General features: G+C 36.4%; 3 protein-coding genes across 7 annotated transcripts in view; all 3 read left to right on the top strand.

Moving 5' to 3' along the window:
* Window positions 1-6,090, top strand: part of LOC115432846 (protocadherin alpha-C2-like) — a 9,287-nt gene extending 3,197 nt beyond the window's left edge. Inside the window, exons 2-3 of one of the 4 annotated variants that reach the window (XM_030153898.1) lie at window positions 2,450-2,486; window positions 3,454-6,090. In XM_030153898.1, the coding sequence (XP_030009758.1) occupies window positions 2,450-2,461 (12 nt within the window). In that variant the 3' untranslated portion in view covers window positions 2,462-2,486; window positions 3,454-6,090. Of the gene's footprint in view, window positions 1-2,449; window positions 2,487-3,450 lie in introns of all 4 variants that reach the window. The other 3 variants (XM_030153897.1, XM_030153896.1, XM_030153895.1) reach the window with 3 other exon arrangements.
* An 11,554-nt stretch (window positions 6,091-17,644) lies between these two features.
* On the top strand, window positions 17,645-47,075 carry LOC115432424 (protocadherin alpha-C2-like). The gene is made up of 4 exons (XM_030153253.1): window positions 17,645-20,455; window positions 25,716-25,774; window positions 33,286-33,371; window positions 42,829-47,075. The coding sequence occupies exons 1-4, from the start codon at window positions 17,915-17,917 to the stop codon at window positions 43,140-43,142; spliced, it is 3,000 nt and encodes a 999-aa protein (XP_030009113.1). The 5' UTR covers window positions 17,645-17,914; the 3' UTR covers window positions 43,143-47,075.
* An 8,212-nt stretch (window positions 47,076-55,287) lies between these two features.
* On the top strand, window positions 55,288-66,707 carry LOC115433390 (uncharacterized). Of its 2 annotated transcripts, none has more exons than XM_030154768.1 (4): window positions 55,288-55,786; window positions 56,923-60,182; window positions 61,291-61,365; window positions 66,003-66,707. In XM_030154768.1, the coding sequence occupies exons 2-4, from the start codon at window positions 56,995-56,997 to the stop codon at window positions 66,220-66,222; spliced, it is 3,483 nt and encodes a 1,160-aa protein (XP_030010628.1). In that variant the 5' UTR covers window positions 55,288-55,786; window positions 56,923-56,994; the 3' UTR covers window positions 66,223-66,707. The 2 variants fall into 2 exon arrangements, with proteins under 2 accessions (XP_030010628.1, XP_030010626.1); XM_030154766.1 differs by having other exon boundaries at window positions 55,288-55,790; window positions 56,925-60,182.
* The last annotated feature ends 5,382 nt before the right edge of the window (window positions 66,708-72,089 follow it).

The following is a 72,089-nucleotide window of genomic DNA, read 5'->3' as shown; positions in this document are numbered from 1 at the left end:
AAATTGCACTTCTTAAGACATTTCAGGTTCATACTTGTTCAGGTTATTCTTTTTTTTTATGAGAAATGATAGTTTGTTTTAGTATAAATACAGTAAAATGACATAAAAATGTTTACATTTACAAAGAGAAAATTTTCGAGTTGTCATTATTTATAGGTTATTATAACTGTATTTTACTGGTCTGACCCACTTGAGATTGAATTGGTCTGAATGTGGAACCTGAACTAAAATGATTAATATTTTCAGTGTAATTTTTGCATTTCACAAATTCATCCCACGGGCCGGAATGGATCCTTTGGCGGGCCGGATTTAGGCCCCGGGCCGTATGTTTGACGCCCCTGGTTTAATGTTGGTTTTCATGTGTACAAGTAGTACACGTTTTCTCAGAGTTTTCTCTACTGTTATCTTTATCCTTGTTTCATATTCAGACACTATTGACTTTATTTCTCTTTAACAAATTGAACTGAACAAGTTTTTATGTGTTGTCTAAAAAAACAAAAGTAAAAGATTTAAAAAAAAAAAAAAAAAAAAAAAAGGTGCCATTGTGTCATTTAGGGATGAGACTTAAACACAATTGGCTCAGAATAGTCTAGTATACCCATTTGTTTGCACTGGTCTACAAGTAAGATGCCCCCAGAATAAAAGTAGTGAAACTTCTGAGTCACTATTAACCCATAAAGACCCAAACAGTCACTGGCAACCAACATCATCTCCTGATCTAAAATGTTTAATAACTTCTAAGCCACTAAACCTATTAATACATTGAAATAATTGGTGTAAAATGCAGTTTGTCATCTTTTCATGGTCATCAGATATCCTCCTGAGACCCAGTAAGTAAACATTTTCACCATTTTACATTAAATAATTGCCTTAATTAGAAACAGCATGATGCAACAGTTTTTTTCAGATACATTTTTAATTTTTTTTTTTTTTATATATATATAATGTCCTTTTCAGTGGACATTTTTTAATTATTTATTTTAAAGTAAAGCTGTGAAACTCTTGTCCACTACAGAGGACAAAAATACATTGCTGGGTGTCAGGAGGATATAACCCATTTGGATGTTCAGAGGTTCTGTAATGAACATGGAAACACCATTATCTTCTACAACACTGATTCACCAGTTAAACCTATGGAGTTGGATCAATGATGGTGCATGGAGACACGTGTTTTTACATTCAGTTATTGATATCTGTGCTGAAAAGTCACTTTTTTTGTCAGTTTTTAATATAATAAATCTCAACTTTAAACTGAGCTTTTATGAACATCTGCATGATCATATCGGAAAATACATGATTTTCACTGAAAAAAACCAAAATACAGAGGATAATACTGTAATAAACGGTGATAAATCACTTAAGAAAGGTTACACATGGAGAAAAATTCATTTGGGAAGTGCCACAAAAGTAGGTCTGGGTCTTTATGGGTTAAAGACAGATTAAGTCAAAAATGCTGTGATGTTTGCTGCAGTTTCCAAAATACACTCATCTGCATCAAAATGTGAAATTGTGACAATTAATGAGAGAATGGGTTTTAGCCTAAAGAAATGTTTGTCTCAGAGCTACTATGTCTACTTCAAAACACTTGCACAATGCACATTATAATACATTCACTTTCCAGGGTATTTGTAGTGGAAGATTTATATATATATTGTGTAAATGTACATAAACCAATATTTGTAATAATACTTTATAATATACACTGAAAACATCAGCTAAGCAGCACTTATTGTCACATGTTTTCCAGTTCTTATTATTAAATTATGTGAGATTTAGCACCTTTAATCTTTGTGGCAGATCCTTTTAAAAACAAATGTAGACCAGTGAAGAAAAACTGGAAAGAACCTAATTCCAAAAACCATAAATATCCAAAAAAATAAGTAGAAAGTCAATTATAAATGAACCTTTAGCATAGTCCTGACTTTGTAAAATATTTGAGCCTAAAAAAAAAAAAAAAAGAAAATCCGCCAAATACAAACTACACGCCCGTTCCATGTCTGCATGTAGTATGTAGGTCATTTATTACAGATGCATAATGCACAATCAGAGCATAACTAGTGGGTGTATGAGAGAGGGAGCACTTCAAAAGAATCCTAGTCACAGAGGGATATGCTTCAAGGTCAAGAAGTGTTGCTCTACTGTACATTAAAGGCATTAGGCTGCATGTCTGCAGTCTCAGGCTGTGCCTCCGCTGGCGTCAGTTTAAAAAGAGTTCATTCTTATCCAGATGTTGTTTGTTTTTGTACAGCTGGACCTGCAGAGTACACAGAACCGAGTGATACAATGAAAGATTAAACAATATGAATATGCATGAATTCACGTGTGTATGTGGAGAGAGAAAAAGAGAGAGAGAATGACAGTGACTTGTGCGTCTCTCGAGTGCATGGAAAGTGTGAGTCTGAGAGTTTCACATGTTCAACTGAACTTGTCTCTTTTTTCTGTTCTTAAGTACTCAAAATGAAAGGAAGTCCATTCTACAACTGGAGGTATGCTGGTTGCTAACTACATTTTGTAGAGCCACTATAATTTTGTGGACTTTTTCTCTCTTTTTTTGTATTTGGTACACGTTTTTTTGGTTTCGTTCAACAAATTGGTTTAATAAAATATCACAGCTCCCGGTGCTAATCTGTGACCATTTGGTCACCATATTTAAGCGATTAAAAAAGCAGAATATATTATTGCCATTTGTCCCTGGTCACACTTTATCCCACCCACAAACAAAACACTACAATGCAAGGCTGTTGTAAACAAACAAAAAAAATGAAAAATTAAATGTAAATTGTAAATCTCAGCTTACTGAGAGCTGAGATTAGAGTAAAATTGGCTGCTAGTCAGATTTGTGTTGTGCACATCTGGCTTGCTTGGCAGAGATTCAGGGCAAAGTGATGGCACAGATAGGAAAAAGGGATTAAGGAATAAACTGTCCTGAATAGGTTCTCTGTGTGTATTGTACCTGAGAACAGTTAAACCATAAACTACTGGACATCACTGTTTCCATCACAGTGCAGATCTCACTGTACATGATCTAGTTTATGTCACACTCATTTGTCCATCACATACGGTGGATGTTAGTGCTTAACACCAAAGTAGTGTCCACTAATAAAACCAAATAGCACAGTGTGATGACTGTTTGTGCATGCTTTGATTATAGCGTCTGCTATCCTATCGTAGTTTAATGTTTTGTTTTTGGTTTTGTTTTTTGTTTTTTTCTGTGTTTGTTGACAATTCCAAATTCTTATCCAGGCTTATTTGAAAGATACTTAAAAAAAAAAAAATACACCAGATATAGAAAACGTACTGATTTGCTCTAAATCTAGAGAAAGTATCCTCATTGAAACTGATGGTGGCAGTAACCAGTCAGGATCCACTGTTGCATGAGTGAGGACTTTCTACAAGTTTATATTCTGGTCCACTTTCCTTTTTGGTTGATTATGTGTTCTCTTTCTTTAGCAGGGACCCAGAAGAGAACTGCCATGATATAATCATCTCTTCAGAGAAGTCTCTAGCGGGTGTTCTTCCTGGTGACTCACAAAGATGACGTAAAACAGCTGTCCTCCCTCAGACCCACTGACGCAACCAATCTATAGCTCCTCCATTCATACCTACAGATGTCAACTATAAGTCGCCTCAGCATTTGACCTTCTTTTCTCTGTTAAGCATGAATCTGCATGGCTCTACGACATGTTCAACATACTTGAACATAGTATTAAAATCATACATTGCAGAGTATGTGGACATTCTACAGTGGACTCATACAACCATTAAGTTTTCATACTTTGAAACCTTGATCTGATTTAATGGACAAAACTGCCTTCACTCCAGGTTTGTGTTGTGTGCTGTTGTTCTGGAAATCATCAATAGATAACCGTACCTAAGTTCACAATCTTTCATTTCGTTCATGTGAAGGTTAAACGAGCCTATCACAACGTACACACATAAATCAGGGTTAATATATTTCTTCCATAAATCTAATCAAATACTGAACTGTAGCTGTTAATAGTGAGTCAGGCTTTGTACTTGGTGTTTTTTTGTTTTTTCTTTCCTTTTCTTTTTATAAACATTTATAAACATTTCCACTCCATTACAAGCCTTATACTACAGTAAGGCTCATAGTTTATTACTTGTAGCTAGAGTAGTTAAATTTCAGATTACTTTTAACAGTTTCTTACAGTGTTTGTTGTTGTTCAACATTGATGAATGTGTGAAAAGAAAACACAAGTTAAGTGGCATAAAAAAGGGAAAGAATTTTTTTTCTATTGGTTTCTTTGGTTGTAGTTAATTTTAAAGTAGGTTTAAGGAAAAGAAAATAATGTTAGAGAAGGAAGCATTATCAGGGTTGTAGCTCTACTGGAACTGACCACACACACACACCTTTACAAACCTAAGGTGTATAATATATATCGACGTCAATGCTGTTACAAATGATCTGAACGGTCACACAGTTAGCTTTAAGTCTGGCTGTATCAGGTAGACCTGTCTGCAATAATTATTTATCAAGGTAAGATTACAATTTTATTGAGGTTAAGAGAGTAGAATATAGTATGCTGACAGAAATCTGTTTGCAGCATGTAAACACAAAACATCCATAATACCTTTCATTAAAATATCAAAACAAGTGTAAAAAAAAAAAAAAAATTCTCACTTTTCCAAGATCTGACTCATATGGAAGCTTTTGGCTTTATATTTTTCCCAGGCAAATTAAAGATTATATACATATTCAGAGATGAAGTACATCTTAATCAATTACAAATATAATTAAAAAGAAAGAACAAAAAATATTTTGTAATGATAAATACTCTGTTTATTGAAAAGAATACTGAAATGATTTTATCTTTGCCATGGTACAGTCGAATACAAGATCCAGGCAAGGTGTTGTTTTATGAATATTCCTGTTTTTATAAATATTTTATGTATTAACTTTTAATGCTGCTTTTGTGAGCTTCTTTAAGGGAATTTTGTGTTGCGTATTTGTAGTTTGGTGCATACGATGTTGTTTTGATAGTGTAAATAACTACTTTTCTTGACCTGTTCGACCTCGAAGGTAGCGCTGTTGCACTACTACAAAGTCCAGGACTTTATGTTCTCAGAACCAAGGAGCTTATTAGGAATGCTTATTGATATGCTAAATGATGACATCGAATCTGAGAAGAGCAAAGTGTTATCTAAAGTTGCAGTTTTCCAGTGTTAAAAAATAGAATGCACCGCTGATCCCATAGACTGTGCAAGTATTAAGCAGATGGCAGCACTTTGAGATATGCACTGAATCTAAATGTGATTTCAGCACTCAGTAATGCAGTGAAGACAGAATATTCCTGGATGTATCAAGCTACATATTCTGAGTCAGTGAAACCGAATCTTTCTTTTCCTGTGTCACTGCTGCCTGGTGTTGATGCTACACCAGACAGACGTGACACTGTTTGCCGTCTGTCAGACTAAGGATGTGTCCTAATGAGGAATTACTTGCTGTGGGGTACGAGTTATATGTGCAATCGACACTGAAAGTGGTGTAAAAAATTGCACAACTGATGAGCTCCTTGTGTGCCTTCTGCATTGTCAAAGAAAATGTTTGGATGAATGAAATAATGACATAACATACAGTATTGCAAATTACAGTTACCCCCATGATAAAACACAATCTTGACTTGCTTAGGTGTTGGATAGGAGCTCAGCCTTTTGGTTTCAGAGCAAATGTTCTTATTAGAACTAGTAGATGCATTTACTGTAAATTTAAGTGCTTTATACTTTGTGTTTTTATACCGTAGACTTTTTGATATCTTCTGTATTCACTGTGATTGAATGGCACGGGAGGTGCTTGTGCTACTTGCTTGATATAGTAAAACTGTTACTTCTCATTCGTGTACACAGCTCAGTTTTTCCTCTGCTAATTTGCCAGTCAGATTGTACAATATGTCGTGAGAGTTGCATCAAACGTAATCCAGCTCCATCCCACTTAGTGGATTAAAGACAGTATGGGAGAGAATGACCTCGCTTTATTTTCAAGTCTAGTTAATTGTCGGATTCTGATGTTTCTTATTTGGCTTAAATGTTCTGCCTGATCATGCTAGTTTGAATAAAGCTTTTTAATCTGTCTGTCTGCTGTGTGATGAAAAATGAAACTGAGTTGATCAAAAGTGACTTCTGAAATGTAACTCGTTCTCTCTATTTTGCATTTTCTCTCTTGCTCTCTCTCTCACTCTCTCTCTCTCTCTCTCTCTGAAATTCCCTCACATAAACACATTTTGACCCAGTTTCTCTGTATAACACTCTGTACTAATTCTTGGAAATTGAAAACCAAATAAAGGAGATGCCTGCAGTTCAAATCGCAAAAGCAGACAAATAATAGCTTTGTCAGGATTAGTAAAAGCCTAGAGCCAAATTGCATAGTCTGCTCTTCACTGTGACCACACAGGCCTTTCAGTCTGCAGTCCTACAGGAGACTGATGTGTGAGGGCTCCAACACTGTGTGAAAGAAGACATTCCCATCATAGTCAAACAAATATGCTTCAGATTATTACTAATTATTGTAAGAAATGCATTAACTTTTGCACATCCTGTATATTTGGAGGATTCTGTACTCCTAGAACAAAATGGAGAAATGCAATGCAGATGTCTTAAAGTATATGTGAAACATGGTCAAGCTGTGGTTACCAGTGACCTCAGTATTACTTTGCAAAGCCTTTAGGTCCCTGGGTTACTTGTGCTCAAAAAGAACTGTAAGTAGGTCGGTGGAGAGAAGCAGTGCACCTGTGGCTAAGTTCCTGGGTGCTGAGTATCGCTGTTATCTGTGCCATCAATTCTCTTCTCCGGGGTCTACATTTTTCATAATGGGTGCTGTCCATGGTGCTGAAAATGTTGCATAACCCAGCTGTGATAAACCAGGACACAGGGGTACAAAAGTGCCACCTGAATCGTTATTATTTTAAGAAGACTGTTAGGTTTAAAGAAAATGCTTTGTTCAACACTTTGCCAAAATGTTTTAGAAATAATGTTAGTTTTGTAAATTGCTGTTGGCTCAGCAATGGGTTGTTTTTATAGTTACACCAGATCCTACATATCACAGGCATAGCAAATGCACAATTATCCTGTGATGTAGATATGAAGAAGTTAACATTAGAGGAGACACAGTTGAGCTATGTACTATATATCTAACACATTATCTTACACATAAGGGTTTTAACAGCCTCTTGTCACTGAAAGTTATATTCACTACATAATATTTTTCAAACTCAGCTGAAGCTACTTTTTTTCCTATTCTTAAGTCCTCAAAATAAGAGGGAATTCATTCCACACCTGCAGATATACTGCTTGTACCCACTTTTTATGGATCCACAATCATTTTCTATTCTTTTGCATTTGCTTGTTGTTAGGTTCAAATACATTGGCTTAATAAACTATTCCACCCTCCAATGCTATTTATATTTTCATATTTAACCACCATGTTTCTGTGATTAAATATGCAAAATATATTACCTTTTTTTGCCCCTTACAAACTAAATATTCTATTAAAAATATGTATCATCTTACGGAGGACTGATATCTGGGCTTTCTCTATGGCACAGGTGTCAAACATGCGGCCCGGGGGCCAAAACTGGCCCGCCAAAGGGTCCAATCCGGCCCCTGGGATGAATTTGTGAAATGCAAAAATTATTATGACAATATTAATAATCAAAGATGTGAAAATCAGTTTAGGTCAATTCAGTCTGAAATGGGTCAGACCAGAAAAATACAATCATAACAACCTATAAATGATGACAAATGCAAATTTTTGTCTTTTTTGTGTAAAAAATGTAAATTTACACAAAAATGTTTATATTTGCAGACTATCCTTTTCCAAAAAGTGTGAATAACCTAAACAAATATGAACAATATGAAATTTCTTAAGAGACATATATAGAATTTTACCAATATTCTGCCTGTTCCTAAATATTCTGTGTATTTGTAGATCCGCTGTGATCTGTACTTTGTAATGCATATGTATAAATGATAAACTAAGGCGTAATATTGTTAAAATTGCAATAATTTTTCTTAGGAATTTTCAAGTTGTTCATATGTGTTCTTGTTATGTTCAAGTACAGTTTGTAGATGTAAACATTTTCATACGGAATTTTACTTTTTTCACTCAAAAATATAGAAAAAACTTTGGTGTTAACATCATTTATAAGTTGTTATCCTATTATTTATATTATTTTACTGGTCCAGCCCACTTTAGATCATATTAGGCTGAATGTGGCCCCTGAACTAAAATGAGTTTGACACCCCTGCTCTATAGTGTTTGTAATGGGCGCTGTCCATGGTGCTGAAAATGGTACAGTAACCCGCTGTGATAAAATAGGACACATTATGTAGCAGCTGCATAGTTTGTAGTTATTTTATGTTACTTTTAAGGTTGATCTGAACTTCAAATATGCACAATTTGCTGCTTAGCTTCTGATGAGAAAATTTTACAATAACACTGGTATGTTTAGTATGTTTATGTCTTGTCATGTATATTTAGGTTGATTACAAATGTGCTTGTTTGTAATGTTTATTATGGAAAAGCTTATGCTAGCAGTTCCTGTCAAGAGAAAGTAGGCAATTTACACTATACTGTCTCTACCGCAGGAGCTGTGATGGAATGCAAGCATATATTTATAATGCCAAAGATCTATTTCTGCATCCTCCACTGCCACAGAGAAGAATTAACCTTTTCACTCCCAGATCAACTGGAGACCTATCCAAGGATCTGTTCACCCAATATGAGTTTAGATATGGGGGTACGTGTATGCCCAGGGGGTACTTGAAATTTTTTGGGGAAAAATACATTAAATAAGTCGTCATGTACTGAATCCAAAATAAATAATGAGAATTAATGCTAAATCTTAAAACACAATAAATACATTCCTATAATAAAATCGACACTCCTTGTTTTATTGTCAATCATCTTGTTTAAGCTTTGGGAACATTTTAAAAACATTTCATTTCATATTATTCAAGATGAGTTTATTTGAGCAATTAAGTAATTATTTTTGGTTGATAAAAGGTTCATTTATTTATTAATGGCCAATTAAGATACTTTTCTAATCAATGAAAGACAGCACTTTGCAGTTTATATTTTGCACACAAAATGTACCCAGAAAAGTTTGTTATTTTTAGTATGTTGCAGTTAAATATATGTTGGTTTACAAAGTTTTGAAAATAAAAACAGACTACTTTGGCACAAATTTTACCAATTTTTTAATATTATTTCAGGGGGTACTCCATTGTAAAAAGTTGGATAACCACTGCCTTAAATAATTTCTTAATGTTTATGTTGTCCGTCCATCTATGTTTGGGAGCAGAGGAATAGACTTATCAACCAAATATCCTCTTGTCTACAACAGTCCTACTTAGTGTTTGCAGTATACTTCCGGTTAGTATATTCACATTTATTTGTAGAAATAAAGTTGTACCTGACCACTGAAATAGAGAATGGATGTACTATGTAATAAAAGAAACTGTCTTGGATTTTTATTTGGTGTGTTACAGTGTTTTGCCATTACGCTCTACATTAATGATTCTTTGCTCAGTGGTTTGCTTATGCTGCATTTCATCTCAAATCATTTCCAGATGTTTCCTCTACCCACTCTTCATGTAGAGTTAGCAAAGACCACTGCATGAATTGATCCAGTGAGCGTCTCTTCCAACTCCAGTCACTTTACACAGATAATATTCACAGATTAAGCTTCAAATGGGGATTTTATTGTTAGACATCTCTCAGGTTTAGGCCATTTAAAGGGACTGGTCCAAAATGAATGTATTCCAACCAGATTATCAGGATTAACTCTATCACATTTATTGTAAGGATGATCTGGATGAGACTTCTTCATGAGATATGAACAAAAGCAGCAGACCAGTCGATCTTCAGTTGAAACAGCACTAGGAGAACAGCAAAGGATCTCACAGTACAAATGCATGTGTCCTCCTTCACCCTAACAACAATAATATAAGCTTATGTTGGATCATAATTCCTCCGTGTGACTCTACATCTTAAGATCACTCTAAACTCTAATATCAACACCATATGCTGTGTTCATTGGGTCACTCTAAACACCCTGACACAATATCAACATTTTATAATTCTCTAAGCTTCATACTATATTATGTTCTGGCCCCCACAGATGGTTTCCAGATGTTACAACTGTTGTGAAATATGGATCGATGGACAAAAATGTGAGATCTATCCTTACACTCCTTCATTTGTCTGAAGGGACGATCTCATGCAAAAAATATAATAATCATAAATAACATACTGATTACAAACCCATATGCATTATTCTTCATTGAGAGTAAATGACATCAAATACAGTACATGCAAGATAGGGGCAAAAAAAAAAAGCATTTTTTAGAAAATTACCACCATTAATTACTATCCAGTCAAATTCTCGGCCACACCACACCTTTGAGGAAAGCTTCTTTAAGTTTGTTTCCACACAAATATCTGTTTCCCAACCTAAATTCTCAAAAACCTTTAATTCAAGCCTTGCTGTACATTTTAGAAGGTATTTTTGCAGAGTATGTTCATCAGTGCCCTCTATCTGTTTTTTTAGGCCTGAAATAGAGTACAGAGATAAAGTGAGTTGGTGTATGAGAGCAAGGTTTTCAGTTACTGTGATAATAAAAGTAAATGTCTCTTATTACGTACAGTCATTTGATGTGATTCATCAGGATACATATAGTATGACTGTTTTAGATATAGTCATATTCATGGGTCTTTCTTAAGGATTGTAGGGAAAGAGAGAGAGAGAGAGAGAGAGAGAGAGAGAGAGAGAGAGAGAGAGAACACAGCAACTCTGGTCTAAACTTGGATGTATCTCAGCTGATACTAACAAAATAGAACTGCAGCAAGACGTTTTGTATGTAAGCACTAAATTGGTTAAATATCAGGATACTCACAAGACAATTATTGATGTGTAATCCATTAGTATTTATTATTTTCCCCAGAATATTTTATTGGAAATATGCAATACAAAACTTTTACAATAATTACAAAAATACAATTTACCATTTCCATTTTGCATATATACAAAGTCAGACAAAGAAAGAAGAAAAACAAAACAAAACAAAAGGAACAAAAAGCAAATGCAAAAACCCCAAAACACCCTAAAACAACCCCCCACCCACACCCCACCTTAGCTCATCATGGCCAAAACAAAATATTGTTTTTTTTATGCAATAGTATATCCGCTACAGGCACACAATCAGTTAGGTAGTATCTGTAGATTAGTAAAATAAGAAATAAATGGCTGCCATTTGTGGAAAAATGTGTCTGTACATCCTCTCAATGTGTATTTAATCTTTTCAAGTTTTAGAAAAAACATGACATCTTTAAGCCACTAGGAAGAAGAAGGATATTTATCAGCCTTCCAGTGTGACAGTAGAGAACATCTTTGTAAGTATGCTAGTATTTGTTATTAAACAGATGACCAGATAAGATCACCTGGTGGGAGCATGCACACAGTAGGGTCATGACTCCAGAATATTTCTCTTGTGAAGCCGAAAAGTCTTCACTAAGTTTCAAGGACTATTTCACTTGTTCAGAAGTCAGTGAGACAGGACTGATGTGTCATTTGTCTTGTTTCCAGATTGAGCTGTGTGAAAACAGCTGATCAAATATCACATTGCAGTTGTCACTGATTTACAGAGAAGGACAAGAAAAGAATGAATCTATCAACAGATTCACACTGTCTGAGATTTAATACATAGAATCACTTCAGACAAACATATTGTTGCATCCAAATGATGTGAGCAACTTTGTATTATTGAGGAAAACTGTGGATTAGAGACAGAATTTGTGTTGTGATTGTAATATTTGTTGTATTCATTATATTATGTGATATTTACAAATGTATACATGAAAATGGAACAGGTTTCATAACCACAAAGGAGAAGGAGAGTGCTGATCTGGTGGGATATGCTGACAGAATATTATGATGGAATACCAGCAGCAGATTGCAGTAAGTGCAGGAAGATTTATGCTCCATCTTGAGTGACGCCTATGGCAGGTTTTTATGTGTAGCTGCCCTTGCCATGGGGTCAGTGCTGCACCAGTTTGAGTCCTGTGCTTTTTTTTTGTAGATCACTGCACACAAGCTGGAATCCAGCACTCTTTGAATGCATTTTTTGGCAAAAGCACCATTTCTCTACAGAAACTTACGGTCTTCTTTACGTAATAATAGGTGCATTTGTGAATGCAAAGTTTCCTGACACTTAATCAATAACTCAATCATAAACATATTGCACTGGGTAATGTTTTCTGTACCTAACATGGCTTCCACATATGTTTGCAAGTATAGTAAAAAGCACCATTTTGTGTGGGGACAGTGCATCAAATTTAGAGTGTTAATCTCAACTGGCACTGCAACATTCATCAAATTGCTGTTGCTATGGAAACGCAGTTTCAGTGTCTTATGCAACATATCACAAACGGTTTCCATAAGAGGCAGGTGAACAATCAACAGTGCATATGCGAACCAAAATGTCTATTTTGTGAATCCAAATCTGGTGGAAGTCATTCATAATTTAACAATGTGCCATCCGTGCTCAGTGTCAGTCGACGTGCATGTGTTGTACGCATGTGGCTGCCTTTTGTTCAAAGTTCAGCATGTAATTTGTTATGCTTTTCATCCCTTTGCCCTCTTTTATAAAATTATTTCCTGTCCCCATCAGCATGTCAGGACAGTTGATAATCCAGCGAGCGCAGGCAGATCCACATTGCATGACTCCAATTCTGAATGTCATATTTATCAAGCATAAAGTTATTTCTGAGCACATGGAAAAGGCAGAACTACACAGCTGTGGTACTATTTTCTTTATTTCCTTATTTTTGTTGACTTATCAGTAATACATTTCAGGTATATACTGAAGCCTGGTTGTTTTTGACACATATGAATTCATCTTTTTTTTTTTTGTTTTGTTTTGGAGGAAGCTCTAGTACATCTTTCGTGCATATGATGTCTTGAAATGTTCCAGATGACACTGCGTAGATTATTCAAAGGAGCCATTATGGCACTCCTCCATTAGATGCATTCACGCAGTAATCTATTCTGCTTAAGGCCATCAGGACACTGTTGCCCTGCCAGCTGTTGTGACCGACTTTGCTTGTCTGTTTTGGATGGACTCCCCAGACCCTTATTTCACCCGAAAATATTCTGTCTCCCCTTTCACATGTGTAATATATCTGTATATTTTTCCTCCTTGTTTGATTCTGCTGCCCATACTCAGGGCATGTTACTTTTTACTAAGCACACGGGTTTGTGTTCTATATTTAGGTCAATACCTCTAGCTTCTTTTTCAGTACCCAGAGCTATGACTGCTAATTCATTGTCTGCCTGATTATTGTTATCTCCCAGATCTGCCCCCAAATTTTACACAAGACAGCCATGGTTACTGACCTAATAATTCCCCTTTAATCTCATTTTTATGTCTCACTTACTCCTTTAATATGCTTCTACATAGCAATACATGTTATGGGGATTAATATGAAAGGGCATTTCTGTGTAACAACCCTAAGATAAATGGCTTTGGTCTGACATTTTTCTCTTCGGTTTGTTTGTAAGCATAGTCATGAATTACTCAGCGTCGGTCTGTCTTTGAGGAAACGCTTCTGGCTAATGCTAGCTTTGCCAGTAAATGTATGTTGTAACAAGAATATATATAACAACAATGTTTTGGTTTTCATTCATTTTTTTTTTTTTTTTTTTATGTGCAGTGTGAGTTTTGAGCTTTATCACAGTAAATATACATTATGATTCACAGTTTAGTCTATTTGAGGTTGTCTTTGAGTGGAAAGGACATGTTCTGGTATTATCTGTTTTGCCCGGTTTGAATTTATTTTAAAAATAGGTGTGTCTGGCTCAGTCAAATGCATAATTATGTCTGGAAAATCATTTTGGACCATGTTCAGTGATGCATGACTCAGTTGCTGAGGCAAAACAATAATATCAAGCATCTCTAAAATGGATCCCTTTTAGCGTGATAATGTCTGTAATACTAAGTCTGGAACTCTTTTGTATTAATAGCGACATGATTTACTCAACTGGAAAGGAGTTCCATTAAAGCAACAAATACTTATGAACATAACAACAAACATTTGTAAATAAGACATGTTTAGATGATCAGTTGGGAAGTTAAATTCACTTCTGGCTGTAATGTATAATTTTTAAACCTTCTTAGTTTGCCTTAACCCATAAAGACCCAAACATCAACTGTCGACCAAAAGCATCTACTGATCTAAACTTTTGAGCCATTAATCCTAACAATACATGTAAATAACTGGTGTAAAATACAGTTATTCATCTTTTCATGGTCATCAGATATGACCCATTTGGACGTTCAGAGGCTCCGTAGTGAACATGGAAACACTCTCATCTTCTACAACATTGATTCACCAGTAAAACCCATGGAGTTGGATCAATGACAGTGGATGGACATACTGGGTTTATGTTCAGTTAATGACATTTCATTGGAAAAAGTCACCTTTTCTTCAGTTTTTTTTCTGTTTTCATACAGTAACCTTTGAATTTCCTCTGAGTTTTTATAAACGTCTACATGATCAGTCAATTAAACATAGAAAAATAGTTGAAATTCAGTGAAAAAAAATGCAAAATTTAGAGGATGATAGTATGATAAATGATGATAAATCACTTAGGAAAGGTTAAATTGAGAGAAAAATTAATTTGGGAACTGCCACAAATGTCACACTGGGTCTTTATGGGTTAAAGTTGAACATCTTGCCCCCTTTGTAGATTCTAAAGCTTGATATATTTTGCGTATAAATATAATGTGTTTAACATATTTCGAGCAATAGAATACACAAGGTGGGCAAGAATGTATTTTAGATTTTAAAAGCCAAACCTAATGATTTTGCTGTATTTTCCAAAGCGATATTCAAATGAGTTCATGTTTGGTCATTATATGGAGCTGGATATGTATTAAAGACACTATTTAAGTATTATTTGCATGAATGATATATAAGTGGATCAAATTGCATAAGGAGCTTTGATGTGATTTTTAGGAAATATTGCTGGTGCAAGATGATGGCAAATGGGGGTGAGTTCAGCTGCTGGAGGTTTAGGTAGTATTTGTATTTATATATTTAGTTACAGGACAGTGTGTATGAGCATTAGTTACAAAGAACAAGATGCATGCACCAGATTTAGTAGAGAAGTTAATTTCCATCTGTTGTCCTGGACAAACGACTGACACAACAAGCATCACTTACACTGTAAAAAAAATCCTGTTTTTATGGGAAAAAAAACTGGCAGCTGTGGTTTCCAGAACAATACTGTAAAAAACACATCCAACTGTAAACATATTTACGGAGTAACATGTAGATTTAACATTTTAAACATGTAGATTTAACTGGTAAATGATCTGCACTTATTTAGTACATTTTATACACCCTCATGGTGTCCAAACCCACCAGGTCAATTTGGGATTCAGTGTCTTCCATGGATACTTTGACATATGGCCAGTCGGAGCCAGGATTCGAACCACCAACCCTTTGGTTAGTGGACGAGCCACTCTACCAACTCTACCGACCCATTAATTTACAAAAAATGTTTAAAATGTTAAATTGTTAAATGTTTACTTTTTTCTAACTTGATTATGGAAAAAAAAAAAACAAAAAAAAACAAAAAACAAAAAACAAGCAAATTGGCCGATATTTCATGATATGTCTTGCAATTTAAACGGCACCACAATGTTTTTCAATTTACAGTTTTATTTTCTAAAAACAAAAGAAATACATTATTTCTACATACAAATCTGGTTTTGTTCACACACTCTTCCTGTAAAAACTACAGCTATATTTGATTCAACACAAAAATCTTTTCAAATAAATAACTTTGCTTTGTATTGTCGCTTACAGTTTTTTATGTTGCAATTTTACAACTTTTTGGTGTGAATTCTACAGACATTTTTTACAGTGTAGATTTCAAGTCATAATCTACTGGAAGAAAACCGTTAAACATGACAGATATAGAAAAAAATCTGCTCAGATTGAACGGCTTAGTAGAATATTAATATATGGCATCATAAAATGGATCCTTCTTGGAATCAAAAAACCAACTATATCTAAGTAAGTCTATGGAAGTGTGCCAGGTATACAGGAAGGAGAGAAACCCTTTCTCTGCTGTAATGCACCACTACTTTGACAGAAAAGGTAAAGTGGTTTAGATCATTTTTCTGTCCATTTAGTGAACACTTACAACCTGTGGGAGACACACAGATAATGCCCATCAAATGCTTAGAATAATATAAATATATCATGAAGACTATATCATGAAAAATAACAAAGCCACCATATGCTGTTCAGACTTTTCTTGTTTGGAGTTAAATCCTCAACACCATTCACTCTCCACCTCTTTTTTTTTTCCCTCCCCCCTTGTTTAATTCCGTGCCTATATATAACCCTATATCACTTTTCTCTCCGGGAAATAAGACCTCCACATAATGGGGTCCACCACGGGCATCTTAAGTACGATTATATGACCTGACAGTCTGAGGTCTACCACTGACAGTGATCCATGTGGAGGGAAGGTTGTGATTGTCAGTCCAATGCTTTCGTTTTTGCTGCGCCTTGCCCAAATGCATGCCATGTGGTAGGCTGCGCCGCAGAATCGCTACCGGCAAATGAACCATCCTTCTACGACTCAAGTGCAGACAAAGGAAGACAAACAGAAGCCAGTACCCAAACATGTGTCTTTGTTTGTAACCACATTTTTTTTTTTTTCCTCCTTCCTCTGTTTCATTATAGGCGACGTGGAAGCGTTGGAATACATCCGTCCTTGACCTTGCTGTTCCGAGCACCAGTGAATCTAGATAAAAAATTAAAATCATTATACGAAACACACATTTTCATTCATCCTACTAAAATGACTACATGACAAATATTCCACTCATGCACAAAGCACCAATGCTGAATAGTTAGATGCGTAAAAGGTGTCTAACGCATATGGTCGCCTGTGTGGTCATCTTTTATTATATTAGAGGTGCTTTCATGTGTTTGGTCGTCTATTAGCTCCCAGACCCTACACCGACATTGCAATGGAAGGAATGGAGAGGAGAGAAATGGGTGGGGAGGGAGGAGGGGAGATGCGCCACAGTGGAGAGGATCTGGAGTCTGAGTGCGCGCTAGGGTGGGATACTGTCCTTCCAAAGTCAAGTCAGCAATACTGCATACGCTCATATCCGTCTGTTGGGTTTTCACAATAATAATCTATTCTAGACACTGAAATATGAGTGGATTTTTTTATTTAAATTTGGATCAGACGCATATGGAGCAACATTTTTGGTTATAATAAATTATCGCACAAACACAAAGATGCGTCTAAACTAAATTAATACATCAATGCATGGTGCAGTCTGGGTAAAGAAATGATTATCTTATGAAAGCAAGGCTTGCAACTTATTTATTTCTGCAAAACTAGACAAAAATACAGAAATAAACACAATAATAAAGTTGCGTATTTAATCATTACGCGTTATTTGGATAAAAAGCGCGTCAACTCCAATCTTCACTGAGTAAGTTTGACAGAAACACACATATTGTTTTATTTTGAAGGGTAACTACTTATTTTCCGGTTATATTACAGCTAAATGTGTGTGTCTTTGCGTATTTCACAGCTCCAGCGGCAGGGAAACACACCCGTCAGCAGCGCGCAGTGGAGACAAAAAAAAAAAAAAAAAAAAAAAAGAAGCGCATCACGGACAAAGGAAATATGGGTGCGCTGGAAAGGATTCACCTCAGCCGGGTAACACGATGGATGAGCCGCTTGTGTTTCATTCACCCGGAGACCATTTAACCCACCTTAATGAGGTGCTGGGATGCAAGATACTGCAAGCTAAAAAGGCGGAAGGCTGCGTTTAATCCGTCTGCGGATCCTATGAGCTTGCAATGGCTGTGGCGGGGATATGCAACTGGATAGGGAATAATGTGCCTTTTTATTTTGTGATATTTTTTTTATTTTGTGGCCTTTCGTTTGGACAGTTGCGATATTCTATTACAGAAGAACTAGAAAATGGGGCACTGGTCGGTGATCTGGCGAATGACTTGGGGCTGGATATTCGAAAGCTCGCCACCCGAAAAATTAAGGTAACCTCCAACAGCGGTAAACGCTATGTGATTGTCAACCCCAAAAATGGGAAATTACTTGTCAATGAAAGAATTGACAGAGAGGCGTTGTGTGATTTATCCAACACCTGCCTCATTAATCTGGAGGTGCTGGTCGAAAACCCCACTGAGGTGCATCATGTCGAGGTGGAGATCGTGGATGCCAATGACAATGCGCCGCAGTTTCCACAAGATGAGTATCAACTGGAAATCACAGAATCTGCTTTACCGGGGTCTCGTTACCCGATTGAAAACGCCCAGGATCCAGACATTGGGTCTAATTCAGTTCGTATGTATCAGCTTAGCACAAACGACCATTTCGCGCTGGTATCCAATAAACCCTCCCTAAACACAAAGCACATCGAGCTTGTGCTCAAAAAGCCTCTTGATCGCGAACAGACGCCTTACCACCAATTAATTCTAAGTGCTGTGGATGGTGGCACACCAGATAAAACAGGCACTGCTAAGATCAATGTGAGGGTGTTGGACTCTAATGATAACGTCCCCTTGTTTGACAGCTCTGTGTATAAGGTGAAACTGTTGGAAAATTCACCCAAAGACACCCTGGTAATTAAACTGAATGCAACTGATCTGGATGAGGGCACAAATGGGGAGGTTTATTACTCTTTCAGTAGCTACACTCCGGAGAGAGTGAGGCAGATGTTCAGCATGGACACTCATACAGGAGAAATAAGAGTGAGGAGCAACGTGGACTATGAAGAGACCAACTCCTATGAGATGTACATACAAGCGATGGATAAGGGCCCCGGGGCCGTGGCAGCACACTGTAAGGTAGTGGTAGAGGTGGTGGATGTGAATGACAATGTTCCTCAGATAGTGCTGTCATCTCTGTCCAGCCCTGTGAGGGAAGACGCCCGTGCAGATACAGTGGTGGCCCTCATTAGTGTTACCGATCGGGACTCTGGAGCCAACAAGCAGGTGAGCTTAGAGATCCCAGCAGGCCTTCCTTTCAAGATCAAATCATTCAGAAATTACTACACTCTGGTTACCTCAGCCTTCCTGGACCGTGAGACCACTGATGCCTACAATGTTACTCTGAGTGCCACGGATGGAGGAAACCCTCCCCTTTCCTCTCAGAAGACCATACAGGTGGATGTGGCCGATGTTAATGATAACCCGCCGAGATTTGAACAGACTTCTTATACAGTCTACGTGGCTGAAAACAATGCCCCCGGGGCCTCTTTGTGTACTGTTAAAGCTCAAGACGCAGACATCAAAGAGAACGCGCGCATCACCTACACAGTGCTCAATGACAACAATCATGGCATCCCTGTCACCTCGTATGTGTCTGTTAAGGCCGATACAGGGGAGGCTTATGCCCTGCGAGCTTTTGATTATGAGTCACTGAGAGAGTTTCACTTCCAGGTCAAAGCTCAAGATGGGGGCATTCCTCCGCTCAGCCGCATCGCCACTGTCTACATCTACATAATGGATCAGAACGACCACGCACCACTAATAGTTAACCCTCCGGGGAATGGCACGCGCTCATTGGAGACGGTACAGAAGAATGCAGAGCCTGGTGCCTTGGTGACCAAAGTGGTGGCCTATGATGCAGATGCTGGTCCAAACGCCTGGCTGGTGTATGTGATGGAGACAGCCACAGACCTCGACCTGTTCAAGGTGCATGAACACACAGGGGAGATCAGGACCACTAGGAGGATCCTGGAAGATAATTCCACCTCCTTTGCTCTGACTGTTGTGGTGAAGGACCACGGGCAGCCTGCTCTTACCTCCACCGCCACCATCAATGTGGCTGTCATGGAGGTGCCTCCAAAGGTGGTACCTGACCCTAAGAGGATCATCAGACCTCATAGTACGTTGCTTTTCTCTAACGTGACCCTCTACCTGATTGTGGCTTTGAGTGCTACCACCTTTGTATTCCTGGTCACTGTGGTGGTGTTAGCCATCGTTCGCTGTCACGCCTACTGCACCCAGCCTGGGTCCTGCTCCCCCTGCTGTGTGTCACAGAAGCCCCCTCCAGATGGTGGGAGCAGTAGTGTAAGTGCTGGTGGGGCAGGTGGCGGTGCAGCTGCAGGACAACCTAATAACAATGTTGTGCTGCGGAGAGACCTTAAAGTAGAGCCTCACTACATTGAAGTGAGAGGAAATGGCTCGCTAACAAAGACCTACTGCTACAAGACCTGCCTGACAGCCACCTCTGGCAGTGACACTTTCATGTTCTACAACACTGGACGTCCCATCAGTGGCACCTGGGGCAGTGGTGCTGAGCGCTTCTTCACGAGTGGAAGTGGATTTGTACGCAGACTGAGTATGCCTGATGCATCTCTGCAAATCTGCCCTGAGGTATGCCAGTATTTTTTATTTTTTTTTTCTGTTTACCATTGTCCAAATAACTGGAGGCTCATGAATTATCATGTGTGTGCACTCATTTGTGCTTTTTAATTTTAATTTCATTGCAGTTCATTTTTGGTAAACTTTTAGTCTTTCAGTCTTTAAACGTCTAATAGGACATTTCACTTATATTCTTCTATATCAGGGGTGTCAAACTCATTTTAGTTCAGGAGCCACATTCAGCCCAATATGATCTCAAGTGGGCCGGACCATTAAAATAATAACAGTGAAAAAATAAAATTACTAGGGGTGTAAGAAAGTATCGGCTCTGCAAAATATTGAGATATTTCATTTCACAATACTGTATTGATATTAAAAAGTACTGTATCGATATGTTTAGGTATTTATTCAAATGCAGATATTGAAGAGGTTCATTTTTGTTTATATTTTATTTATTATTTAACACTCTTTTATTAAATAATGTTAGTTCCTTTGTTGAGATTGCACAAAAAATACTGTTATGTTTGTTCTGAACTAAGAGAATATGAACATTTGAACAGGATCTTAAACTGTAATGTCTGTAAAACATGAAGTATTAACAGGAAAATTTAGTGATATAGCATTAGATCCTGTTGTGGTCAAATAAGAGTGGGATTAGTATTTGTGCATATTTCTGGTGTAATTCAATTCTTCAAGGAAATAATCATTTTAAAAAAAAGAAACAAACAAAAAATTGCCTTTTCAACAGTATCGTGATGTATCGTGATATATCGTGATATATCGTATCGTGATCCTAGTATTGGAATTTGTATCATATTGCCAGATTTTTGCCAATACACAGCCCTAAAAATTACATTATGAAAATGTTTACATCTACAGTGTTTCCTTAAAAATCTGAATAACATGAACAACCTGTAATGTCTTAAGACAAACAAGTGCAATTTTACCAATATTCTGCCTCAGTTTATCAGTTTTTCATTTACACATGTGCATTACAACTTACATTATTATTACAAATACACAAAACATTTAGCAACAGGCAGAATATTGGTAAAATTGCATGCACTTCTCTTAAGACGTTTCAGGTTGTTCATATTTGTTCAGGTTATTCGCATTTTTGTAAAAGGATAGTTTGTTAATAGAAACATTTTCATGTAATTTTACTTTTTTTGTACTAAAACAAAGCTAAAATCTGCTGTTTTCATTATTTATAGGTTATTATAGTAATATTTTACTGGTCTGACCCAATTGAGATCTAATTGTTCTGTAAGTGGAACCTGAATTAAAATGATTTTCACACCATTAATTGTTAATTTTTTTCAGTGTCTTTCATCCTAAAGGCCAGATTGGACCCTTTGGCGGGCCGGATTTGGTCCCCGGACCTTATGTTTGACACCTGTGTTCTATACACTCATTTATATTATTTACTTATATCAACACTGTGCACTTTTGTGAAGGTGTGTCTGACCTCCTCCTGTGATGACCTGGAATACTATAAGCATTTATTCTCTCTGTCCTCTTTCACTTATTCTGTGCAGTCTCTCAGCACAGCCCAGCTCAGCACTCACACTGCATTAGTGTCAGTACTGATGCTTTTCAAGGCTCTCGTGTGTTATTTCTGATGATTCAGAGATTTGTTTTTCAGTTTGAGGTTGTCATCACATTTAGACTAAGAACAGGTCACACAGTGTCTACGACTTGCTCACACTCCATTCAGCTGAATTTGACCTGCATGTGGGGGTGGGTATGCGTGTGTGAGTAACACTGAAGAGTTACACTAGAGCAGTTGGGGTTAATTGACTTGATCAAAGTCACTACAGCACTAGTTCTTATGGAAGTCTTGAATCAGTGATCCATGGTATGAGTGCCTACAGGAGAGACATACATATATAGAGAGTACTGATAATAGGCTGTTAATGCCATCATTCCCTGGTGTGTTCTTGCTCAACTTTCATGGCTAGACATGGAAAAAATCACAAGTTATATCCATATTAATGCCAGTTCAGTAATAGAAGTAATTATCAAAAAGATTATCACTGTTTATTCTCCCTCAGATAAGTCTTGTACATCCTTTCGTAGACATACAGTACTTAAACTAGGGCTGGGTAATATATCAAATTAATTAGATTATTCAAGGTTTAGCTTTTGCAAAATCCTGACTAATGTCTAAATCACAAAATCGAAGAATATTACTCTGGAGATCTTTCTTGCTTAACAGAAGTCCAAAGTGCAACCTGTTTGATTCTCTTAAATGGCAATAAATTGAGTCAGAATATGTTTCTCCAGTCAGATAGCGTATAGTTTTAGCAGAGAAGATGTATTTTTTAATATTGTTTTGCCTTCAGTTCATGTAGCCAGAAATTAATTGATTAATATCGGAAATCATCTGGTACATTAAAAAAAAAACATCAAAATGTATTGATTTGTCCACATTGCCCAATATTGATGTATTAATGCTGCTTAGTTGTTGATTCAGTGGTGGAAATTACCCATGTACTTTTATTCAAGCATTATACTTAAATACAAATTTGAGGTACTTGTACTAACTTCTACTTCACTACAAATCGGAGGCAAATAATTTACTTCATCACCTTTAAAATTCTCTGACAACTTTAAACACTATTACTTTTCAGTAAACAATTTTTCATATTCTTTATGTCCAGTGAAATCTGTCTCTCCATATGTGTCCATTTTGAACATTGTTTAAGATAATGCTCCTCCTTTCTAAACTAAACAAACTATTTTTACTATTATAATCTATTGGATTAATTAGAAAATGCACTCTTTCAGGGACGCTTCATTAAGATCATGAAAAGTTGACTCACAAAGCAGCCACTGTTTAAAATAAATACAGTCACAGAAAAAAAATTATTAGACCACCGTTGTTTTCTTCAATTTCTTGGTCATTTTAATGCCTGGTACAACTAAAGGTACATTTTTTTGGACAAATATAATTATAACAACAAAAGTAGCTCATAAGAGTTTCATTTCAGAGCTGATATCTAGCCATTTTCCATGTTTTCTTGATAAAAACCAAAATCACTTCAGTTCTTACATCAATAGCTATGGCATTTTACTGACAAAAAGTGCTTTTAGGCATTCCATGTTTTCTTTTCTGTCTGTTTTAGTCACATGATACACACAGGAGTTAGTACTTTATTGCATAACCATTGTTTTTGACGACTTTTGATGGTCTAATAATTTTTTCCGCGACTGTACCGTGCTTCAGTTTTTATCTCATATTTTATAAACAGTTTCAAGTCAACAGCCACAAATTTTCAGGTGTCAGTCATCGGTACATTAGTCATACACAGTGAAAATTTGTAGCTAAGGAAATGAAATTAACCTCCAGCCTCTGTTCCTCAGCCCTGCAAATTAGATTTAGTCAAAGAGGCTGGCTATACCCGCAGAAAATACTCCCCTCTGAATTGAATTGAGGAACATAATGTGCCATCTTTATCTGGGACACTTGCTACTGCCTGAGCAGGTTTGTGTCTTAAACACAGTATTTGTCATGCAGTGTTATTAAGGTCCAAGGCTGCAACTCAGCTGATGATGACATATTATAACATTAGCTGTTGTGCAAATGTTCAAAATAATTTCATGCGGTGCACGTGTACTGTGGAGGGAAATAATTATGTAGTCAGGCATTATTAATGACTGTAAATGATTAGCCTATTAATTATATTAATTTTACCCTATGCAGTTCACATAAAGGCATAATCATTAGCAAAATTTGGCTTTCATAAATGGTAAATAATTGCTAATCCTGATAGAGATTTAACATTTTCAACAGCCCTAAGTCCTAAAATGAAAACTCAGCACTGATAAACACTAAAGCAGGTTAATATGAAATACATTAATATATCATACAGGTATGTATTTGCATAAGGTGGACCAAAAAAACTGATGAGTGCATCTATGTATCATTTCATCAGTCAGATTGTTAGTATATTTAACCCTTTCATGCATGAATTATGAGAACCTTAGTCAAGATTTTTTTCTTGAATGTTTTTATTCCTCCTTAGGCATAAAAAAAAACAACAACAATGTGATCGAGTTTTTTTTTCTATAGAGTTACAAAAATATCCATGCATTTAATTTTTGAAGTAAAGAAACATGTTTAAAACCCAATATCAGAAAGTGATATGAAAACAATGAAAAAAAAAACATTTTTAATGCTGCTAATCTGATGTCTTCTCACATTTTAACATATTCTAATGCTAGTAATTACTCATGTCATAGGGATAATATGCAAAAAAAAACCTTTTTGTTTAACAAATAACAATTGATTTACACTAAAACATGTCACTGCAGATCAGGATTATCAAGAACAGCAAAGTTACAGTAATGGTATGAATGTCAGGGTATGAGATGTAAGTGTCCACTGTATTGGCTGATATGGAACTAAAACAACAAAACCCATTAATATACAAGAGAACAGCTGGAGAATAACTGTCCACTGGAGTGACTTATGCATGAAAGGGTTAAAGTGAAATAAAATGCCAAACAGCTGCTTTTTAGTAAAATGTTGCTGAAAACACTCTGCCTTTACAGTGTTAAACTACATGCATATCCATAAAGCATATAGTGTCTGCATCCTATGTACATATACATGATCAGATGAAGCAAATCTCTTCATACTGAGCAAACACAGACAAGACATATAGGATGCGGTTGCCCCGGTAACAACCGCGGCTGCTGCTTATTGGATACTTGAGACTAATAATTTACCAGAGGGCTGCTGCAAGCTCTCAGCATTCAACCCTGGTTCATCAGTTGCAGGCAGATTTACTCTAGTCACACACAAACACACACATACACTGGTCTATTCAAACAGCCCAGCACTCAGCCAAAGGGCAGAACTCACCAGGTTTCACATTTATGGAGTCGGAGAGTGACAGACAGCCCAAAAAAGTCATCAATATGGATCGCCATGTGACCTGCCCTTTATAATGTTGTTGTCGGTGTGTGTGATTGTGTATGGGTGAGGGCATCTGCGTGTCAGTGGATATCAGTGTGTATTCATGTGTGTACGTACTTGCAATGGGGAACACGACTGCAGTGTTCCTATCACATCCAGAGCTGGGATGTGTGTCATGATTAATTGATGAGACCGTGGCCTAGCCTGGCTCTCCACTGAACAGGATCAAGCTAAACTCTGTCTCCCTCTCTCCCCCCTTTCTCTTTCTGTCTTTCCATGCTGCTCTTCATTCTCTCTCTTTCTCTCTCTCTCTCTCTCTCTCTCTCTCTACACCTCTTGCTCGCTCAGCCAAAAGCCCCGAATGCTGACTGGCGATATTCTGCATCTTTGAGGGCAGGGGTGCAGAGGTAAGCACTTTCCTTTTGAACTCTTTTGCTTCTTTTGATCATTTATAAAAGTTACACATAATAATTCTAATTACCCAATCTACATCTTATACTATAGCGACAGCAAACCATCCATATAACGATTAAACTTTTTATTTTTTTATTATTATTATTTACTCTTTGTATTGGAAGTAATTTCACAGGCATGACACAACAATGCAATGTGATAAAAAGGACTTCCGTTCTGTCATTTTTCTTTTATCCCTCCCACAGTCCCACCATACCCAAAAAATAACAATCCTTAATGTAAATCCAATATTGACAAGTAGGGATGTAATGATATGAAAATTTCATATCATGGTTATTGTGACCAAAATTCTCACGGTTATCATTATTATCGCGGTATTGTTGAAATTGTGCTCAAAATGTTCAAAAAGTACTAATACACACACTGAAATAATTTAACCACGTTGTATTAAAAAAAAACAAAACAAAAAAAAACAACAAATAAAACAATAAACACAATGTACCTTCTGTTGGCAGAAACATTCAAATGTTAACCCTTAGTGGTCTGAGCCTTTTTTGGCCGTTTTTCAGTCCTTTTGATTTTGCCTTTATATACTATATAAACAAATGTTTACTATACCCATGTTTGGGATCTTTTTTTTTCAGCACAACTTCATTTATATCATCTGCCTATTATTATTTTCACTTTAACCTACTATAAAAACATAAAAGGACAGAAAACACAAAAAAAATATAAAATCCGATTTGAAAAATGTATATAATTTATTGCATAAATAACACAAAGATGCTTAATGAACCTTTTCAAAGACTTTAAAAGTTAATATTGGTTCCAAATATTAGGTATATAAAATCAAAATCGCAATAAATTAAAACTATACTCAAATATTTGACATAAAAGCATATCTTTACATAGGCGTTTTCTCAGGAAAAGTGATCAAACACAAATCAAACACAGTTATCATGATAATTAGAATTTAAACAGTAATACTAACCATCTGCAATTTTACTGTGGTTTATTGTTATACCGGTAATCGTTACATCCCTATTGACAAGTAATCAGTAGAGAACAGATACAGCAATTGTCTAATTAACAAAAAAAAAGTGCAGCTAAAATAAAACAAAACAAACTTAAACACATATTTTGCTAAAGTGGAAACTGCACTTGACTCATAAGACTTCACAGGTGTTTCTGCCTTATTTAAAACACATTTAGAGGGATGTCCTTTGTCAGTGCAGCACAATAATAAGATAAGGGCATGTCGTTACCAGAAATGACCACTCCTAGCCCCCTCACCATCTGTTTGAACCTCAACCCTGACCTCCTCCTGTGGGGAAAACCATTTGCACCTCCCATCAGTGGATACACTGTGCTTCTCCTCTGCAGTGAAATACTATATAGGTCATCTACATTCTGAGTGCCGCTTCCCCCAGTTACAGTCTTTAAGCAGGAAGCATGAAGGACAAATGAGCTGACTATGACCTTTCTCAGATTATCACGCATGCATCACAGTCTGAACATACAGCTGTACACATGCACATGAGAGTGCTTTTGCATGTCTCTGTCTAGAGATATGGGGAGGAGTTGTAAACACAGACAGCAGATGTCATTTGAACGTTACTGAACATTAGTCAGAGTTTAATGAGATATACTAGAAGCACATTCTATATTGAGCTTTGGCTTCACAAGTAAAGGGCAGTGATAAGATATATCTACCCATTGTTATTAATAATTTGATGTAAACTGGCTCAGAAGCAGACTAGTTAAGACGTTTCTGTTCAGTTCATTTCAGATTCTAATGAGGGACCTTTTATAACAGGGTTTTTAATGGCCATTTTTGTAGATAAGTGAAATGTTACTAAGAATAGCAACTCTTGAGTTGTCAGGCTCAAGACACCTACATTTACAAGTGTTCAAAGAGCGAAAACTGTCAAAAAGGATTTCAACACTATTGGTCCTTTGATCATTCACCATTGAAAAGCAGTGCTGATGATATGGATGGTGTGATATGGAGTCAAACTGATCTATAAAGCATCTGTAAATGGTATCTTTAATGCATCCTGATCATACCAAAGGATTAAAGTTTATGCTCATATTATCATTTCCCAAGAATATTAACTCTTTTTTAAGACATCTAATGTGCTTACCTAAGTTATTAACAAAGATCAAGGGTTGCTAAACTTTTTCACTCACTCTTCTGGTTTTTCTTTAGGACCTAAATCCCCCCCCCCCCCCCCCCAAACAAAAAAAATTGTCAACAAGTGGTACCAGGCACAACAAACCCCGCCACTCACACATATTGTAGCTTATTTTGGCATCGATCCAGCTGATGTCATCATGTCTTTGCGTGTGGTGATATCAGCATATCAATTGCCTCTATATATGTGCCAAGTTTGAAGTAAATTGAAACAAAATTGATGTTTTTATAGACTTGAAATTTTGGCCATTATAAGTAGATGGGAGAAAAAAGATTTTAAAAATTCATAAAAAATATGAACTTTGACCTACTTTTCCCAAAATGTAACCACATCTATTCTGGGTCACTGACAATCTATAATCCAAATTTGGTATGAATTCAACCAATAGTTTTGTTGCTACAGACATTTGAAATTTTTCCCATTATATTTAAATAGGAGAAAAAAAATAGACTTAAGAAATTCATTAAAAAATTTGACCTTTGACCTACTGTTCCCAAAATGTAACCAGATCTATTCTGGGTCACTGGCAATCTATAAACCAAATTTAGTATGAATTCAACCAATAGTTTTCCTGCTAGAGTGTTAACAAACTAAGAAACAAACCGAACCAAAAACAATACCCCTTGCCTCCCCCTCGGGGAGGTGGGGTAATTACCACAACATCTACATTTTTATGTTTCCACCATCAAATAATGTTGAATAGACTTTACTGTCTGTTCCACGAAGGGACAAAGCTGCGAGTTGGAAAATGAAGATAATGTCAGAAATCATTTCAAACTGTTGGTTAGTTATCAACACACTAGTCACTAACAACACACACACTAAGGAAGTTTTTCCTTCCACTGTCACCAGTCACCAGTGTTTGCTCCTGGAGGATTCAGCTGGGTTTCTGTAAATTGGATTGAGAGTCTGGTTTCTACCGGCTCAATATGTAAAGTGTCATGAGATAACTTTTGTTATGATTTGGCCTAATATATATAACATTTGATTGACTGATTGATTGACTAATAAACCAACAATTTACTGATGTGTTTAATTAAGTGTTGAATACTCAGCATAGCACCGCATAAAACATGAGTGAGTTTTGCAAGGAAATGAAGAAAGCCCCACCCAAAATGATTAAAGCAGCATAGAAAAATACAAACAAAAACTATTTTAATTAAGAAAATTAATCCATGGGTCATGGCATAATTGTGTATTTTATCCTAAACAGTCATTTTACTTTGATTGCCAATGGTGACTAACAAAAAATGAAATGTGACCCATTTAGGGTCTCAACTCAAAGTTTGGGAAAAGAATAAAACTACTGAAAGTACAATAAAAATGGCAAAAGTCTCTGAGTGTATTATGTTGTGTTTTGCTATGAGTTTGTAATGTTAATGCTTTCAGATTAATGCATGCCAATCATAGAACAAGGCCGCAAAACAGAGGATCCAATGACATTTGAAATGAAATAATGTGGTTTTTTTTCTTTTCTGTTTTAAGCTGCCATTACATTTTTTTATGATCAGGTTATAAAAGTTGTATCATTAAGTGTAATGAAGCTACTTTGATGTGAGGACATCTAGATCGTCGAGGGCTAATGAGTTTCTCCCTCACATCCCTGTCTTTTGTACTAAATTTTCATAATTTCATGCTAATGATGCTCACTGCAATTGTGCACTCTTCTGCTCCATCTAAGTTGGATTTAATTGGATATTAGTGTTAATTTCTGGGGTGTGGAGAGACCATAATGTGCATCATGTCATCAAGCCCCTCTAACATGACATGGATTAACATAAAGCATCACTGCAATTTGCCGCTGTCATCTCCAAATTGGCAGAGCCTGGGACACACATACACACAGAGACACTTACATTCACACTTTAACCCTATCATGTTTACTGTACCATCTCAGTCTACACACAGACCAGTAAGTGAAAGCATACACTGGCATCAGCATGAAACACCAACATCACTGACCCACATTCCTGGCGTAGTCAGTCAGTGTGGAAGAAACCAGTCCTATCTGTGTCATTGTCACACATGAAACCAGCACCTGCACTGATGTAAACAAGTAAAGCTCACACAGTTCAGAAGATACATTCTCATTTTGCATTCACGACAAAGCCCTATTCAACAGAACACTGGGAGATAGGTAGTAGATGTGCTGCATTGCAGAGGCCCCAGTCAGGGGAGGTCCTCCTATAGGCTGTATTGTATATTCATTATAAATTCATGGGGAAGGAGCTACATCTAGGAAAAAAACTGTTAGAAAAATAAACATTAGAATTGTTTTTAAGTTAAATGATGTAATTGTAATGAGTCTATGCTCTATTTCTCCAATATATTTTATGTTTTGGGCTGATGATTGGGCTTGGGGCATCTGGTGTTTGCTAAGAATATCATGACTCTGACTTTCTGCATCTGCTCTGTTTTTGCTGTGTAGTGATGCAATTCATTATTTACAAAAATTTGTTTATACCCCAAATTTAACTTAGCAAGATGTGTTGCACTAACACAAGCTGCTCACAGCCTATTAGAAAGTCTGTAATTATTCTATTTTGAGTAGAGGTGTGACTCTTCACTACCTCGTGAGTCACATGTCAGAGATGTTCTTTGCCGCTCAATTTGTCTCATCCTCAATTTTCCCTGCTAATTTTTCAGCAGTTAATCTGAGTAGTCAGGTAAATATTTATTCAGAAAGCGCTGTCAAAAACGTCAAGAGTCTGTAATGTAAAACAGCTGCACCTTTGCAACATCATGGTCTCTGTAACCTGCATCACAAGATGAATATTACGAAAACAAAACAGAAATCCTCATCAGTATGTTATTTGTTTAATCCCTCCGAATCACAATGAAGGAAAACCCTGTTTTTGAGTTATTTATTTATTAAAAGTACAAGTGTAACACTAGACAAGCCTTTCAATTTGATTCAGTCATGATATCTTTGACAAATCTCTATACTTCTAATCTTGAAGTTATATTATGCAATTTGCCAATGTATAATATGTTATATTGAAATTTTGCTACATTTTATTTAAAAAAAAATTATATTGATATTGGATGTATAGGGCATTCAACTCATGCAAACTTGGCATTTAAGATTTTGTATTCATTTAATTAAGCCTTGCTACAGATTTAGTGATTAATCATTTCCATCCAAATAGGAGTTAAGACAAAATAAGGAAAACCCTATTAGTAAAATTATTAGAAGTTAAGTTCTGCACTGTTACCTCTTAGTTTACTCACTGCTCACCACCTAAATAAAATAAAACTCATTCATATTTTACTTAATCTTTACTTTTATTAAAATAAAATAAAATAAAAAAATACATAAATGAAAGAAGACAAATTCAGTGCATCCAGAGAAATCTAAGCCATGTCTTGCTTGTGGTGTGAATTTTTAATAATTTAATACATGGGGTGTGGCAGAAGTGTACTACTTTTGATAATTATCATACATTAAAATGCAGCTTTATAACAAGATCAGTCATCAGGTTGAAAAACACATGCATGTTATTGTTGATCTTTAAACAGGACAGTGTTAAATTAAATATATTCTGTATTGTAATTGAATTTCTAAAAATTTTCATCCAAAGTGCTGTGAAACACCATAAAACTGAAGGTGGAAGACAAACGATAATGTAGTTCATTTATTAATTGGCCTCCTTGCGAAAATGGGCACTAATGGTCCATTAGAATGGAACTACAATCCTGCACCGTCAACATTGTGTAGCCAAACATATCATTAAAAAGGCCCTCTTATAAAAGATGCAGTGAAAACACATGTAACACTGATGCTAATGGAAAAATAGACATTGATGGAGTGATTCCTAATCCTGGCCCTGGCAAATCAGCAGACAACTGTTTTTAATTAGGCTTTAGCATTATAGGAGCCAGACAAAAGCTCTTAACTTGGTGAAGTTAGTCAACTACTACTAACAAGTAGCACTGGGTTCCAGTAAGTTACATTTAAGGAAGACATTCGATACGAGAACAAGCTTTTCAGTCAAGGTGTATTTCTATTTATTGAACATCTCAAATGGTGTTCTGTTAAAAATAATCCAATTTTCTAAAATTATCATAATGATTTTTGAAAATATAGAATAGAATAGAACAGAACAGAACAGAATAGAATAGAATAGAATAGAATAGAATAGACTTTATTTGCCAATTGCACAGATACGTCGCAGTATATGTTAACCCTCCGGTATCCAGGTGCACCTTTTAGGCACACTTTGCACTTCATTTCAAAAAACTTCAATTATTTTTCACAATTTAAATAAGGTTAGAATTCAAAAGTTGTTCATTTTTGCATGATCTTTAAAATTCTGGCCACCAACTAAAATGTGCACATTGTAAACAAAAGAAAATTACAAGACTAACATCTGTCTCCCAAGTGTGCCTAAAACGCACTATTTCTTCCATTTGATATGTATGATTAGGGCTGACCTTGATTTACAAAAATAAAATCAAATTAGAGCAGAAAAATAAATCAACAGATAATATTTAATAGTTTGATTTATAGGTGAGCATTTTACACACACTTGGTGACAGATGCTAGTATTTTTGAACATTTGACCTTGCGCCAAAAATAATAATGCAAATGAACCGATCTTGGAGTTAATCATTGACATATGCCAGGCTGCCAAAATCAAATATGTGATCCACTTTTTATGTAGTATACTGAAAAAATAATATATATATTTTTTTGTTTTTTGCATCCAAAAAAATGGTTTGTTTACAATACAAACACGGCATTTAAAGGGTTAAAAAAATGTGACAATTATTGAGTATTTGGTATTTTTATTTACAGCTCAAGCTGATGAAATAGAAAAAAGTGTAAAAGAATAAAGAACAAATTGTATGAAAATTTTTTTGACATTATTCCACAAGTGTGCGAAAAAGGCACACTTGGTGCTTAGTAAGGGCCTTGCTAGACACGATACCGGAGGGTTAATTGGAATTCTTGTGCATTTCCTTGAGTCATGGAATCCAAAGAAAAAAAAGGCATGAATAAAAACAGACACAAAACATAAACCCAGTATATATAAAATTATAAGAAATAATAATAAGAGCATCAAAAGAATATGAAAAGTAGAAGATAAGGGCAATAAGTGTAAGTGAAGTAAAAACCTTAACTATTGAAAAGAAATGATCACAAAATAGTAGAAATGCACAAAAATTGTATAAATAAAACATGAGTAATTTACAAAATTTGTGGGCAATATGGAGGCTGTTGCATGATAAAGCTATTGCAATAGAATAAAGCAGGAGTAAGCTCAATATTTGTCTGATTGCCTCATTGAATGCATTCTTTTTTCCAGTTCGGTCCACATGGAGGAGTCCTCTGTGATGCAGGGCGCCCAGGGGATGCTGGTCCAGAACTGGCCCACTGTCTCCAGTGCTGCAGGTCAGTGGAAGTCTAGACATTATCACGGTTGACTAGGTTTACAAATCCAGCACATTCAAGTGAAAAAATGTGGATTAGAATACAATGATTTTTATCTCAAAGGAAATAGAAAGTAATGGTTTTAAAGCCATTGTAACTTCTTTATGTTATCTGTTGGCTGCTTTTTAGGGCTGAGTGATATGGTGGACACTATTTTGGGGATAAAATTTTATTGATGATTGGTGAACTCTCTTTATTATCTGTAACAAGATTCAGTCTGTATTTTACCCATTCAAATACACATCGCACCTGGCACTAGCACTAGCACTAGCAATTAGCACATTAGGAGCAGTGAGCTGCCACTGAAGGCACTCAGGGACCAACAACAGGTCTGTACCTTGGTCAAGGGCACTGACAGGAGGGTTAACCTGTGTACACCTGTTTATAACCTAGTGGACCCCTGCAGACCCTGAGTACAAAAAAGCACCAGTCTGAGAAATGAACACAGACCCTTTAACCCTGTGGTTTCCAATCTTTTCTGCCTCCTGACCCCATTTTAACATCACAAATTTCTGTTGACCCCAGACATTCAAAACAGAGACTTTTTTTTTTCTGAAATTAATTAGTTTTTAATCATGTAATAGTTTGCTATACTCTGTTGCAAATAAACATTAATTCTAGATGACATTTAGCCTATATAATGTATATGGACAGAGGCAGAAAAGCCAGGTGTACATTACTGCACAAAGTGAGAATTTTATTTTCCTTGGTCAGGATATGTACAGTCAGTCCAGCTTAGATTTACAAGGCTGACAATTAATACAGTAAAAAAAAACAAAACCTCAAACTATGAATTATGAAAGAGCTGCAGCATCTTAAACCGACCACAATGAACATTTGAAAGACCAACAGTACCACAGTGCTGCAGTTTCAGCTTCACAGTTTGTCATGTCTTTTATGTATTGTCATTGTCTCTCTCAACTCACCATATATTTTTTATTTGTAAGTTTTTCTAAATTTTTTATCAATTACTAGAAATTTCAGGCGACCCCATTTGAATTCCAGGCAACCCCACGTGGGGTCCTGACCCCAAGGTTGAAAAACACTGCTTTAACCCATTAGACCCAAACGTCCACTGGCGACCAAAATCCGTCCACTAATCCTATCAATACATGTAAATAATTTGTGTAAAATACAGTTGGTCACCTTTTATGATCATCAGATGTGACCCATTTGGACGTTCAGAGGCTCCGAAGTGAATGTAAAAACACTGTCATCTTCTACAACATTGATTCACCAGTAAAACCCATGGAGTTGGATCAATGACAGTGGATGGACACATTTGTTTCATGTTCAGTTAATGATAGATTTTACAGGAAAAGTCACTCTGTCTTCAGTTTCTCTGTTTTTTATATAATAACCCTCAACTTTATTCTGAGCTTTAATGAACATCTACATGATCAGTAAAAGAAATACAGGAAAATACATGATTTACACTGAAAAAACTCAATATAAAGAGGATAATATTACAATAAATGGTGATAAATCACTTAAGACAAGTTACATATAGAGATAAATTAATTTGGGAACTGCCACAGCACTAGCACTGGGTCTTTATGGGCTAAACTGTGAGGTAGACATGCTAACTGTTAGAACACTGTGCCGTCTAAATCAACCCTTTGTTGATTTGTGCTGATGTGTGAAAACTGAATAGGTCATATACTTAATTGTGGTTTTAGACGGTGTTGTTGTAAGACCATGACACAGTTGTCAAATACTAAATATTGTTGTGTGTAATTCAGTTACTGCATTATGTATTTGCTGTGGTTTGATGCCAAAAATAGGAAAAATAGTATTGTTTGAGTCTTGTATCAAGTTAGTGATAAAGGTGTAAAAGCACTGAGGGGTAGGATTAAATAAGTTTATACTTCTTCCTACTCCTTTTCGACCATGCAATATTCAGACTTGTATGTGCTGGAGATAGATTCTGTCCATTTAAATGTTTTATTTTGTTTATTTTGTTTTGTTTTTGTTTTTTTTTCTTTCTTTGCATGTTTGAAATAAATAAATCAAATCAAATCAAATTAAATTAAAACATTTGCAAATTTGACTTAAAATAATGTAACGCGCTGGCCTTCCATTGTTATGTGAGCTGAACAGACTTGGTGGTAGCATATGTTAACATCATTATCCTGCTACTAACATTATTATCCTGTTACTTATAGTTATCATTTTATAAGTTTTGCTCAAATATCTCTATAATATTGCATATCCTTCATGACAGAGAAACGTACTAGGCCTACATTAATATGCAAAAATCATCTATATAAAGATCAGCTATAGGATAACAGTTGTCTATTGTATGCAGTAAGTATTATATTAAACTGGGAATTTGACAAATTTGCGCTTAGAAAATGTACAAGATGTTGAATTCTAGTACGATGTTCATGAACTAAGATGTGACACCAAAGGCTTGGGGCGCTTATGCAAAACTACAAAACATTTGGATCCTTCCATCAAAGCAGGTAGTAGCATGAAGAAATCAGACTAAAATAGAGCATTGTTTCTTCCTTCCCTTATTAATTAGAAATGCGCAGTCCTGAGTGGGTGGCAAGAATGAAAATGTGTTCCAAGTGTAAAAATTTGGACTCCAAAATGACCTGTGTTTCATCATTTACACAAACACTGGCTCAGAGATGATGACTAATCAAATCTGGGAATACTAGTTGGATCCCACAAAAGCACAGAGAGGCTATTTTGAGTCTGTTGAGGTTGACTTTGTAAGTAAGATTTTGAGACAGTGTTTGGAACATTGTGAGCTGCTTCTTCCTTCAGCCTTGCGTCTGTACATTGATTTTCTGTCTAGCAGCAGGAATTAGTACACAGGTAGAGACTTGTGGATGAAGCAAAGCATCACAGTCAATCACTCAAATACTCAGTGCAAGAATATGTCTCTCTGTTTGTCGGTATGCATGTGTATGTGAAGACTTTTCTCTCTGTGGAAAAAGAGAACTGGGGAATTGTTCAGTATACAAGCTGTGCTACTTCCCAGCTTCTCTTACATCCTAGTATGTCGGTGGTGTTTTACTGCAAACTAGGGAGATATTTTTGTAGAGCAGGTAGGATGCTGCCTTTGTGATCAAATATGGGTTTATACAAAGTGCTATTTTTACGGCAGACTTGTCAGGAGTTTATGTCGGAATAGGAAATAATTTGATTGAAGCACTCGGAGTTAGCTCTGATCCTCTTTTCTGTACTACATCAAGAGGTGAACTGTTATTATAGTGAAGTTGTCCAGCGTTCTGTGATGCGTCTAAAATGCAGTAGCCTCAGAACTGTGTTTATGTAAGTGACCCATGGCGCAGATGAGGAGACAGTTGTCTAATGCCAGAGGGGTTGAGAGGCTATTATCAGTAATAAGAGAGTGCAATGAAAAAAAAAAGATCCCTTAACATTAAAAGCAATTTTGGAGAGGAAGAGCAGAGGAGACGTTCAGGGGGATGGTGGAAAAAAAGCGAGGTGTGGGGGGATGGAGAAAGAGAAAGGTTAAGAGGATTGGCAGGTTCCTGCAGTAGTGTTGTTGCTAGGGAACGCCATGTGACCTGTTGCCTGGCAACACTGTCTAACTGAGAGATTGCTGCAGCAGCCGCACCCTCCATCAGTAGGGAGTGGGCGAAGGCAGTTTCCATGGCAACCACTCATATCTCTGAATGGAAGATTTAGAGACAGAAAAAAAAAAGGACAGAGTAGGGAGGGAGAAAAAAAAGAATGGGACTCGACAAGGGCAGGTATTAGCTAAGACAAAAAGGGGGGCACGCAATAATTTAGAAGAAACACTGTTGAAAGGGAGCGCTCATAAAGACATGTCTCATTCCAAATGCATGTGATGTACTGCACATATTTACACAAGAGCTACACAGATTTGTGTGTGCGTGTGTGTGTGTGTGTGTGTACTACAAACCACCAGAGAAATGAATTTGAAATAGAACTATATCCTGAACTAGACAGAAAAAAGATATCCTACTTTAAATGTAGGACATCAGGTTAAATGAAATGAGCCTTCAGACACCCACACATCTACAGCAGGTGTCATGGCAACCTCCTCACAAGAAGCTATACTGACCTGCTTACCAGCCATTACACTATAATCCATTTCAGACGGCTGTTTGCTGTGAAATATAGGCTAATATGAAGCAGTGGCAGAGGTACAAATAATCCTCCATGTTAGAGAAGCAGTAGCACCGCTGAAGCAGAGCTGTTCAGTTGTACAGACATGACCTGCTGGTTATTAGTTTTTTTTTTACATACACACACATGAATATCAGTGATTAACACCTGGGCCTGGATTCTAATTAACAATAACAGGCCTTTGGATTTGTCACAGTCAGTGCAGAAAGCCCAGGGATGTCCCAAGATACCGAAACAATATTCAATTTGTTCATGGTTACACTGCAGCTTCATATTTTAGCTCAGTTGGTCATGCACTGGGCTGTGATTTACTTTAGCCACATTATGTGACACATTAACTACATTATATAAGGTATATTATATATACAACAAGACTGTTGTATGTGGTTATTGCACCAGTATAAGCTCTAACACAAAATGGTGTGAGAAAGTTTAGCATTGTTAGTATTGTTTCTAGCAATGTCTCAGGTTGCATTATTCCCATTCTCCTTTGACTAGAGCTTCTTCAGGATTTATACTCAGATTAGATACAGACAAACATTACAAACAAATGTCAAACACCACTAATGGTACAATAAGACAATAATATCTGATACCATGTAATCGTCCAATAAGTTATTTCAACTGGCTAAAATAGACTTTTTTAAAAAAGACCTCCAAATGCAAATTTTTAATGCAACTAAAGAATACTTCTATTTTTGGAAGCAGGAAACAAATTATTTATGTGTGTTCATGTCACTGTGGTATGAGCCTGCTATGTAACTAAAAACTGGTCTCATCATGCCTCGTCTTCCCTGCTATAGTGGATCACTGACCCTTTGCAGCACTGTCTTTATGATGAGTTATTCTATGATCAATTTTCAATGAGTCATGGCTCAATTATGTATAATGGAGATCTGTGAGAGGTGCAAGATGGGTTTGTATGTTCCTTTAAGGAGCATAAGGTTAAACAGGGTAATAATGCAGACCTATCTAATAACCAGTGAGATAGTGTCCATTACATCTGCTCTAATTATAGTCCACACCAGTGCTTCCACTGGTCTGGACCTATGGTCAATAAGATTGCAGAGGTGAGATAATTCATCTGCACAGCCATACTTCTGATCTGTCAGCTGACAGTCTGTGTCTGTTAGTATCTTAAACGGCTAAAATTTGCTTAGAGGTCTTATTTATGCCTTTGTGCATAAGAAATCAAGATAAGTGAATCCCCAAAGGAACTTTGTGTTGGTAAATGCAAGTTATGCAAATTTACAGGATTTCAGTTCTGTTGCAACATGTTGATGTTTCATATGAACTATGTTTTCAGGTCAAAAATGTCCAATTTCATCACAATTAATGCTATATTTTCATGTCATAGATGACCAAGTTATATTTTAACTGAATTTACCTGAAAAACAAATATTCTATTCTTTTAGATTCCCCAATTTTTCTTACAAGATTATATACTACATATCACGTTTTATTTTTACAGGTTGCAATATGGAGTATGGTGCTGATCCATCCCGTTTATGTTACACCAATACATACATACAATACATACATTCTACCCCCCCACCCCCACCCCCCATGTCAGGTCCGGCATCGAAATCTGGTTTAACAAAACTCATAATAAACACAGTAGAATATCAAAGGGTGCTTCATATACTTTATGAAGTTACCCTTGGCAAAGCAAATTTGTTCAGCACCAAAAGGAACCAGACTACCATTCTGCTGTTAGAACGCTGGACAAGACAAGTAGGGAAAAAAAAAAAAAAGTAGTGTGAGATACTCCCTGGTAAAATGTCCAAATAAAAGAGGATACACAAGTAAAGGTGTTTGAAAAATGGGCAATAATGACTGGGAGTACAGTTGGTGTTGGCTGCTGCCTTATCGGTACAGACAGCTGCCTGTCAGCCAGCTGAGCCCATAAAAAAAAAAAAAAAACATACATTAAGAATGTCACACATCACTTTTTAAACCAAGAGTTTTCTAATAATAAGCATTTTTATAAATAAATAACAATTCTATAGTTATTTACTCTTTAGTATGATGATAAACTATACAATAAATAATTCTGATACTAGTTTTTGCACAGGGATCATTTGTGGAAACGGTGACATGGCTGCAGAGCATCAGTATGATGGGATCTGTAACAACCATGTCACATCCGTCCACTGCCACATTTTGTGTTTTTGTGTCAGCTGTTATTGTTTTAGATCCACAATACTAACATTTATGAATAAGAGGAGAATTAGCAATAGTAAGTATATAAGTTTATTACTAATAAATTACTGGTACTGACCAGATCATCATGGGTAATGTCACGTCCGTCCACCAGCAAAAGTTTTCACATACGCGTGCTATTCAGAATCCAATATTCCTGAACATATAGCTTCCACTGTCAAATAATATCAGTAGTCTGTGCACAAATGTATTAGCATTATTTCAACACAGTTCTATGCATTTCTTACAACTTTTTTTGACAAAAATGGCCACTCATTTGACCCCCTAAGTAAATTTTAGCCGTTAAGCATTTTTTTTTTTTTTTTGTCTTGTGTTTTTTGTTGTCTGTCAAAACTTTACCTACCATTGTAACATTCTCAGTGTAGCGTCAGCATTTTGCAAATTAGGTGGCCAATGTGAGTTAAAGCTATCGTTGTGTTGAGCTTTATTTACCTCTGCCTGGACAAGACAACACAGATAAAAGGTTGGGAAATGAAACATGATGTGTGAAGACGTGAAACACCTCATGAAACTTTATTCTACATTAGGGTCAAAACATGGTATTCGAATTGTCTCTGACGGGACATTTTAGAGACAATTTGACAGATTAGTGTTGCTAAATGACCCACATTTTTACTTTTGAATTCATTTTTGCTTTAGTTGGACCATAAGGGATTATCCAAAACAAGGAGCTACTTTTTATTGAAATAAATGTTGGAATGGCAATCAATTAAAGTTCGCTCTCTGATGGGTCATTACTGTGTTTTGACTCATTAGTGGAATCTATAAAGATCCAGTTTGGCAGATACCGTGAAAACTTATTTAGCTGATGTGGTATCATTGGTTAGCATTTTTTCCTTGTTCATTAGGACTTGTAATTTCAAGGACACAGTGCCGGAGCATACTGAATATAGAATAACGAACAGAAATGGACCCAAAAACAAAACATGACATCACAATTTACCAAGCAGATGTGACAGATAAGGTTACAGATGTTCTGTTGCTTATGCACTCTTATGCCTAATAAAAAAATATCACAGAATAATTGTTACGTCTATTCAAGGTTAATTATCACTCACTGAATGAAGTGTGAGGCTTATTGTTTAGTCACATCTGTCCTATGGTATCATCAAGTGTATGCACTCAAGCAAAAAGCCAGAAAGTCAAAATAGAATTGTGTCTTGTAATCTTCATGCACTACATCAGCCAATAGTTTACATTATAGCTCCATTATCTTAGCTTGGTTTTTTAACAGAAAACAGCCATAGTAAATCACCTCTGTTTTCCCTTTGGTTTCAGTCATCAATAGCTGCATGAAAGATCTTAAACATATTAACATACAAAACATAATATAGCCTAGATATTTTGTACCCCCAGAAATTTCATAATAAAACTTACTGGTATAGCACCAACAATTACATTTCAGCATCCATTTTTTTAATATTTACTTTGCAGTGGAAACAACTGCAGTACTTTCTTTTTAATCAAAAACGTATTTTTGATCCTCTGTGTTTCAGGGTCTCATCCTCATCTCTGCATATGTTTAAAATAATAATATAGCTTGATAGGTGTAGCAGCTGTAACTGAGGGAGGCCGAGGAACAGGAGGGAAAATTTTGTTACATGTCAAATGAGTGGGTGTGTCCTCTGTCATAGATAGATAGATAGATAGATAGATAGATAGATAGATAGATAGATAGATAGATAGATAGATAGATAGATAGATAGATAGATAGATAGATAGATAGATAGATAGATAGATAGATAGATAGATAGATAGATAGACAGTAGTATGCTCATTGCTCATTTGGCTGGTTTTCCTCACTACTGAAGGATACCACAATTTAGTAAATAAAATGAAACAAAGCACTTTAAATAAATAATGATGTGCCTACAGGGTGTAGGAAAACAGTTTTTATTCCATAATCATGTTTAGTATCAACATCATGTTTGAGCCGTCTTTCTTATCTGAGTAATTAGAAGTGGGCGGCACCCCAGCACCATTAGTCCATACTTCTTATTTTATCTTTATCCTCTGTGAACTCATCCTCGGAATTCACTGGGACATTGTGCGTATGGACAGTGTGTATTTTCAAAATAGTGTACTTCCCTTTGGGACAATGGTTGAAACCATTTCAGTGCTACAGCAATGTCATAAATAGCCTACAAAGAAAAATCAAACAGAATCTTGTTGCAAGGCCTGTGTTTGATCTAAATAAAATCCAGACCGAAAGTAGGTCAGTGCAGAGGGAACTGGTGTGGGCCTGAGAGCACCGTGACTGCAAAAACACGCCCACCCCCATCTTTCTTATTGCTTCTCTCTCTCTCGCTCTCTCTCTCTCCCGCTCTCTCTCTGCATTTCATCTCACATCATCCTTGCTTTCAATTCTGGCAGCTTTAACCTTTTGACCTTAATAATTCCTATTTTCACCTTACATAATATCCGTGCTATATATAGCTCTCTTATTTATTCATTAATTTTTTTAACATTTTGTCAGATTTGTCCCCCCTCCCAGTTTACTCTTACTCTGTCATCTGTTTCTGTATCTTAAAGGTTGAATGCCTGTCTCTGTTCTCCTTTGAGAACAGGGATATGTTGCTGCCAACACTCAAATACAAATACAATCACACTGCTACGTTAAACATCCCTGTGGTTTAAAGGTTAGTTCCCTCCAGTGTTCCGATCTGTGGTCTCGGCTGATTTGCTGTCCTTAAAATATCCACTATTTGAGGCTATGCCTTCACTGAAATACTCTGCTCATTCTTGCTTGACTGTGATTTATCGTTGTGTGTCAGGTTTATGAACCACAGACCTAATAATAAACAGATAACTGCTTTAGTTATTGACATATGGATGGTTCTGCTTATCTTAACAAAAGTCTGATTATAAGTGTGTGTGGGGGGGGTTCTTACATATTTGGAGATTTATCCTTTAAATCTGATAACAGCAACCAATATTCAAGTAAAAAACATAGGTTAAATTACAAATTAGTAACATTCTAAAGACTTGGTATAGGTGATGATTGGATTACTTAAGTAAGAAGACGTGGTATTGTTTTCCTTACACTTTTTTTTTAATGCCTATATAGATGGAGAGGGTGGCGGAGAGCTTTCACCCCCAGTGGGCGCTGGAGTTAACAGCAACAGCTGGCACTTCAGATACGGCGCCGGGCAAGGCTATGGCCCGCCTCAGCCCCTGAAGCCTGGAGAGATCCCTCCTGAAGCCTTCATCATCCCTGGATCCCCAGCCATCATTTCTATCCGCCATGACGCAGGCCCTGTGGATGACAAGGGTGACTTCATAAGCTTTGGCAAGAAGGAGGAGGCCAAGAAGAAGAAGAAGAAGAAGAAGGACAAGAAGGACAAGAAGGAGAAAGGAAAGGATGATGGAGGGGATGAGTAGGGGAGTGGGGGTGACTTGAAAACAGAGCTACCAACAAACTCCCATCTCAATTACTGAGCCAGAATAAAGCCAAATGCACATTTTCAAATTAAGGGAGAACCTCTTTTGCACCATATTTGCATAGACATTGTACAGTGGCCATACCCTAACCCAAGGCCAAGCTTGGCTCCCTACACTATGCGAACATACTAAACAAATCCATCTTGGCTTATTTGGCCTATAATGTTGACCTACAACACTTTAAGGTTTAAGGTAAACTATTGTACTGAGTAGCTACATGCCATCAAGGAGAAAAGGTTGGACCAAATTGAATTAACAGAAAGGAAGGATACTATTGGATTAGATGACCCTTTCTGTGATTTTGCTGCCCCTTTGTATGATGAAAACACCTGAAAAGGTGTACTATTTGTATCTAAGCACTGCTGAGGCTGTCCATGTTGGCATCTCTGTCTTTATGCAGCCCCCTTCCTTTTGGATCACCTACTTAAAGGTGCAAAGGAAGTCATTGTAAAAAAAAAAAAAAAATGAAACAGATGCTTTTGTCTTCAATATTATGGAGGCCTTGTAGAAATTCAGAAAATGTGGTCTTTTGTAAAAAAACAAAAAGAAAAATGAAAAAGTCACAACATATGTGTACCATGAGATTACCACCTTTAAGGCAGATAAGGTGAACAAAACAAGCAGGACCACACTCTTATAAAAAGCTCTGTTTCAGTGTAACATAGCACATTGCAGAGGCTGAGGACCTGGACTGGGTTGCACCAACTATGCGCAAGTTTGTTCCCAGGTGGGGGTATAAAGTAGTGGCTTCATTTGTAATTAGCAAGTTAAAAATTGAAGTGTATCATGGGAAGTTAAGGGGTAATCCTACAGCTGTAGCTAGTTATAAAAATTTAGGAAAAGTAGCCAATCTGTGATTGCAACACTGTGCTGATAGGTACAAACCACATGGATTTGTGATTGACTAGATTGGCTTAAAAATTAAGATTGGAAAAATCCATATTTGACTCTTAAAGGACACAATTAGTTTTTGCATGTTTCAGTCCTTGTCTAAGAATCAAGTATACTTGTCATCACCACTAACCTGCAGCACACAACTCCTCTGTGCTTTTAATGTGTTTTTCTACACTTTCAGGCAGCAGTTTATTGTATAACAGAAAACAAAACTGTTACCTGTACACTTGATGTAAAATTAACACAGAACTTGCTTTCATTATTTAGACACCATTTCCTTTCCTTTCCAAGGAAATGTAGTTCAGAAAGAAACTTGCAATACATTATTCCAATAATGGACCTTACTCATATAGTATGAATGGGCACATCAGACTGCCTGAAAAGAAGAAAGACACTTTAAAACCTATGAAACTCAACAGTATAATGGTTAGCAGTGATCTAAGTATTTAATTTGTCTAAACGGGTCAGAAACATCAAAAATCACTACTATGCTCCTTTAAGTTGCAAATAATATGGAATTATTAAGAAAAAATATGTGTGCAAAAAAACAAAAAAAAAAAAGAAAAAAATCCTGCTTTACTGTTAGTGATTGCAATTCTGTGACTTTGTATCATTTGCACCCGCTTTATTGCTTGCTTGACTATTTAGTTGTTACTTAAGGTTACGTTGTAACAGATTTTTGTGGTGCTACCGCTTGTATTTTAGCAATGCGTGACTCGGGATTAGTGGCTACTTTGGAAAAAAAAAATAATGGTAATAATAATACTAGGGAACCTACGTGCAGCTGATGCAACCGGCCCCTGACCTTCCTTGCCTCCTCTTGTGGAATATGGCACAGGTTAATGGGGTCATAAACCCACTGTGTATCAGCACACCCAGTCTGACACATACATTATTGTACACAAATGATGATCCTCTCTGCTTCTACATAAACAAGAAAACACACTCTGTCTCTTGCTCTCTTACACACAGCAGACACAACAGACATACAGTACATACCAACACATTAACTGTAAAATTGTACTAAAAGAATACAAGCTTAACACTTACTGCTCCAACTCTAAGACTGAAGGTGCCATCCTTAATATGGGAGTGTATTATAAGGCTGGAATGCAGGAAAGTTGCTTGTTGCTTCATTTCTGTTCAAGCCTGATCCTCTACTTCTGTCTTTGAATGTTAAGTAGTTGTTCTTCAAGCCCTGCACCACTGCCTCGATTGCTTCAGTGCTTGTAGGATTTGCTTGCCCGCTGCCTGTTTCCTCCCTCTTCTCCTGTTTCTTCAGATCAACATGGTTGGAAGACATTTTAAAAGTCACTCTCCCTCAATGAACTGTTCTGCCGTAAAACACAGTAATATGTGTGTGTTTGCATTTTTACATACACAAACACAGCCTACACATACAACACACCACATACACATGTCTTTAGTTCAACTTCAACTGTACTTAGGCACTTGGACCAGATTCTCTCTCTCGATTGTTTGTTTGTTGACAGCTCTGTCATCTCTAGCATAGGATCAACACATTGCATCGTGAGGATATCTGACAAGTTAGCAATAACTTAGATTACGTTGTGCTGAATTTGAGACTATGAGACAAGATGGAGAGGCAAATGAGGAAACTGAGTCAGAGCATAGAAGATAACAAATACATCAGGCAAATCTTTCCCACTTTGCACAAGCAGAGGTATTCCAGTTATTTGTTTGTCAGCCATGAGTGACAAGTGATTACACAGGGTCGACCAAGACAACTTTTAAAACAAGCAAAGCGCACTTCAGCAGACACCGATTGAAAGGCGACGATGTAAACTCAATCGCAGTTCGGCAATAATTGGTTGTTTCAATGACCAAAAAAAAAAAAAAACAACAACAAAGTGCTGCTTGGATGTGCTGAAAAGCTGCAGCGACCCGTGAATGAACTGTAAAAAAGTTGCAGTGATCCAAGTATGAACCTTAGGTAGAGATGAACCTTATTATGCTGTGACGTCATGAAAACCCGGTGTAGCATGGTAGAGAAAGAGTATCGCGAGCAGTATTGTGAAACAGCATCGTCATGATTGAAAGTGTCAACAAATCTCACCTCAGTGTTCCTTTTTTTAGACCATCGTATTATCAGTCACAGTAGGGGTAGAGAGGTACTGCTGTCAGGCTCGATCCCCTCCCATGCACACATTTCCTCCCCCTGCCCAGTCCTTTCAGGTGTACTTCTGTGCTGTCAGATCACCAAGTGGCTGTTTGCATGTTATAAGCAAAGGAAACAGATACTATATAGATACTATATATACATAGATATGTTTTTCCACTGGGAAATGCGTATTGGAATACATATACCTCTGATACACATTCTCAAAAGACAAAACACACACTGAAAGATCCACACTCATTCACACATACTGTACAAACATACATACATACATATACGCTATTGCCAACAGTAATTTGTGGAAAAATCCTAAAAGAATCACATTTTCTATCCTGTCGAAAATGAATTTAATCTTCTAGATATACATAATGCTATTGTGTTATGCTATGAAATGCCTTTTTTGTTTATACCCTTATAATTTTGATAGATGAAATCAATCCTTTAACTTGTGTTAAGCTTCGAAATGATGATCAAACAAATACTATTGTGAAATTGAATCATTTACTCACCCTCCATATCTATTCCTTGCCCAGTAGAATAAATAAGCAGAAAAGGAAGAAAAAAAAAAAACAAAAAAAAAAACATAAAATGGTTGAAAAAAAAAAAAAAGAAGTTGATGTATTCTCTGCTTGTGTATAGTGAATGTTCCTCAGTCAATGGGTGTGGCAGTGAGTGGCACATACCAGTCGACTGTGACAGTGCAGATCTGTTAAGAACTTCTTTTTTTGTACACCTGCTTATCATTGTAAAGGTGATAGTAGTGATTCTTATGATTTCATCAAACTGGTAATGTGTTTTGTTAATAAGTCACAAATAAAGTTTTTCTTAAATATCTTAAATGGACTACGGTGTCTTTGCTAAGATGATATTGTGTGAATATGTGAATTTTCAGATCATTTCAACCAGCAAATGAAGCAACAAAGACTAATAAACTCTAAAAATATCCAGTATTTTTAATCAGCCAATATTAAATTTTTGAATGTGTTTCATGGAATCTCTAGCTATGGAAACTATTCAGAAAAGTTTAGGTCCACAGTTAAAATGTAAAGTAAAGGAGTTTTAGTTTTGTTGTTATTTTGACAAAGTATGGATGTTTGTGATGCATGAACTGAAGCATGTGACCCTGCGTCATATCTTCATACCACTGAACAGTTTTTAAGCTTAATTTCTCAATTTGGAAGAGACGGCTTCAATAACACACTGATTTGTCTCTATCTTTGTTTGTTTCTTTACTTCGAATATAACATTTAAAACCAAACTACAAAAAGATTCACATTAAAAGAAAGGAAAACATTCAAAAAAGAGCAGGATGAAGTTTAATTTATAATCTCCCGCCCCCTTGCCCCATCCTTCTACCTTTCCTAAATTCCTATGTCAGATCCTATAAGTAACTCAAAAATCCTACACATATCGGACTAAATTCTGACTAAGCACAAAACACAAAAATGCTATACATAAACATATACATAACTCTGTGCATTTAGCAACAGTATTTCACATCGAAATAAACTCTGTTCCTTTTGTGGCAATAATAATACCCATATCAAAAACAGAAATAAACTCTGTCCATTTCATAACAATAATACACATATTAAAAACAAAAATAAACTCTGTCCATTTCATAACAATAATACACATATTAAAAACAAAAATAAACTCTGTCCATTTCATGACAATAATACAAAAAACAAAAATCAACTGTCCATTTCATAACAATAATACCCATATCAAAAACAAAAATCAACTCTGTCCATTTCATAACAATAATACACATATTAAAAACAAAAATAAACTCTGTCCATTTCATGACAATAATACAAAAAACAAAATAAACTCTGCCCATTTCATAAAAATAATACAAATATTAAAAACAAAAATAAACTCAGTCCATTTCATAACAATAATACACATATTAAAAACAAAAATAAACTGTCCATTTCATAACAATAATAAAAAAAAAACTGCCCATTTCATAACAATAATAAAAAAAACTCTGCCCATTTCATAGCAACAATACAAATATTAAAAACAAAAATAAACTCTGTCCATTTCTTAACAATAATACACATATTAAAAACAAAAATAAACTCTGTCCATTTCATAACAATAATAAAAAAAACAAAAATAAACTCTGCCCATTTCATAACAATAATACACATATTAAAAACAAAGATAAACTGTCCATTTCATAACAATAATACGCATATTAAAAGCAAAAATAAACTCTGTCCATTTCATAACAATAATAAACATATTAAAAACAGAAATAGACTCTGTCCTTTTCATAACAATAATACACATATTAAAAACAAAAATAAACTCTGTCCATTTCATAACAATAATAATAAAAAAAAACTCTGCCCATTTCATAACAATAATACAGATATGAAAAACAAAAATAAACTCTGCCCATTTCATAACAATAATACACATATAAAAACAAAAATAAACTCTGTCCATTTCATAACAATAATACACATAAAAGCAAAAATCAACTCTGTCCATTTCATAACAATAATACACATATTAAAAACAAAAATAAACTCAGTCCATTTCATGATAATAATTAAAAAATCAAACAAAAATAAACTCTGTCCTTTTCATAACAATAATACACAAATCAGAATAAACTATCCATTTCTTAGCAGTAATATACATATCAAAAATCAAATGTTGAAAAGAATAACAGTGGTGGTAAGAAAGACAAACAAAGGAATACCATTTCTATTAATATATATGCAACAGTTTGTTTCACAGGTAAAGTCACTGATCAGCACATGTAAATGAATTTGAGTTTTGTTGTTCCATTGACAAAGGGTGTTGAAGATGGAACACTTCATATCCTCCTAACAACATGAGAAAACAAACACTTTTAGGCTAAAGTTCTCAATTTGTAAGAGAGACCTTCAATAACAGAAGCCATTGGAATGTAGTCGACGTGATCAGTTTCCTTAAAAGTTTATTTAAACCATGTGTCTGCATCTTGTTTTAGAAGAAGAAACTCATAGCCACTCCACAGTACGACACATTATTTCCCATCATGTCTCTGAACGTCAGCCAAATCCTGCTTCTTCAGAACTAGTAAACAACAGTGAAAGATGTTTAGAGTTGTGTAACACTGAGAAACAGGAGTGATATTGTGAAACACATAACCCAAGGGGTGAGAGCCTCATTTGCAGCTGGCCAAGGACTGAAAAAACCCTTCCACTGCTTTTCCTGTAAAAATAGCTGCAGTTCTTCATTATTCTTAACCCTTACTGGTCTCCACCATTTGAACAATGGGTTCAATGGGTTCAGCTGGTGGTGTTGTCTAGTAGAGCTTCTGCTCATGTCTGTACCACAGGCTCCATCTATCTGTAGATGACGGTCATTAATGAACACCACCCTCCCCATCCCCTCTGCAACAGGGACCCCTTCTGATGAACACTAAGAATGGCAACTGACCCATATTGTTCATAGTAGTTGTGCGTTTATAATTCAAGAAAATAACATTTCACAAAGAACACAGACTGATTTGTCTCTATTTTGAAAAGACTAACAGTGGTGCTAAGAAAGACAAATGGATCCATTATCCTAATAGCACTGGTTCACAGCTAAGATGACTCACACTCAACACATGTACATTCATTCATTCATTCATCATCTGAACCCGCTTTATCCTCACTAGGGTCACGGGGGTCGCTGGGGCCTATCCCAACTACTTATACCAGGGGTGTCAAACTCATTTTAGTTCAGGGGCCACATTCATTCCAATATGATCTCAAGGGGGCCGGACCAGTAAAATAACAGTGAAAAAAATAGAATTACAATATAATGTTTAGTAACTAAGCAACATTTCCTTAAAATCTGAAAAACATGAACGACTTGAAATGTCTTAAGAAAAACAAGTGCATTTTTAACAATATTCTGCCTCAGTTTACCAGTTCGTGATTTACACATGTGCATTACAACTTACATTACAATTACAAATATATAAAACATTTAGTAACAAGCAGAATATTGTTAAAATTGCATTTACTTCTCTTGAGACATTTCAGATTGTTCATATTTTTTTCAGGTTATTCACATTTTTTTTTGTAAAAGGATTATTTGTTACTGTACACATTTTCATGTAATTTTACTTTTTTACACTAAAACAAAGATAAAATCTGCAGTTGTCATCATTTATAGGTCATTATGATACTATTTTGCTGGTCTGACCCTTTTGAGATCTAAATGGTCTGTATGTGGAACCTGAATTAAAATGATTTTTACACCATTGATTGTTAACATCTTCAGTGTCATTTTTGCATTTCACAAATTCATCCTAAGGGCCAGTTTGGACTGTTTGACGGGCCGGATTTGGCCCCCAGGCCGCATGTTTGACACCTGTACCTTATACACTTTATATTGAGGTATACACAGTCACCATTAACTAGTTTCTCACAATAATTCATATTAATATTATTGTGGTTTAATATCAGTTATTGTAAAGTACTGTTTATTTTTCCTTAACTATCTCGCAGCTGCTACTAGGCCATTAAGAGTTTCCCATTCTACTTTAATACGAATGATGTTAATAAATAGGATTTTCATTCACCCAATAAAGCCCAGAGTATGGTAAGATTATAATTACATAGATAATTCATGAACAACAGCTTCTTTTCTTACTATTAACCCTTTACAGTGCACGCAAAAATACTCTGAAATTCAAAATTTCAACCGTAGTATGTTCCTGGAGGACCAACAAGACTTGATTAATTCTTGAAAAAAAAAAAAAAAAAAAAATCTGTTTATGTAGAAATTCAAGGTCCATGAAGTTACCATATTTGGTTCCTTGCCCATAAGTGGTAAAAAAAAAAAAAAAATCCAACAAGTATAGATAAAAAATACAAGAAATACACATGTAAGGTGAAAGGAATATATATTTTTCAACATTAGAACATCACTTTTAGAACATTAGAACATAAGTGCTGATCCAGACCCCTGTCCACATCCACATTATCCTTTTGAACATCATTCCTTACATTAGTACCATTACTTCATGGTACCTAACAAAGCAGGTACACTCATTGTTCATGCAGAGGTGGACGTTACAGACCCTGTAGACCACATTGGACCTGAAATTGTTGACTCACTGTCCTCACTGGAACTGTTACTGTCACTGTTTTGTCATTTGTTTGGAAATTACAAAAAATAGTCACTTGCCTGATAAAGGGTTGATAAAAAACTAATTCACATTTTATTAATATAGACTGTTGCAATTTATGCAACTGTTGGTCATGCAGAATGAAGCATTAATAAGCAATTATAATCATATTTTAGGGACGTGGACTCTGTGTATGTGTGTGTCTTGGGCATCATACAAAATTTTGGAAGAGCTGCCTGGTGCAGTTGGGCATACTTATGTATTTTTAGTCCAGGAAGAGACTAGTGAAAACAGTAAGTTGATAGGACCAATATTTTGGGAGATATTAGTAATTCTGGAATACAATAGCATTCTATTAGCCTTGCCCAGAATCATAGAATAGGATTGAAGTGGGTTATCTAATGACAGATAAATAATAGAGCCCATTGTGTCAAATTTGATGTGCAGAAACAGACATGTCAGCTGAGAGGTTATTCAACTGAAAATGCCAGTGGAATTTACCAAGAAGGTAAAGGACTGAAGTGTATCAGAGGTAAGTTTATAATCTACCACATCTAGACAACACACTACTGACTAATAAAGTGCCTTCATGTTACTAGTATGGGCTAATAAGCAGGTAGTGGTCACTGTGTGAACCCTCATATGAAGTGTGATCATTTTTGACAATAATGTAGGGATTTTTACATTAAATGAAAAAGTCTTTCATCCATAAACTGTTTTCCCATTAAAAACAGACAAACTAAAGCTGTGTTTGACTGCTCTTTGGTGCTCATCTGCCCCTCAGTGGCCACTTTGTTTAATGCAACTTTGAACAAATATAAAACCCTGTTCTTTTCCCATGATGTGCTCAGTTGCACTCAAGAACTCATTCCTTTTATTTTAGTTATTTTGCTCTTATTTAACATAAAATAATGAATACTTTGTAGCCTGACCACAATTTTAAACACCAGTCTAACTGTAAATGTGTACTTCATCACAAATGCTGTGTATAGATGCATGTGTAAAGAATATATTTAAAAATCTCAAGGTAACATTATAATACTCAGTAATTTTCAGTTTCCCTCATAATTTCCCTCTTTAGCAGTCTGTTGTCACTGTGCTAGCCAACTTAAAAAAAAAAAAAAAAAAGAGCAACTGAAAGACACTGATTATCAACATTTATTCTCCTTTTATGAAGAACCAACTGTTGGGTTTATTAAATTTAAATGTGGGTTACATGAAACCATTACAGCAACAGTAAAATTGTTGTTCCCCTTTATTAAGGCGCAGTAGGCATTTTCACTGTACAGTATTGTGTAATCACCTTGAGGCAGTGAGATAATTTTCTATTCACAAAGAATAGCTTCATTTTCCCCTTGGGCTGTAGTGATGGAATATGAGTGCAATCCTCTGAACACAGCACACTCAGGCTTACACCTACTTCAGTGCAGTAAAAGGAACATTAAATTTGATGAATTACTTATAGCTAATATCAAATGTTGTACCACACCTACTACTTGATTTTAATTGCACATACAGTGGTGAAAGCAGTAAACATGTGCATTAGTTGTTAAGAAGATTCCCTCCCTTTTTAATTCTGTAAGGTTAGAGCCTGCAGTACATCCTCATTTCAATTTTGGGTTCCCAAAATAACAAGGTTTATCAGCCCCTGTAAAAGCACACTGGGTTGCATAAAATGAAACACATCTTATCGCGTTGATTGATTCACCAAATTCCGTTTAACAGCCTCCAGTGTTCATTGTTCTTTGCTTTGGATAGAACACGAATTGAATGTGACAGAGCTCACCATGGGAATGTTTGCTAGAGCCGTACTTTCACCGCTGACCACTTTAATCAAGAGCTTCTTGAGTGACAAGCCTTTAGATCAGCACAGTGTCACAAAAAGTACAACTTAATTTTCCATGCCGTCCAGGCAATTTGTTTTATATGAAATTAACACACTGAGACAAAGTTCTATCAGTGTAAAACTTCACAGTCTGCATAAAAGTTCTGCACTAAGTGTTTATTACTTCTAATTTTAATTAAAATGTCATATCTGAATAACTATTTGTGTTCAGCAGAGGTGGACCCAGACATGAAATGATCTCTTATTTTAATTGTGTGCAGAAAGATCTTAAAGTTGTAATACTCCTGATGGCCTCTGGGGAGGCGCCAAAAAGGCCAGGCACCCACATACTTATTTTGAATGATTCTCTAAAGATACAACGTCTGTCTTTTTTATGGACTGTTTGAGTCATTCTGGTTACACTGGTTTAATTGGATCGTCTAATAAGTGATCTGGAGGTCCTTCTTTGATTTTTTCAAACATTATTAAGATTTTGACCAATAGCTTACATGAACAAGACTGTAATCATGACATTTACCATTTTACCAAGTCAGCAAGTTAATGTTTAATATTAAGTCACCCCCCCACACCCCCCGAGAAGACAACTCTGAACCCATATGATCCTACAGCTCCACCCCTTTTGTCACTTCTTTATGGTGGCCCTGAAGGGCAAACCACGGCAGATAGCAAAGCACACAAGAAAAAAAACACACTCAAGAAAACAAAAATCACAAACAAGGAAAAAAAAAACACACACACAAGGAGAAGAAAATCATGTACACAAGAAGAAAAAAAAAGACACACAAGAACAAGAAAATCATGCAAACAAGGAAAAAGGTCCCACCTGAAAAGGTAGGTACCTGCAGTGACCAGGATCTGGATGCTGATTGGATTGTTTTTCTGACAGGAAGAAGGACAGTGCCTGTGTCCAATCATCTTTCAGACAACAGGTCCCTACCTTTTCCAGTAGAACCTTTTCTTGTGTGTATGTCTTCTTCTTGTGTATATTTTGTTCTTGTGTGTGCAGTTCTTTTTGTGTGTGTGTGCTTTTCTTTTTCTTATATGATTTGCAATTTGTTGTTGTCGTTTGCCCTTCAGGGCCACCGTACTTCTTGCTCCAAGAAGACAATATGACAACAGCCAAATAAATCGCAAACTACTGGCTTCAAAGTGACAGTTCAGAAACCAGAGGGTGACATCATAGTTCACCTGTCCATTAATTATATGTAGTTTATCATATTAATACATTTTATTTAATTTATTTCCAAAGCATAAAAGCTTCTATGTATTCATACACTAAGAATGTTTTTTTTATGCTATATTCCCAGCATAGCTTTATTTATCTGTTGACCTGATCACCAACTGAACTGAGGTCATTACAGCAATTCCAAATATTTCTGAAGTCTAAGATAAAATAGTCTTTCAATACATTTGCTTTCAACCCCAAAGGCTTAAACAGCTGCCGGTGTTTAAAAACATCTATAGCTCTAAAATATTTAATAACTTTAACTCATCAGGATGCTTAAATAATTGCAGTTTCTCAGAATTTCTGCAGCATCTTCAGCAACATTTTATTTCATGCTCTGATACTTCATTGTCAAGGAGTAAACACTGATAATTAATGAAACCCAAGTAGTCTGACAAATGGCAATAGATAGAGATGTTTGTGTTTATGCTTTGTTGAAGTCACTGTGGAAAAGCCACTGTGCTGAATTTATTGTGAACATTTCCACAATTAGTAAATTTAATATAAGAGAATATCAGTGACTAGGGAGGATAATTGTACAAAAATCTAAAATATTTGCCACTTTCTGATAGAAACATTTCTAGGTCTTGAAGAATTAGATTAAATTAAATTGAATTAAATTGAATTAAATTAAATTAAATTAAATTTAATTTAATTTAATTTAATTTAATTTAATTTAATTTAATTTAATTTAATTTAATTTAATTATTTTCTGTCACTACCTGGTGGCTGAATATTTTCTGCTTTTAACTTGCAAGGTAATTTACACACAGTCCCTACCCCGCTGATGCAAGTCACTTCCTCTCTCTCTCTCCCTCCCTTGCTCTCTTTCTCTTTCTCCACCCAGCTGGAGATCAGGATGCATGGATACTGGGACGGAGGATAGTGGTAGAAATTAGAGTGAGGGAGAGAGTGAGAAAGAGAAAGAAAGAGGAGGAGGAAGAGGTAAAAAGGCAAGCCATAGTAGGACATACAGTGTTGGAGGGCAGCATAGTGTAGCATACTGCTATGTTGTTATTATGGAGTGGGCATGGAACCAGAGGACCAAAACAAGAAGAGAGGGGATACAGTGATTACACAGCCTGGCTGTCTTCAGGATCAATAAAGGATAGATGAGTTCAGAATCTGAGCATTGGAAAACAGGTCTGGTTAAGTAGCCTTGCTTTGCAGAATGGACTGCCTGCAGAACCCAGGAGTTTTAACTGCACCACAAAGGGATATAAGATTTATGAACAAAGTCACTCCAAACCTTAAGGGCTCATAAGGACAAGGAAAAGAAAGAGGAATACTCACTTCTGACATCTGGAATCAAGATTGTAAGACATCTTGCACAGACGGATCAAACAAATGCTCAGGTAAGCGTATGGGATTCTGCTGAAACTAGAAAACATCCCTTTGTCATTACTTCTAATTATGTAAAAAGTGTGAAGCTTTGCAAGATCAATTTAATTTAAAAAAAAAAAAAAATTGTGCAAAGAGAGATTTAACAGTGTATTAACGGTGCTACGGATAGTTGTCTCTTAGGATTAGATGTTCATCAAAGACAAAGGTCACTTGACTGATCTAAGGTCCCATTAGACAGAAAAACAACCCAAGTAATAATCCCTACAGGTATAGATGACTAAATGTTCTTTTCTACAATTGTGACATCAGTGGATGAAGACTGCTAGGGAGGATGAGGAGGAGGAAAAAGTGAAGGGAGCCTTGTCAGAATGTGTTTGCATGAGATTTTTTGTCATTAATCAGTGCCTCCAAGCACACCGGCTCAGGCATTCACACTATGTCACTGTACAGTATAATCAAATTCTTGTTTATATGCAGGAATCCTGACTTTATCACCCTATTGTTGACTATTGAGGTGTCTCTCTAAATCACTGAGCTACTCTGAAAGCACAAGAAAAAGAGCGCATAAAGACACATACACGCACATAAACTAAGTCGTCTGCGCAGGGTGTTGTGCACACAAAGCCTAATGAAGTCTGTAGCATCACTGTGTACATTATGGCCTTTGTCCAAGGTGAGCTGAATGTGGAGGCTGCCTGCTATGGCAAACATTAAAATAAGTAAAGAGAGAGTTCACTACAAGAGCTACAGTATGTTTTGAATTGTATTTCTTAAATAAATTATTCCTTGTGCTGTCACACATAGGAGGAGGTATCGTTGCAGTATTTTTGAAATGCTAATTCAGTATGGAACGCAGCAGCTGCATCTTCCTATCATCTGCATTAACAAACTGACATTCCTATGTCTGTTCAAAGTTAGTCAGAACAGTTTCAAACTATATTAAAACACAAACACATAAATTTTAAAATATATTTATCACAGATTTGCAGATTTTGGACAATGGTAGTTATCTGTCATTTCCGCAGTGTTAAAGACTTTTTTTTGTCTGTGTTCATTGTTTGGACTGGTCCTGCTTACTCATGGATTTTTTTTCAGCATCAATTCAAATGCCACTCACTGTAAACTTGTTCCTTTCTTACTTTTAGGCGGATGTAATGGTGTGGAAACGCTCCTGCTCTCTTGAATAATCACACTTTTGAGTCAATCAGACAAGGGATGGGGAGAAGAGCAGCCGACCTGACGACTCCGGTTCCAGTTTTAGGTGTCCCTGCCCTGGTTGGAGTGCGAGGTTGGAAAACAACGGGAGGAGACAGAACCGGAGGAGCCCTGCTGCAGGCGTGTGGCCTTCACTGCAGCGTTGGAATTCAAACATCCCCGGGGATAAGCAGACCACCTACCCTGCATTGTGCAAAGCTTACTGATACACTCTCCACAGCATCGGATAACATCACAAAAACACCTAGCAGCTATTTTACCAAGGAATCAGACTGTAAGGACATACTACAGCTAATGAAGACTGATGGGGACAAAAGGGCTATTTTAAAACAAAAAAGCGGAGAATCTAAAATCAAAAAGGAAGTCACTTTCAAAGCGCCTGCAGGTGAGGTCTCAAAGGATGTGACCTGTAGTCAGAGGAACAGCAGTGGGACTTATTGCTATGCCAGAGCAATCAAGACCAACACACACTTGGCAGGAAGTGCAGCCAATGTCAGGCCCAAATTAAAATCTATTGGTCGCTACACCAACGGCAGTGTGGTTGATTCCGAGGCAATTGGTGGCATTAGTGTTGATAACGATGAATCAGTGTCGGTAAAGGGCGCAGTCTCATGTCGAAGAGACCAAAACAGACTGCAAGGTCATTATGCAGAGCAGCCCGGGAAGACACTGTCACTATCTGCCGCCCGACCTGCCGGCGTTCAGCAAAAAATATGCAGCCATTGCGGTGGGAGACAGTCTGTAGCTACACTAGTCGGAACGCTGGAAGGGAAAAGCCTTGCCACTCGTGCTTGCTCAGGAGAGAAACCCATAAATGTAGGGCTGAACTCATTCACAAACTTAAAGGCGCCTCTTACAGAGAAAAACAGAGCCCTCAGGCCAAGCTGTCATCAAAACTCCGAGACCGTATCAAACAGGAGCACGAGTACTAAAGTTTCAGTCAACCAGCAAATACTGTACCTCAACGAAGATGCAAAATCTAGGAACACTCCACACCCTGCATGCCCGGTGCATTCAGTCTGTAGGGGCAATCTGATCCATTCATTACCTACTCCTGCCACTAATGACATACTATCCACACAAACAACAGCCATTTTACATTCAAAGACTATCACTGTCACAAAGGCAACTATAGAAACAAGACGAGGGGGTGGTTGTTTAAAGTCCCCAGAAAAAGAGTCACAGGACAAAAAAATCCCCCGACCAACAAGTCTCCCACTGACTCCACTAATGGCCACAGCTACCAAACCCCACAACCCACATTTAAACACCTATCCTGTGCACCTTAAAACATCACAACAAAATACTACACCGTACACTACACCACAAAGTGTGTGTGTATCTGTACATGCTATACCTAAGACTCTAGCAATTTCCAATTCGCCAACGAAAGCAAAAACTGAAATCGTTAAAAGCACGCTTTCGAATGTTGTAGAGGCACCACACAAAACTAAACCCCAACAGTCAGCGTGTACAACACATATAAAAACAGCAACTGGCATTTCCAAAGGGATCGGTGTATTTGACTCCAGTCAGAAATCACAAACAAATGCAACTATGAATTCACTTTACACTTCACTTGATCCAGATAATAAACTCCAGGAAAATACATCTACAAAAGTTGAGGGAAAATCAGCAACTTTTATTGACACTGTACTGAACTCATGCACAAATACGTCACATAATACACCATGCACTACAGGGAACTCAAAGAACACACCGTATCGACATGCTCATGATAAACAGCTTTCCACTAAATCTGTGGCAACTCAAAGTCATCAAATTCAACCTGACTTTTCATATTTTGAAACTACATCTCATGTATCTACAGCATCTTTGAACACAACACCCAGTGAGTCTAAGTTCAGTGATGGTCCTGCTGAGTTGTCGTCATGTACAACCCTCAGCTCCACCCCATCCTTAACTACAGCCTCTTCTTCTACATTGACAGAAAGCCACAGTTATACCTGTGTATCAGGTACAACATCAGTGCTTCAATCCAGAGACGCAACGCAATACAACAAAATGCTGTGTTATAATGAGATGAACCACACAAATCAAACCTTAAACCTACACCCAACAGGAATTAATAATCTTGCCAGTGATGGATCTGATTTACAAGGCAACTCATCATCTTCAGACATTTTAGATGAGATGCAAACTGTGCCAAAAAATCACAATCAAGTCAGTGACGCTTCAGATACATCACTGAACCGCAATGATGGCTGTAAGACAGAAGCTACTGATCACCATGCAGATCCATCCAGTTCCAGTTCCATTAATCTATCAAAAAGTGATAAACGCAAATGTAATGGTAATCTAATCAATGAATTAGTCATGCAGCAGTCACAAGACCATAAAAACTCAAGTTCCACACAGGTCACTGACCTTCAGAACTATATTTCCCTAATTAAATCAAACAGCTCTTGTCTGCAGGGTCGCATAAACTCAACACAACAAAGGCTAGCACATTATGAAGGATGCATGGGAACAGAACATGAGGGACACAGCGTTACATGCCCACCAGTAAAAACAGTGGCAGAGAAAGATTCAAATACAGAACACTTTGCCTTGGGCGTATCAACCAGGCATGCAAATATTCAGCTTAAATCCAATGCAGATGAACAGACACATCCCAGTTGCTCAGAAACTTCTGTCACAGAGAAAAAAATCTGTGAGCGCACGGGCACAGCAGTGATAAATACTTCTACACATATCAACCCCAACCGTGGCTCTTCCTTTCACCACAGCTCTGACTCAGATGTATCATTGCTACCACAGGCACACACAGGTCCGGGTTTTTCTCTCACTGCACCAGTCCCTTCCTACAGCGAGGAACAGCTTTGTCTGCACTCTGGCCCTGAATGCAATTCCATATTGCCCTCATCAACAATACACTTGGCATCCATTCCCCGCCTCCAGCCCAGAGAGAAAGAGGGAACAGTCAGACCAGATTCAAAGTTTAGCCCTGCTCCCCCTCAGGTGTACCCAGAGGACACCAGCTTGGCTCACTCCCACCCAGCTGATGCAGCCCTGTTGCTGCCTCCTTCCCCACAGTGTTGCAAATCAGCAGCGCTACAGCAGAGGCTGGAGACTGTGGAGGCCAGCCTAGCAGCCAACAAAGACAGGATCACCACTCTGCTTAACATTATCCATGACCTGGAGACGTGCCACACTCCCACCAGTGGGTAAGAGGATGCATGTGTCTGAATAGTTGTTTCAGTATAGGTGAGGTTTTGACAGTCTATGCATGTACAGTGGATATAGTCAACTTGTACGTGAGAAATTTTGTACGAAAAATAAGGCCATATAAAACTTTTAAATCATTAATATTCTTCACCGTCAGTTCACAAAAAACAGAACTGAGCCAAGATAATTACTTTAAAAGCTGTCCTGCTCCTGCAGTCCTCCTCTTTGGCCCTCCTGTGTGTCATCGCTGGTGCTCAGTGACTCATTTAACAAATGGACGAGTTTGGTTTTTAATATGTATGATTATAATATTTATTACAGCTTATAGAGATGCCACCGACAGAAAACCATGCATTACTCCGCTTCTAAAACTTAAGTGTCTTATACAACGATGTCTTATACAGCTTAATTATTTTGTTGCTAATAGGAGAAGCTTTATATAGCGCTATAAACTTAGATCTGAAATAACATTTTTTTAGATGACCATCAATTCTGGGTGACCCAATTAAGCTTAAATAGAGAAATATAGATAATGAGTTGGATCATTTATGAGGCCATGACGTTAAAAATTGCACCAATATTGTACAAAGAAAAAAAAACTGTAAATGTTAGAATTGCTGTTGAGATTTTACGAAGCTGCTTCCTGGACACTATAAATATAGTGCTATAAATCATGGATATCAGGGTGATGATGTCAAGCCATTGTTAACATTGTTACAAGTTTGCAAACAGGTCTGTGATTATGTGCCAGAGCGTGACAGAAACCTACTTGGGCATTTCAAGAGGGCATGTCTGAAAGAGATTTATTTAGCTATAACTCTTCTGGGACAAATAACAAGAATTAAAACAGCCTTCTGGCAACGTGTCTCTGTCAATCATTCTCATCCACTGTAGTGTGCTAATAAGTTGTGACGGTCTCTGAGGTCATGTTTCAGAATAACCAACTCCTAATAAGCGGCTGATGTCTGACATAATGCATGTTACATGGCTCATCACTGCCAGCAGCGGTCTGAATGAATATCAGACAGAGGAGAGGATGAGCAAAGACAACCTGAATTCTAAAAGATAAGATCATTTTGGAAATTATTACTTTCCTTTATTTTACAGTCAGCAATGCAACAGAACTGGACAGGATCTCAAAAACTGTTCAATCTGCCAGAAGACTGCTTGTATCGTTTACAGGTGAGATTTTTTTTTATGGTCAAATGAGCCTTAAAATTCAACTCTTGCCCAGATATAAATGTCTGACATCATTTAGTCTAAATCCACATTATAATATCCCTGTATCACTGTGTCGCTGTGATTGAATACAAAGAGGTGTCATTGAAGTAAAGTCAAAGACTGTCAGTCAAAAGCAAATTGAAAAGACTTTAAATCTACAGCACTTGGTAGTTTTTTTAAGTGTCACTGGGAAAAAAATTCCATAATTGCCTATCAGTACATGGTAATTTAACATTCCTCTTGTGTTAGGGTCAGCACCGACCCATTTTAGGTTTTAAATGTACACTGTAAAAAAAAAAAAACAGTAAGATTCCGGCAGCTGGGGTGCTGAAAAAAATATTGGAAAATAATGGAAAATAACCATCTAATAAAAATGCGGTCATTTTCCATAATTAAAATACAGTTTTTTGTCCTAACTTTACATGAGATTTTGCATATCTTTTTGACTTTTTAATGTTTAATAAAAAAATATTTACATGTATCAAATTACCTATAAATATATATATAAATAATTTTCAAGGAGACCAAGTTGTACAATCCACTGATAAAAATTGTATTTGGACAGTTTATCAGTGCTTATACATGTTATACTTTCACAAAAATACATTTATTCAACATTTTTGTTGTGAAACCTCCCGTAATTACATAATATCTTTGTCAATTAACAAACAAGTCTTGTTAAACTTACAGAACAAATAGTTCTTTTATGGTTAATTGTCAGTAATTTTATCTTGTTTTATTTATTTAATTTTTTTTTTTTTACAGTATTAAACTTTAAATTAACAGTTTAATCTCATAAATAGAAAAGAATTATTTGTGAAATTATGATACATTTGCAAATGTATTTTAACTGTATTTTTCTGTGAAAAAAGAAAACATTTCATGGTTTCAGTTTTTTCGTGTTATTTTACATTCGACATGTAAAATCACAGTCTATTTTTGTAATTTCATTGATATTTTCCTGTATCTTAAAAATACAGGAAAAATCTGGAAAATAAATAGTGAAAATTCTGTTAAATTACAGATTTTTTTTTACAGTGTATAAAAGAACCACATAAAATTTGTGTATTTCATCAAGGATTTTATACTTTGTCAGGAACTCCTGTTTCAACAAAATAATACCAAAAAAAATTATCTAAATCATGAAATGTTCTGGTTTAAATGATGACCTTTGTTGTTTTGACGTAGTTATAAAAATAAGATTATAAAGCAATGATTTGAGCTAAAACTGAAATCATAAGTGTCAGCCAACACACTGACAGCCAGCTCCTCTACCAATCATGTGAGCTTTAGGGGATTCTCATTTTGCCCTGTTATCCAGTACACCTGCACAAAAAACTAAACAAGCAAAGATTGGCATGTCCAGACGTGAGGTCAGTTCAGTATAGAGTTGGTGATTTGCAGAGTGTACATCGAGGGGTATACTGACGAAAAAAAAAAAAAAAGCCCAGAGGCTCACACCAAAAATATTAGAACTAATGTTTTCATAGATCAGGAAGCCTAACAAGGTAACAAAGACATGAGAAACAAATGGGATTATAGATAATTGTTTATAGTGTATTTTACAGCTGATTTAAGACATGGGTTAAAACCGACTCATTAACATAAGAGATGGGAAAAGAAAGCTAACACAAGAGGAAGGTCTTCTGAATCTACTCCTTGCTTGTGTATTCAGGTGGTAGAAAACCTATGACATGATGCCCTGCTTAATCACAGGCCTTTTTAGACAGGTAGTGGGGTTAAATAAAACAAAAATGCAAAATTACCAGCCAATATGATCAGATCCTGACAGATCCATTATGCACAGATCAGCACAGTGGCTTAGAAAAATGGCTTCACTTTCCATAGCAGCATGAAATGTCATCAGGTCATCTATCTTTGTGGTGTGTGTGTGTAGTATATGGACTGAAAACTGCAAAAATAAGATGTGTATTTTCCAGTCCAGGCATTTTTCCCTCTGATTTTGGATCCCGCAGCTTTAAAAGGCTGATTCTGTTGGATCTTGACACTCTATTAGGTATTAAGAACTGGTACTTGATAAGCACACGGGGTAACACATTCAGCAGGGGGTCTGGGAATTCACCCCAGGAAATTACACATCATTTCCCTCATTCTGGTGAATTTTATTATTTATGCCCTTTTCCATATCAGTGTAAGGCAGGAATGTCTGTATTTGTGTGAAGAAAAACACACATTTATGCATCAGGTAATGGAATGTGAGGTGCTTTTATTGTTTTCAGATGTCTATGTCAAAACCACAGTTTAAAAAAAAAGCATCTACACATGTAATTCTTACTACTTTAGTCCTACAAAGCATGTTTAAAATGCAAAGAGATTTGAGACTGAAAAATGATTGTACCTCTAACTTGTTTGCTTTCCTTCATAACTGATTTTTTTTTTGTTTTTTTTCGAATGAACCAAAAAACCTCTTGTTGATCTTAATACACGTTACATTATATCTACATCAGGGGTGTCAAACTCATGTTAGTTCAGGGGCCACATAAAGCCCAATATAACCTGCAGTGGGCCTGATCATTAAAATAATAACATAATAATACATAAATATCAATTCCAAAATTTGTATGTCTAATTTCTGTGTTTTAGAGTGAAAAAAGTAAGATTATATTATCAAAATTTCTACATCTACAAATTGTCTTTTAAGAAAAATATGGAAAAACATGAACCATGACCAAAATGAAATTTATTGAGAAAAAAAGTGCAATTTTAACAATTTATGCCATTATTTGGTCTCAGCTTCTCATTTTTACATGTTCATTACAACGTACAGATCACAGTGGATCTACAAATGCACAAAACATTTAATAACAGACAGAATATTGGTAAAATTACTCTTAAATCTCCTAAGACATTTCAGGTTGTTCATATTTGTTTAGGTTTTTCACATTTTTTTTGTAAAAGGCTAGTCTGTAAATGTTAACATTTTTGCGTAATTTTCCTTTTTTTACACTAAAACAAAGAGAAAAATATGTGGTTTTCATTATTTATACTTTATTTTGATAGTATTTTACTGGTCTGACCCACTTTAAATGGAATTGAACTAAATTTATTTTTACATCCTTGATTGTTAATATCTTCAGTGTAATTTTTGTATTTCACTAATTCATCCTGGGGGCTAGATTGGACCCTTTGGCGGGCTGGTTTTGGCCCCCGGGCTGCATGTTTGACACCTCTGATCTACATATTTTGATTTGCATACCTAAAACCTAAATAAAATCAAATTGATTCAGCTGCAGCAGCTAATGTTGGAAGCTTAACTGTTCTTTTCACCTTTTATCTGTCACACTGGTTTTATTGCAAAAAAAAAAAAAAAAAACCCTCAGGATTAGTTAGAAAACTACTAAACACATTTTAAAAGTGAAAAACAGTATAGTAACACTAACTCCGATGAATCACAACTTAATATACACATCTATAGAGCATCTGTTTAAGCATTTCCCTTGCTGGTAGCATCACTCATTTAATTAACTAGAGGCCATCCCATGTCAATATAGGTTTAATTTCAGTTTCATTTAATGTGCATTAGATAGACAATTCAACAACAGTCCACTTGCCACTTCAGTTGCCAAGCAGTTCCCTTCACTAAAAATTAATCACTTAGTGTAATAACAGCTTTACTGGCATTTTACCAAATGAAAAACTCAGAAGTGCTCATTTGTTTCTTGCTGAGAATACATAGGAAGATTACATTTTCCTTTCAGGGGATACCATCAATCTTTGGGAGAAAACTGCCAGTTTAAGTGCTTACTGTATGTGCTTCAATCTGTTCACACAGCAGATTTATGGAGATTGAGATGGACTTCCAAACTGGCAAAGATAAACAAAACAAACTGCTTTTTTGGCAGTATCTGGAGACAGGGTGGTGCAGTTTTTTAGGTGTCTGATGCATTCTAAAGAAAAAAACTTTTGAGCTTTTGATTCTTCACATATAGACAAACAGTTCCACTTTTATTGGAGGCTTATTATACAGGGTAGTTTCATCCAAAATGGAAACTTTGCACCAATCAGATTAAACATTGCATCAGGTGGAAGCAATAGAACAATGAAAAAACTGAACAATTGAGCCATAAATACTGTAAGTGGAAATGAGGCTAAGAAAGGCTAAGGCATCTAGATGTGTTGTCATCATCTTTGAAATAAAGCCCTATGCTCTACAAAAGCTTAAACTAGAAACGTCTTTATCTTGAAATATTCAAAACACTCCTTTTGACCGACTTATTTTCAATACCCCCTTTGCATGACAAAAAAGACATTACATAAGCCAACTGGTGTGTGTTGGTATCTGGTCCTTAAGGGCCATGCGGAAGATAAGAATATCGATATAAAATTGGTGCACCTTCAGAAAAAGGATTGGGAAAGTCGTCCTGCTCAAACAAATCACATTTAGAATTTTGACAGCGAAATAGCTTTGTATTCAAAGCAAAGATAACTCCAGCCACAGACTATACAGTGATGTGTGAAACATTTAAGCATTCATTTGTACTTGGCAAGAGCTGACTTTTTCTCTTTTTTTGTGTGATGTGACATCTTTGTATTTTTGGGGGTTTTAATCATTTTTGGCTGAATGTCTGTCTGTCCAGTGTGGAGTATGACTTCAGACAGCAGGAAAGACGCTTCTTGGAGGTTCTGAATCATTCAACCACGGGCAATAATGCTTTCTCCATGCACTCATCCCAGACTCTCAACTTCAAACTGCTCAGAAATGGCATAATTAAGAACTTGACTGTATCAAAGGTGAAAAGCAAAAAACTGTGCAAATCTCTCTTCAAATGGCTGCCCAGGAAAACCCAGCAGGTCTAGACCTCACACCAATACCCATGTGTTGTTTAACAGCCAGTTGTCTGTGTACCAGTGACCAGCAGAAGCCTTTGCAGAGGATTCTTATTATTCCCTTCCTACCGTAGAATGAGATTACTCTGAATGAGGCTTTTACCCAGTAGAGTTCCACTCTCCTGCACATTGTCAAAGCTCAAAAAAAGGATTTTGTACTTAAATTTGCCTCTGATCTTTGTGACCTCCAGGTAGTATCATCCATATGGAATCATTTGTTTCACTTCTAAATGCTATTTTGATGTCAATGTGTCCAATGATATCTATGGCTGTACATTTTAATAGAATTTTACATATGAGATTCCATTAATTGCTCCCTTGCACTTCAGGCTTTAGTTGTTGTTCCCATTCCTTATCAACTGTCCCATGCTTGTCCTAATATCAACTGTGTAAAATAAGCTTTTGGATGAAATCATTTTGAACTGCAAAAAATAAAATGGATTTACTCACTGTGATTTGTCTGTAAATCTGTTTCATCATTTTCCTCCGTGGCTTCACCCTGACAGCTAAACTTGAACAGAAATTAGCTGTGACAAACAAGATCCAATGCATCTAAATTCTGGCACAACTGCAAACCTGCCAGGAGAGGGAAAACGCTCATTATGCCTTCTCAATTGTACTGGTGGTCTCAAAATCCCCAAACAATCTGAAGCCTAACGGAACTTCATAAAAGGTTTCTGAATAAAACAATGACATGTCGAAAGGCTGCAATGAAGCATGAGTCACAGTCGAAATCTCCATGTGCACATGCAGAGAGTCATAGACATAACAGTACTACAGATACATCAAACAAAAAAGTGGCTAATTTCACCAAAGCATCAAAAGGAGTAAAAGATATGCAAAAATACTTACATTTACTCCCATAAGTTTACTTCAGACAATGACAGTAACCAACCTTACCACTGCAAACAGGAAGTATTGTAGTGACTCTATAAAATGCATTATGTTTTATAGCACCAAACGTATCTTATTTGAGAATTGAGTTTTGAAGTCCTCTACATGATCAGTGTTAGAGCCCGACCGATATGGGTTTTTTGGGGCCGATGCCAATACCGATACTGGGGGCTAAAAAAAGCCAATATCCAATATATCGGCCGATAACTGATATTGGCCGATAACCAATATATTGGCTGATATATGAAATAAGAACACTGACCTACACAGGATATAATAATCTTATATTAGATAATTGTGGACAGGTGGATTAACAGTTGCATAAATCTTTGTTTATCTCACAAATATAATTTACACAGCTTTCAAATGCAAACTATGCAATCACAAAAATAATTAGAACAAAAAATATTACTTACCACAAAATTATGTTTTCACTCACAAATTTTGATGTGTCTGCCTCATGGCACTACAACTTCTTATGTGGACTAAGGACTAAACTGAGCATGTGCAGAGTAAATTAGGTGAGTCCTAAGTTTTTCCTGATTGCAGCAATTGCAAGAGTTACAACTGACCCGTGTTACAACTGTCCCCAATCTCCCCTACACTATTAACATCCAGGCCTGCTGGCAGAATGAAACTGTGAGGTAGACAGGAAGTGCACGGACATGGGTGAGTATGGGGGGGTGAATACTTCATAAGACGAGGGGGGTTCCGTGATTTTCAGAGCGCGGGGGGGGGGCGTTAGCAGTCCATCCTCACCAGAGCGCGTGGTAGCGGTCTGTGATTTTCGCCGTTATCAGAGCACGCGAGTGGGGGGGGGGGGGGGGGGGTTAGCTCCGTTATTATGACTATATGATTGTGTGTGTGTGTGGGGGGGGGGGGTGATAGCGTCATTGTCTGATCAGGAGTGAAAGTGAAACTAACTCGCTTTACTGTTCCTCTTATTCTCCGGGCAGCACACACACACACACACACACACACACACACAGGAGCAGCAAGCGACAGAATCTCTGTGCAGCAAAAAAAGTTAATATACACATTGGCTACATATTGGCTGATGTTGATTAATTGGTGATACGCCATAATTGGCTCGATTAATCGGCCGGCCAATTAATCGGTCGGGCTCTTATCAGTGTGATTTTTTTTTCTTGAAAAACCTGAAGTATACAATTAAATACATGCAATACATGAATAATCCACCAGGGGGGAGGAATTTGTTCACCAGAGGCCTTTCCAGTGACACTACAAGATTGTCATTAATGAGGAAGGAGGCAGAACTTTGACAATTTTGAAAAGGAATTACCAATTTGTTAGACATGTTTGTGTTGTATTATGCTTTTGTTTGTTCAAAAATAACAATATTTGAGCATTGAGACCTGATGTATCAAATATGATACAAAATGGAAACTCATACCTGGAAATTGATATTTGAAAAAAAAAATTTCTAGTTGTTCAGAAGGACCAATAAAGGCTCCAGTTACAAAGAACTGGAATTTTCTGACAATGATTTAATGGTTCAGGCTTTACAGGGATACATTTGCACACTGAGATGGGAGTAAGACACATATCAAAGCAGCAAGCAAGTCTTAAATCTGAAACTTCATGTATCTAGCAAGTCCTAAGTTTGTAAGTCGTGTCGTGGTTGAGGTCAGGCGAGTGAACCATCCATTAAAAACTCAAATGAACGACTACTACAAGCGGCGCTCTGAAATTAAAATATAGCCCTGTTGGTCTAATGGGCTTTAAACTGAGAATAGAGGTCATTGTTTCTGTGTGTTTCTTCATCCAAACAAATATTAAATCAACGTTAAAATAAACAGTAGCATAAAATTCACACATTACTCACAGTGATGTACTATTTTTAATTAGGGATTATTTTACTGCACAAGCTTTGACACTACATTTGGCTGATTATGCTTAGAATGTAATAAATCATTGCGATAAATTGTAAATGGAATTGCACTTACGTAGCACCTTTCTGGTTCTCAAAGCACTTTACACTGTGCCACATTCACCATTTGGGCATTTGGAAAAGGGTCAGGTAATGAACCAACAACTAACAGAGCAAAAGATTCCACAAATAGTATTTTTTTACTTGTAGTCGTCATTGTGGAGTATTTTGAGTGTGTATATAACTTAATACTTTTTCCCCATCAGCTGTCTTTAATATTATGTCACACCATGACAGTGACTTCCAATTATTCTAGTCATTTTAGTGACCTTTTAGTATGTTTTGGAGCAGGGTGACTTTTCAAGTAAAAGTCAAGTTGAGTTTTTCATGATTATAGTGAAATTCTCAAGAACATCACGTTTACCTATACATCAGTGATATTATTTAAGGGAAATCACATGGCAGGACAAATTTATCAAAAGATTTTCTGCAAAACCACAAAAAAGGTTAATGCACACCATGTGAAATATTGCCTATTTGTGTTTAATCTTGTCCCTTAAAGCAGTGATATTTAGTTTTTTAAAAAAAATGGAATTATGCATTTTAAAACATTTCCCTGAGGTCTACATAAACTGTAAATGCTATGCTTGGGTCTGAATTCTTCATTAATTCAACTCCACAGGTCCATCTTCAACCTTATATCTGAGTAATGACACCAGAAAGGTCGTTTTGAGCGCTGGCCCTTTAAATGCAAATGAGCCACTTCAAACCCCACCCCCTCCAGGTTGTTGACTGTGCTGCTCTGTCCCGTTCAACCAACAAATGAATATTTTAGGTCATCGCCTCGAAGTTTAGACATATTTTCAGTATGGACTACAACCGCTGCTGCTGATAAACAATTATGGCATACTTGGAGAAATGTTCGTCAGAAGTCTTGACCTTATATGTGCAAATGTCATGACATAACTAGTTATACACATAAAAAAAAATTTGCAGGAATTAAAACAGGTTGTAGAAATCCACTTAATTTTTGCCAAAATGAATATAAAGATAGCTTTGCAGCACCTGGAGGGTTCAAATTCAAACTTTTTGAACTATTAGGGTCCACAAATACACAAATAAATGAACCAAAGACTAATAAAAGTGGGTTTAGCAAAAATATGACCCCTTTAATACTTGTTCCCCATCAGCTGTCTTTAATATTATGTCAAACCATGACAATGACTTCCAATTATTCCAATTATTTTAGTGACCTTTCAGTATGTTTTGGAGCAGGGTGACTTCTCAAGTCAAAGTCGAGTTGAGTCTTTCACGATTATAGTCAAATAAGTCTCAAGATCCCCACCTGTACCTACACAACAGTGGTCTTATTTATTAAGTGAAATCACAAATTGTTTAATGCATTTTCTGCAAAATCACAAAAAAGGTGCAGTATGTGAAATATTGCCTATTTGTGTTTTAATCTTGTCTATTAAATGTTTGGTTATGATTCCATAGATTTCTGAACATCGGACTGCAGTTGTTAAAAAGGGATGGAAAATCAACAATACTGCAGTAACAGCATCGCACTGCACCAAAGATAAATGGTTCTACAATACAAAACAATGGCACTTCTATTGCTGTCCGTATCAGAGAGCATTTTTCACAGTGAATGAATCCACTTGTCATCTATGTAAAGATTGAGGTCTTAAATTTAAAATGGATAGAGAAGCACTTCTGCAGTATCACTTCAGACTCTTGCAATTGTAAAAATATCAGTGTAACTCAGATAGAGACACAGAGGTTCAATTTACTGTGTTGTAGTTATGTAATCACTAAAACAATATGATTCTAAAGCTTTTGAGGTGTGGTACCTGGGTACACCTGCAGGCACATATTAAAATAAATGAAGTAATCACTATCTTCATGGCTGTTGTACTTCAGAGGACGATTCTGCTCCAGTCTTTTATGAAAGTGCTGATATTCCGTAGAGTATCGTTTTTACCCGCAAGTGTTTTGTTGGTTTTATTTCACCCTTTTTCCATTTGAGACCACTTTTTTATTTCACAATCACTTTTTTCCTGCAGTTTAGTTTCAGAAATCACTGGGTATCCTGTTGGAAAGTGAGGTTAGGGCTGTACTGTGGACCACAATAAAATATAAGAACACTGCTCTCAGCTCTAGGATAAGAGTTTCATTACCAAGCCGACACATTAGGCTGTGCAGAGACACAGTCCAAACCAAGGGAGTCTGTAGCCTCTGTTGCTCAAACTTTTTTTTAAAACCCCCCAAAAACTATTAAACTTTTTTTTTTTCATGTTAGTTATCACAGCCTGAGTCTCACTTTGTTGTTTGTCTAGATCTTGTATTACAGTTCCACACTTTTATTTGTTGCACATTAAAAGATGCAAAATCCCATATTAACCACATATAAAACTGACCATACTGTTGAATAAGTGAAAGGGATTAAAACATGGACTGTCCATAAACCTCTCAGTCATTTATGACCTCTTGTGGTTGTATAAAAAAGTGCAGGAATAAAGAAAATGGGATACTGGCTAGGTGATGCGATTAAATCTGGTTGTTAAATCCGACGTCATGGTGCCGTAAAACTCATTTCCATATCCAAACAGTCTATGACAGTGGAGCGTCTGTGCTTGTTTACTAAAACTTCTTTGTTTAGTGAAGCATCAGTTGAGGTTCAGTAGCGATTAAATGCATTTCTTTTAATCACATTTTTAGTGCAATTTCAGTTTTTACCCAGAGTAGATTGCAATTTTAAGTGTCTTACCTCGTGTTTTTAAGCTTTTGGTCCATTTACTGCAGTGTATTAAGCCATGTATTAACATAAACTTTTATTTTATTCACCATGACCTGGACAGCACAGATTAGTACAAAAAAGTCTGAAGATGTTCCATCAATGGAATCCATAAAGATCTGTTTTGACAGATGCACAAACATTAGCTAACATGCTAACATTATCTAGCACCAAACTCCATTATTTTCTCCTTTGATTATGATTTGTAACTTAATTTATCAGATTTATTCAGTTCTTCTGCTCTTTATCATCAAG

Source organism: Sphaeramia orbicularis, chromosome 14, assembly GCF_902148855.1.
Source record: "Sphaeramia orbicularis chromosome 14, fSphaOr1.1, whole genome shotgun sequence".
NCBI classification, from domain to species: domain Eukaryota; kingdom Metazoa; phylum Chordata; class Actinopteri; order Kurtiformes; family Apogonidae; genus Sphaeramia; species Sphaeramia orbicularis.
This window is presented reverse-complemented; position numbering and strand designations above follow the sequence as displayed.

What these genes read in the sequence shown, in the direction of transcription:
- LOC115432424 (XM_030153253.1), top strand. Translation starts at nt 17,915, where the DNA reads ATGGCTGTGGCGGGGATATGCAACTGGATAGGGAATAATGTGCCTTTT. An exon ending in CTCTGCAAATCTGCCCTGAG is followed by an intron (nt 20,456 to 25,715) that starts GTATGCCAGTAT and finishes TTGCTCGCTCAG; the next exon opens with CCAAAAGCCCCGAATGCTGA. An exon ending in CACTGTCTCCAGTGCTGCAG is followed by an intron (nt 33,372 to 42,828) that starts GTCAGTGGAAGT and finishes ATGCCTATATAG; the next exon opens with ATGGAGAGGGTGGCGGAGAG.
- LOC115433390 (XM_030154768.1), top strand. Translation starts at nt 56,995, where the DNA reads ATGGGGAGAAGAGCAGCCGACCTGACGACTCCGGTTCCAGTTTTAGGT. An exon ending in TGCCACACTCCCACCAGTGG is followed by an intron (nt 60,183 to 61,290) that starts GTAAGAGGATGC and finishes TTTATTTTACAG; the next exon opens with TCAGCAATGCAACAGAACTG. An exon ending in ACTGCTTGTATCGTTTACAG is followed by an intron (nt 61,366 to 66,002) that starts GTGAGATTTTTT and finishes CTGTCTGTCCAG; the next exon opens with TGTGGAGTATGACTTCAGAC.